The sequence below is a fragment of the Lutra lutra genome, chromosome 16 (assembly GCF_902655055.1).
Source record: "Lutra lutra chromosome 16, mLutLut1.2, whole genome shotgun sequence".
NCBI lineage: Eukaryota > Metazoa > Chordata > Mammalia > Carnivora > Mustelidae > Lutra > Lutra lutra.
This window is the reverse complement of record NC_062293.1, coordinates 19224129-19294070: the sequence shown is the minus strand read 5'-3', so window position 1 is coordinate 19294070 and position 69942 is coordinate 19224129. Positions and strand designations below refer to the sequence as shown.

Here is a 69942-nt window from a genome sequence, read left to right as displayed (position 1 = left end):
GATTGCTGGACCAGTCGTCCCCTGCAGCCAGGTGCCGGCGTTCTGCCGAGCAGCTTTCCGTGTGGATGTCAGGCCTCCGTCGGAACGACAGCTGTGCCCGCTCAAGCTTGTTCCGTTAATAATTTACTGCTGGGGAAATGGGAGTTAAATGAGCCAGGAGACCTATTTTGTGTGAACTTTGAGATACCTCTGACAGCAATTTGCGTAATTTTTCCAGAAAGATACTAAAGCTGTCTGAACCCTCCCGTCCCTCCCTCCACCCTGGGCCTGCGGATCCATTTTACGAACGTGGTTGCTTTTGATTTATGCTGATTTTATTGCTTTGCTTTCTCTTTTGAGCCCAGGACCAGAGCAGCCGTGAGCGTGGAGAGTGACCCCGTGAGGAAATAGGTTCCCAGGTGTCCTTGTTCGAGGAGACCTACCAGCTGCCATGGGGTTTGTCCGCTTTGCAGGGCGGGTTGTCTTGTAGGAAAAACACCCCCTTCAGCACAACTGGCCGCGGGGTGCCTGCAGGGCCAGCTCCCCGGGACAGGCGACTTGGGCAGTGGACCGGGGCCCTTCAGTTGTAGGGACCCCACACCTGATGTCATGTTCTCCTGCTACTCTTTTGAAAAATTTTTTTAAAAATTTTATTTATTTATTTGACAGAGAGAAATCACAAGTAAGCAGAGAGGCAGGCAGAGAGAGAGAGGAGGAAGCAGGCTCCCTGCTGAGCAGTAAGCCCGATGTGGGGCTCGAACCCAGGACCTGGGATCATGACCTGAGCCGAAGGCAGCGGCTTAACCCACTGAGCCACCCAGGCGCCCCACTCTTTTGAAATTCTTAATAATTTTTATATATTTATGTGTGTGTATATATATAATTTATAATAATAAGGAGTCAACATTTCATACTGGGCCCTAAGAATTTATCTGGTCCTAGTTGTGTGCCATGTTTTTTTTTTTTTTTTTTAGATTTTTTATTTATTCATTTGAGAAAGAGAGCACAAGCAGGGGGAAGGAGCAGAGGGAGAGGGAGAAGCAGACTCCCTGTTGAGCTGGGTACCCACTGCGGGGCCTGATCCCAGGACCCTGGGACCATGATGAGCCGAAGGCAGATGTTTAACCGACAGAGCCACCCAGGCGCCCCACTGATATTTGTAGCAATACATATGCTGCGCTGAATGTCTTTTTTTTTTTTTTTTAAAGATTTTATTTATTTATTTGACGGAGATCACAAGTAGGCAGAGAGGCAGGCAGAGAGAGAGGAAGGAAGCAGGCTCCCCGCCGAGCAGAGAGCCCGATGCGGGGCTTGATCCCAGGACCCTGGGATCATGACCTGAACCGAAGGCAGAGGCTTTAACCCACTGAGCCACCCAGTCACCCCTTGAGCTGAATGTCTTTGTGAACACTTCCTTCGGTCCATGAGAGAATATATTTGTAGGAAAAATTCAATTCGTTTAAAAGTCTGATAGATTCTGCCAAATTGCCCTCCCCAGGCTTCTGACCATTCTTGGCAGATTTGTCTAATCGCCTTCCTGCTCATCACCTAAAGCCATTTAACCTTAGGAGGACTTCCCCCTTTAGGTTGCCCTAAATGGAGGTTAGGAAGGAGCTGAAAGTACCAGCCTCATTACACCACCCCTTTATGCTCCCTTCATCAATTCATGCCAAGAAATGAGGAATTTTAGATGCAAATGGCGGTAGATAACATCTGGCTCATCAGGGTCCCCTGTTGTCTTGTCCCCAGAGACTTTGGAGGAGACCATCGGGCCCTACCAGCTCCCAGTGATGGATGGCTCTCATTGGTTGGGCTGTCCCAGAGGCACTCTTGGGTTCATAGTCCACCTGCCTCCCAGTCTTCCAATCTGTCACCAACCCAGGATGATTTAATCATTGTAACGAGGCTGTCACTGAGCACCTCTGGTGTGGAAGCCGGTTCCATATCTTCCTTCCATGGCCGACCTCAGCACATGTGGTCTCTCTTTGCCATCCACAGAGATCTGGGTGAATCCAAGGTTACACGGAGCAGAGGGGACATGATGCTAAGATTTTGGAGCTAGGAATCCTGGTGTTTAGATCTGGGGTCCTATTTCACTGCTTCCTGTATTAGTTGGGTGACCTTGGCCGAGTGACTAAACCCCTCTGAGCATTAGTTTCCTCTTCAGTAAAAAAGGGGCCAGTAGGGGCGCCCAGGTGGCTCAGTGGGTTAAAGCCTCTGCCTTCGGCTCAGGTCATGATCCCAGGGTCCTGGGATAGAGCCCCACATCGGGCTCTCTGCTCAGCAGGAAGCCTGCTTCCTCCTCTCTCTGCCTGCCTTTCTGCCTACTTGTAATCTCTGTCTGTCAAATAAATAAAATCTTAAAAAAAAAAGGGGGCCAATAACCCCTGCCTATTACCTGAAGGGCTCGTCATGAAATTCAAATCAATAATTTATGGGGGTGAAAATTATGATGCATTCTATAAATATGAAATATTTTGTGTTTGGCACTGTGGATGGCATAGGATCAGAGTGGTTTTTGAGTTATTATTTTTATCATTATTATTTTTTTTTACGAGCGTGGCTTCAAAATTTCTCTCCGAGAGGGCTTAAAGGGCCCCCACATGGAAAGTGGGAGTGGGGTCTTGCCCTTTAGAAATAACGGGGAAACAGTCAATATCAAGGTCCCCATCAAGGCTTGGGAGCAGGGCAGGCCCCTAACAGGGAATGGGTAAAGCCTCTCTCAGCCACCCTTTGGTGACCACACTGTCTCCTCCCAGGACTGGGAACTGGGGTGTCTGCCCTTTGGGGTTTCTGTTTCTCTATGTAGAAGACCCTCTCACATTTGCTCATCAGGACAGACAACACTGAGTCTGCCATACTCTAGAAACCTGCCATTTCCAAAGAGGCAACCGTCCAACCTAATTTAAGATGGAGCTTCTTCCAGGTTCCCACCTTGGCACCTTGCATTTCCTGGCGGGAGCTCTTGCCCTGCGAAAAAGAAGCCAATTTGTCAGCACTCTGGGGATCTGAGAGCCTTCCAAGAAGTGGCTGAGGAAGTGCTGAGCCCTAGGGCAAGGGAGGGTGCTTCATTCTAACGCCACTAGGAGTGACATCCTGACCCACCCTTCTCTGCCTGCCTGCTCTGGGTTTGTGTCTCCGACTCCCTTTTTTCCCTCAGAAGGAAAAGGTGGCAAATCACACTGTGTGTGCATGTGTGTGCGTGCGTGTGTGTGTGTGTGTGTGTGTGTGAGAGAGAGAGAGAGAGAGAGAGAGAGATGCAAAAGGCATTACTGATCTGGCCCCTTACCATGAGGACCAGTGACTTTTGTCATAGTGTGAAGTACCAGTGACCTGCAAATTCAGAACGATTTCCAATGTCTCCTCCCGGTGTAAATTATCCCCCCAAAGCACCATGTCACACCTTCGAGGCTGCCCTTATTGAAATGCCTTTCTTTGCCAGTTGTTGGGCCTGACAGCCTCACACCCAGAGGTGCTAAATCCACAGGAATGAAAGTGGGTTCCTCCAGGCTGCTTAGGGGTGGGGGTGGGAGGCTTTTCCCTGGAGAAAACAGACCTAACCAGAGCAGACCAAAGTGCCCCTTATCTCACGTGCAGCACCTGGGGGGCAGAAATAGATTCTGAAGTCTAACAAAGCAGAGAGGTGAGAGGTGGTTGGTGCTTGCATGCTGGAAAAATCTAGTATAATCATTACAGCACTTGTCCGGGGTGCCTCCACTCCCTCCAGCAAGGGAGGTATGCATCTGGCAGAGGGAGCCTCCCAAGTCTGGAGAAGGTGACTGGCTCCTGCCCGGTGGGTGTTGGCCCAAGCAGTGTTTCCTCACCGGAACTCTTACTTCTTGGGAGTTCAGATTAGAAAGCTGGATGAGTCGCTTTCAGGATTCTGTTCCAGGTACAGGAAGATGCGCAAGTGGAAGAACGAAGTGAAAACCTTCCCATCCTCCAAACCCATTCTCAGGACTCCCCTGCCCACCTATAGTTCTGAAGTTTGGAAACTTGTGGACTTTTCCATCAAGTGTCAGTTCCCTCCTGCTTTGCTTCAGCTCCCCTTACCTCCTTTCTGTTCCTGGAAGCTGCCTTCCTGCCTCAGGGCCTTTGCACCTGCTGTTCTTCTGCAAGATTCTTGGAGAGACTTCCTCTTCAAATCAAAAGTCTCTTCCTTAAAGAGGCTTCTCCTGACCAGTGCTTCTAACATAGGATCCCTCCTTTTATCCCCCACTATCCCTCCTTTTATCCCCCACTCTATCCTCTATGAGCTGGAACATAGGGTCCAGTGGGCAGGGATCTCTGTCAGGTTTTGCTCATTGACATATCTCTAGCACCTAGCAATGCCCATCCCATCCCAGATGCTCCTACATCTTGTTCGAATTGAACACTGAAGGAATTTATCCTTGTTTTATATTTCCCCTAGTCCTTATTTCTACCAAACACCATCCTGTTTACTTATTTATCTGTTTGCTTGTTTGTTGAGACTGACCTGGGGCTTGATCTCACAACCTTGAGATCATGACCTCAACATGATCCCAGTTTACAGATGACAAAGTTGAGGCTCAAAGAACTTAGGAGAACAGTTGCAACAGCAAAGGAAGCAGCTGGCCTCTGGGTGGGAATGGGGATATAGACCTATGCCTTTTCTTGGCTCAAAAGATTTTTCAAAATATTTCCTATTTATAATTCTTCTGGAATCTCTGAGGACAAAGCATTTTTTCTAGACCTTTAGTCTGTCCAGATTCGAATTGGAAATCAGGATCAGGACTGAGAGCCAGCCTTCCCCTTTCACTCACCCAACAGATTACTAGCCTGCCCTTAGTAAGCTTCTCTCAAATGGAGAACTTGCCATATGTCCTTGGTTTTCCCAAGTTGGCTGGAGTCAGGCATCTCCTATGTGCTGAGGCCAGGCCATTGGATGTTAACGGTGACAGTTGGGCACACGGGGAAACAATTACCTGCAGCAGGAGCTGTGGGCATGTCTCTGCTTCAGCCCCTCTGTTAGGGCCATGGTTTCATTTCAGGCCCCTTGGTCCATTCATTATTCGCCTGTCACCTTCAAGGGCTCCCAATTAATTTTCATCTGTCCCGGTGCTTTACAAGAGGGTTACGAATGGCTCCCTTCCTGGTGTCCCGCAAAAATCTTTCCTTTTTAAAATAGTGCTCTGTCATAGAGAGAATGGATCTCTTTGGAGCTGATGATGACATTTTTGTTCTGTTTTGAGGAGAGAGTGGGTCTGATTTGCCAAAATTCCAATGGCTGGCACTGACTCTGTTTTCAGATGGAATGCATTCAAAAGGGGGCATTTGCTTTTGTTTTATTTTCTTGTTACCCTGTAAAAAATAAACCGTGACTTTCTTTTGATAGTATGTTTTAAGATGGTCGGAAAGAGGCTTCACAATACAGATTATTCCCCCTTAACTGATTCAGGTCTCCATTTGTCACTGTTTCTGGGACGAAATGATTGTACAACCACACGAATCACCCACCTCTCATGAGGTCAAATGATTGACTCTTTTCCCCTTAGCCGTGTAGGCAGGGAAGGCACCTTGCAGTCACAATTCACAGAAGCCCTATCAAGTTCAATGGCAAGCTCACTGGGTAATTAATGGTCCAGACAATGGTCAGGTGGGACAGATGCTGGGCTGACATCATTCTGAAAAAAGATCGAGGAATAGAATTAAAGTCACAGAGAGAGTTTAAAAAGATTAAAGATAATGGGATGGGGTAACTGGATGACCGGGGCATTAAGGAGGGCGTGTGATGTGCCCAGCAGCTGGGGAATAATGGAACTCCCCATCTGAAACTAATGATGTACTGTATGTTGGTTAATTGAAATGAAATTTTAAAAATTTAAAGATAACACTCCACTGTAAATATTTAAACTGAATATAAGGATATAGAGAAAATGAATTGTCCTTTCTTAGTTCTCTCTTCTGTTTCTTGTGCTTCTTTCCAGATTAGATATGTATAAAAACATGTTTCTAAGTGTGTTTATATCCATCTGTATCATCTATGCTTTAAGAAAGAAGAAAAGGGGCACCTGGGTGGCTCAGTGGTTGGGTGTCTGCCTTTGGCTCGGGTCATGATCCCAGGGTTCTGGGATCGAGCCCCGCATCAGGCTTTCTGCTCCGTGGGAAGCCTGCTTCTCCCTCACCCACTCCCCCTGCTGTGTTCCCTCTCTCACTGTGTCTCTCTCTGTCGAATAAATAAATTTAAAAAATCTTAAAAAAAAAAAAGAAAGAAAGAAAGAAGAAAATAACAGTATCAAAGCACTGTGCCCGTTCACGGCCCTCACCCTATGGCTGTCCTGAAATTCATTTAACCATTTCCCTGGTGACGGGTTAGGGTGATCTTTGCTATTATACGCAGGGGAACAATGAACATCTTTGTGCTCCTGGACACGTAGCCTTGCACGTTTCTGTGCACACGTCTGTAGCATACATTCCTCGAAACAGATGGATGTTGGGGCGCCTGGGTGGCTCAGTCAGTTAAGCGTCTACCTTCCGCTCAGGTCATGATCCTCCCAAATACTGAAACGTAAACTTTTTAGGACAGCTGCTGATCTCTTGAGAAACCTTACTCAGGGCCTCATAACTCCCTAAACCTGAGAGATCCTCCCCCAGTAAGTCAGTTAGGACCGTCCAACTGACAGAGAGGCTGTGTGGTCCAGGCACCTGCATGATTTCAGACAGAAGGACTCCTAGCACTGGGAAGGCGTGTGCTCATTGTCAAGGGTCAATGTGGCCTGATGAAGTCAGTCTCTTGGTGACTTTGGTGAGTATTTTTTAAAAAAAGATTTTATTTATTTATTTGATAGAGACACAGTGAGAAAGGGAACAGAAGCAGGGGGAGTGGGAGAGGGAGAAGCAGGCTTCCTGCTGAGCAGGGAGCCCCATGCAGGGCTCGATCCCAGGACCCTGAGACCATGACCTGAGCCAAAGGCAGTTGCTAAGGACTGAGCCACCTGATCTTTTAAAAGATTTTATTTATTTATTTGAGAGAGAGTGAAGAGAGAGAGCAGGAGCGGTGGGGTGGGGTGGAGTGGGGTGGGGTGGGGAGGGACAGAGGGAGAGGTAGAGGCAGACTCCTCTCTGAGCAGGGAGCCTGATATGGAGCTCCACCCCAGGACCCCGGGATCATGACCTGAGCTGAAGGTAGACGCTTAACCCACTGAGTTCCCCAGGTGCCCCGCCCTACTTTGGTATTAATAAATTCTCTGGATACTGCTCATTAACTTAGCTGAACCACTAAGCACGGATCCTGCCTCGCTCAGGCACTCTGCTGCATTGCTGGCTCGAATTACCAGGTTCCTGGAGCCATCCTGGGACCTGGGCTAAGTCCGGGCGCTCATTTTCTCTGGAGCCCAACGGGATGCCGAGTTAACTGTGGCTGACTGACCCCAAAGAGGCTGCCCTAAGAAACAAATCATCTTCCCTTGGGACTTCTCTATTCATTTCCTTGGGATCAGGTCTGGCTGGAATCTAGCCAGGAGCTTGGATTGTCCAAGAGAGATCTGAGTTGGAGATTCACACCCAGCTGAGTCTGCCTACCCAGGGAACAGAAGCATCTGTTGGGTGTTGGGGGAGTCAGTGACAGATGGCTCCCAGGGGTATAGGAAGAGCTTCTGTAACTTCAGCTGGGGGAGATTCCCCAAGTGACAGCAACGCCTTCATCCCCATTTAAATTTTGATCTAATTTCTGCATGTGATTTCTGAACTGATACTCTTCTGGTGACGAGGGAATAAAACAATGACAGATCTCAATCATCTTCACGCGCTCAGCGGGAGAAATCACGTTTTCTGCCACTGGGATTGCCTGATATAGAAGGGCAGGTTTTCCACTTCCCTTTTACACAACTTGGGCAGTGGAATGTCCTTCTGCCTCCTCGAATTAGCTCCGCGTGCCATGGAGAGTGGTAAAAAGGGAATTGGGACTGCACGTCCGATCCATAAATCACTCACTAGCTCCTATAGGAATAATTCTTTTTTTTTTTTTTTCCTTGAGCATTTTTGTGCCGGAATCCTTGGTTTCTGAAACAGCTTGCTTGGGAAGCAAGGCTTTTCAGTGCTAAATGGTCTAATACTGTCTACAGCCGGCAAGCATTTATTTGAAGGACTTGTGTCTGGCAAGCCTGGGAAGTGGCAAAGGGCACTGCCTCTCTCATGCGGTGGAGAATTAAGGTCTCTGAACTTGTACTCCATGAATTCATGGAGGGGTTAGAAAATGCTCACAGCAGCTCGTAGTTGGGTGCAGAGCAAGGCAACCCAAGTTTTAGTGCCTCCTCTGCCCTTAATCAGTCATGGCACAAATGGACAAGTCATTTCATGCCTTTGCCCCACACTTTTCATTCATCCAATGGTCACCAAACATTTGAATATCGGTAACGCGTGAAGTGAAGGGATGAGTTTAATGAGCACCTATTATGTTCATTAAACTCTGGCACTGGGGTATATATCTTTTCACAGTCTTCTCTGTAAAATATAGGTTAATACAGCACCTGCTCTCAATCCCTCTTGGGTTGCCATGGGACCCAAAATAAGATGATGCGTGGGAAGGGACTTCGGGAGCAGCAAAGCATATAACCATGGAGAGGCCTGTTATCTTTGCCTTTAGCTCACATTTTCTACTTGTTGTATTTCCCCTTCCCATCCTTCCAACCCTGCATGAGTTTGTCTGGGTGTGGCTTCACAGGGCTGACTATGCACCAGGCCACCCAAGTCCAGTGCAGACACATAGCTAGGAGTGTAACATTTCCTTCCGAGCCCATGCCCTAAGGTGCGCGTGTCACTTTTAAATATACATCAGTGGGAACATCGGCTTCCCACACACCGTGGAAAACTGAAGCTGAATATGTGTGCGAATCACACGAGGCTGCAGGGCTGGGTTTGGTGCCTTTGTGCTGTTCTTCTCACGTTGTCAGGAACAAGACCTGAGCCATCCCGTGAACTTGATCTACTGGGGCAAAAGGAACTCGGGCTCAGGAGTCACCTCCTCCAGTCTGGGCCTCTTTTCTCCCATTACCAGTTGCATAAAGATGACTTGACTCAGCTTAGGCGAAAAGGGGAATTTAGTGGAAGGATCCCAGAGCATCTAGAATCAGAGATAACTGGAGTCAGGGACTTAAATGCCTCCAGGACACTCTCTCCCAGTGTATTTATTTCCCCCCCTCTCTGTTGTGTTTGGCTTTATTCTTTTAGTTTGGCTTTCTCTCCAGAGAGGGGATCATGCCTTCTGGTAGATCTTGGGTCTCATGGATCATAACTTTACCATTAGAGAAGTCCTGGTCTCTTTCCTCTATTCCAATACCAAATATCCTAGAAAAGAAGTCTGATTGGCCTGGCATGGGTCTGGTGTGGTTCTAGACCAATCAAATGTGGCAGAGTTAGGGAGGGAGGGTGTCAGGCAACAGAGACAAAACTATTCCCAGAGATCGGGGAGATTCACGGTGAGCTTGGCTGATAACCCAATGATACAGTTACTTCACCTCTGAGACTCACTTTGATTGTATGTAAAATGAAACTGATCACATACCACCTAGCGCCATGGTGACATTTTGACAGTTCCATCCTGCCCCTAGATCTAGCTAGTACTGGGGGCTGGAAAATAATGAGACAAACCAGGAAATGTTTAACGTATGAATACAAAGAAATTTGGTGACTTGCAGTATTTACTTTCACATACCAAAAGTATGCAAAGCAGTTACTTAAAAAAAAAAAAAAATTTCCCAGGCAAGACCTAAATTCTGGAATTCAGTGTTTAATTGAATAATACCTTTTAAAATGGTGAATGAAATCGTGTATTAAAAAATGCAAACTGGGATGCCTGGGTGGCTCAGTCGGTTAAGCCGCTGCCTTCGGCTCAGGTCATGATTCCATGATCCCATGATCCCATGATCCTGGAATCAAGTCCCAAATTGGGCTCCTTGCTCCACGGGGAGCCTGCTTCTCCTTCTGCCTTGCCTTCCATTCTGCCTGCCTGTACTCTCTCTATCTCTCTGACGAATAAATAAATAAAATCTTTGAAAAAAAAATGCAAACTGATCTGAAGCGTATTATTACAGAATGGGCGAAAAGACAAAAAGCACTGGTGTAGTAGACCTCAAAGAACATAACTGAATGTGAAGTCTTTCTGTTTTATGTAAACCAGGTTTAAAATGAATAAAGGGAAAGGCAAAACATAGAAAATGATAAAGAATAGCTTTTTTATGAATCAGCAATTTAAAATTATAATAAGCAAGTATATTGCTAATACGGATTATTATATACGAATTTTATAATTTACAAGAGTATGTGTCATTAATCGATCTTTCTATTACAGTCACAGAAATAGCTAGGTGATACCCAAAGAGGATCTTCCCTTGTGCTCTGGAGGAAGAAATTGCCGGAGTGATAGTAACATGAGCCCTGTCTCCTAAGTGGCCAGGGGAAGAGTTTCTTGATCACAAACTCAGATGGAATTTACGCGTAGCTGTGAACGACTAGTCCAGCCCAAGGCAACTGGGGCAAATGGCTTTTAGAAAGAGTTGGAGGATATAGTTCAAGGCTTAAACCGGCCATGTTCAGATCTGCTTCTGAAAAGCAGAGAAAATTGGAAGCCCCATCATCTGAGTCCTAGCCAAATGGTCCTGTTGCCTGTCTCCCCAGTTTTCCATATCTTGCAGTCCCTACTTACCTCCTCGGGCTGTGATGATAACCACTAGAACATTTAGCCACATGCTTACATAGATACTCAATGGATATTGATTCTCTTTCTATAGCTCAAAAATCTAAAAAAAAAAAAAAAATCATGGGCACATAAACAAGATGGGCTACAGACATTCAATTGTAAAACTAGGCCATATAGCTCAAATATTGACTATGGTATCTTCTGATTTGCTTAAAAGTGGCCCAGAGGACCCCATGATGATTCTTAATTTCAAAAATATCTCAGTATTCTAAATACTTCCTGGCCCACAATGAATTAGGCAGGCTTAAGCATGTTGGGGGGAAGAGTCACATCTACTCCATGAAAATACACAAAATGCTTATATTGTATCTTGTATTACATAGAGACATGGATATAATTACAGTGCACGGTATGCCAAAGGCTCAAAATGGCAGAACACTTATTTAAATTGTAGTTTAGAATTTCTCAAACCACTACCCTTTCTTAAGAAGCCCGTGTCCTCATGACATTGTCAGCCCCATTAAAAAAAACAACAACAGGAAGTTGTCTGTCATCTGAATGTGCAGTCTCCATCATCTAGCAAAACACTTCTAACTAGACGTGTGGCTTTGGGCAAAGCTGCTTGAGCCCTTTGACTTGAGGAACATTTTTGTGCCTACCACAGGGAAGGCTTCAGGATGGATTTCTGTGGGATGACTCAGACGTGCCCTTAAGATTTGGAGCCTGAGTAACTTGGAGAATGGGGATGCCTTTCAAGCAGCACCAGGGAAAATAGCAGAACGGTTAGTGGGGAGCTTAGACATACAAAGTTAAAGATCTTAGTTGGGTCCCCAGCTGCCGCTCCCAATAGGTAACTAAAATGTGGGCTCAGAGCTTGGGAGAGTTGCAGTGGCTGGAGACAGAGCTGAGAATTTCTGGAAGTGATAGTTGAACTTGACTGACTCTTTATTAATGAGATTGTAGGTTCAGCTGATTTAATAGTGACACCCACATAATGGTACCTTAAACCAGACAGAAATGTATTTCATTTTTTGTTTTTTTTGCAAGATTTTATTTTTAAGTAATCTCTATGCCCACCATAGGGTTCCAACTCACAACCCTAAAATCAAGAGTTGTATACTTAAGAGTGGCCAGCTGGTCTTCCTGGAAGTATATTTCTTTCTCCATTACATAACAATTCAGGAGTAAGCAGTCTTGGGCTGGTATGGTGGCTCTGAAAGGTTAAAGACTTAGGGTCCTTCGGTCATTTTGCTTCAACAACCCCAGAGTCATGACCTTGTTCATATGGTCCAAGATGACTCACTCAACACCACCACATCTGCACATCCAGTCAGTGGGAAGGGGGGAAAGTGGGAAAAAGGAGCCGAAAGTACTGTAGGACCAGAGCCCCAGTCTTTAGCTAGACATGGCTGCCACAAGGAAGGTCACATTTCTTGTCTTCCTTGAAGATAATTGGTTAAGGGGAGGTGAGCAAAAGACTTGTGAGCAACTTCTAGGTCCACTCTGTAAACATGTTTTGAATATGAATATGTCCTTCCCTACTGAGTCAGAGGGCAGTGCTGAGAAGGCCACGTTAAGGAGGGTCTCCTTAAGGAAGGTTTTTACAATGCTACCCACAGGTCAAGGAGGATGGGAACTGAGGACATTAGGGCAGTGGCTCTTAACCAGACTGATTTTGCTCCCCAGGGGATATTTGGCAATTTTTGGAGACTTTTTTTTTTTTTTTTAGAGATTTTATTTATTTATTTGACATCGAGAAAGAGAGAGAGTACAAGCAGGGGGAGAGGGAGAAGCAGGCTTTCCACTGAGCAGGGAGCCCAATGTGGGGTTCAAACTCAGGACCCCAGGATCGTGACCTGATCTGAAGGCAGATGCTTAACCGCTGAGCCGCCCTCGTGCTCCTTTGGAGACATTTTTGACATTTGTGACTGCTGGGGGCGGGGGATGCTATTGGTATCTACTAGGCAGAGGCCGGGGGTGCTGCCAACCACCCTAAAATGCAGAGGAAAACCCCTAACAACAGGTGATCTGACCCTACATGTCAGTAGTGCTGAGGTTGAGAAATCTTGCATTGGGGGATTAGGGGAGTGGTTCCCAAACTTTGCTACAAAGTAGACTCGTCTGGGAGCTTTTCCAAGTCCTGATGCCCCCGTCACACTCAGGCCAATTAACTCAGTATCTCAGAGTGAGTTTGATTACATTATTTCTCAAATCCCTTCCAACTCGAACATTTCACGAGTAATACAAATAATTGAATACTGCTTTTTTTTTTTTTTAATTATTTATTGGGGTGGGTGGCTCAGTTGGTTAAGCATCTGGCTTCAGCTCAGGTCGTGATCCCAGGGTCCTGGGATCCGGCCCAATGTTGAGTCTGCTTCTCTCTCTCTCTCTCTCTCTCTCTCTGTTTTCTTACTCCTGCTCTCTCACTTGCCCTCTCTTTCTCAAATAAATAAATAAAATTTAAAAAAATTCTTAAAAAATGATTTTATCTTTTTTGAGAGAGGGAGAGAGAGAGAGCACGAGTGAAGTGAGAGGCAGAAGGAGAAGCAGAGTCTCTGATGAGCAGGGAGACCGATGTGGGGCTCAGTCCCTGGACTCTGCGTGCCTCAAGCTGAACCGAAGGCAGATTAGCTGACTGAGCCACCCAGGTGCCCCTGAATACTGCATTTATGATTTTATTTATTTATTTGACAGAGAGCTAGACAGAGCCAGAGAGCACAAGTGGAGGGAATGGCAGAGGGAGAGGGAGAAGCTGGCTCTGCATTGAGCAGGGAGCCCGACGCAGGGCTTGATCTCACGATGCTGGGCTCATGACCTAAGCCGAAAGCAGACGCTTAACCGTCTGAGCCACCCAGGCACCCCTGGACTTTTTTTTTTTTCCCTTAAGTATGCTCCAGACCCAGCATGAAGCCCAACACAGTGCTTGAACTCACGACCCTGAGACCAACACCTGAGCTGTGATCAAGAGTCAGACACCCAGGGGTGCCTGGGTGGCTCAGTGGTTTAAGCCTCTGCCTTCAGCTCAGGTCATGGTCTCAGGGTCCTGGGATTGAGCCCTGCATCGGGCTCTCTGTCAGTGGGGAGCCTGCTTCCCCCCTCTGCTCTCTGTCTGCTGCTCTGCCTACTTGTGATCTCTTTCTCTGTCAAATTAATAAATAAAATCTTAAAAAAAAGAAGAGTCAGATGCCCAACTGACTGAGCCACCCAGGTGCTCCACTCACACCAATCTTTGAGTGGGGAAGTAGGGAATCTTTGAGTAGGGAAGATTGGTCTTCCTGGGTCATGTAAAGGCAAATATATAACTAGGGAGGAAAAAAAAATGTCTTTGCCCCACACATACCCACATGATAGAGGTTTACCCTTACTTCCCCCCTTCCCTCTCTCAGCCCAGTTTGCAACAAAAGAGTGTAAAATAGCCATCCAGGAACAAATAACTTGGAAAGGTGGACCCCCAGGCTTGTGTTTACAAGAGGACCAGGGCACTAAAGAGGCACAGAGGGGATACTTGTTAGAACCTGTGATCATTATTGGACCAGGCAGGGGCCCCTGAACTTTGCCTCCTTCTGCTGAGCCCTGAAAGCAGGAGCTGGGCTCTCTAATTGCCACATATGCTGGTTTTATTGGGTGGCTCAGCTGGGTGGAGTGAACTCCAGGAAGGGACGCATTCATTTTTAGTTACCTCACCAGATTGCTAATTTTCACTCTGGAAGCATAAATCACCATAATTGTTGTAAACCCAAAATGGAGGGGCAGATCTTCTGGGCATGGGGGGTGGGGGGCGGGCAGGAGCAGCAGCTCCTGTTACCACCAAAGCTCTGTTCCTTGCGGCTCAGGGCCTGGAGAGCCGGAGAAGAGGTCTTGTGTGGCTCTGCGGGGCACTCCAGATTTTGGATGGAGGCCATCCTGGAAACTCATCTTCCTTCTGTTGGGGGAAGAAGCGGAGTTTCCAGAGGACCAGTTCCTTTTGAGTTAGTGGCAAGAAGATGCAACCAGATCTTTGGTCTGCGACTAACTGGACGGCTGTTTACATGCTTGGTTTGCAAATGGAACATCAGTCCCTCTTTTATTGCTGGTCTCTTCCCATCAACACACTTCTTGGTTGGGCTTATTTTTTGCATCTCTCCTGAGGAAAGCCTTAAAAGTTCCCAAAGAATTACCTCGAATAGAAACCAGAGGCTACAAAAATCGCTAGAGAAAAAAGAAGTCGAATGTATCCTGTCACTTTGTTGCCCATGCTTGCAATATTGACTTCTAAAAAATTTGTTTTTTAAAGAAAACCAACCTAGGGGCGCCTGGCTGTCTCAGTCGGAAGAGCATGTCACTCTTAATCTCCGGGTCATGAGTTCAAACCCCAGGCTGGACGTAGAGATTACTAAAAAATAAATAAATACACTTAAAAAAGATAAAACTAACTTAAATCAAGTTTAAGAAGCAGGGTCATTTAAAGGATGATTAACTCATAAATAAATATGTGAAAATTCCTTACCATTCTCACAGAAGATGAGGAAGTGGAAAGTGGAAATGGGAGAATAATTTTTTTTTTAAAGATTTTATTTATTTGTTTGACAGAGAGACAGAGATCACAAGTAGGCAGAAAGGGGGAAGCAGGCTCCTTGGTGAGCAGAGAGCCTGACATGGGGTTTAATCCCAGGACCCTGAGATCATGACCAGAGCTGAAGGCAGAGGCTCAACCCACTGAGCCACCGAGGCGCCCCTAATTTTTTCTTTACAAAGTTCACCTTGTAAGCATGTCTGGATGTCTGATTTTTTTTTTTTCTTTTCTCCTGATATATATATCTATATATATCTATATATATCTATATATATTTTTAAAGATTTTTATTTATTTATTTGACAGAGAGATCACAAGCAGGCAGAGAGGCAGAGAGAGAGAGAGAGAGAGGGAAGCAGGCTCCCTGCTGAGCAGAGAGCCCGATGCGGGGCTCGATCCAGGACTCTGAGATCATGACCCGAGCCGAAGGCAGCGGCTTAACCCACTGAGCCACCCAGGCGCCCCTTCTCCTGATATTTTAAAGATAGCCCTGAAAGTGAGGAAGGAGGAAACTTGATTGTGCCCCCCCCCAAAAAAAGCCCTGTTGAGGAGGAATGTGTTTTTTAAATTATTTTTAAAGATTTTATTTTATTTATTTATTTGAGAGAGAATGAGAAAGAAAGAGGGCATGAGAGGGAAGAGGTCAGAGGGAGAAGCAGACTCCCTGCCAAGCAGGGAGCCCGAAGCAGGATTCGATGCCGGGACTCCAGGATCATGACCTGAGCCAAAGGCAGTCACCCAACCAACCGAGCCACCCAGGTGCCCCATGGGAGGAATGTTTTTTGCCTAATACTATAAAGCTTTGGAGAATTTGCAGCCCAAACATCCATTATTACTGATGGTAGGTTGATGGCCTAACATGAGAGGGAATTTTAAGTCAGGGACATTTAGGGCAAAATTGAGGCTGTGCCTGGGTTTAAAAAGATAAGGCTGACAAATAATGGATTGCAGCTGGAGAAAATGACCTGCGAGATGGCCCTGGCCTGGTCTGTCCCCTCCCCTCCTCCAGCTGCCTGCTATGTTTTTTTGTCTTCCAATCACCTGCCCTCATGTTTAGGCAGCAGAGAGAGCAGAATTAATAAACACAGCTCTGCCACCAGCCACCAGTGCAGTATTTATAGTTTTCTAATTCTTCCTTGATAGCTTCCCACCACTTCTCAGATCCCTAAGTGTCCTTTTCAGAACTTATCAAAGTGCCCGGGTGCAAAGTAGATGTTCCATATGAGTTCGATGAATTGATTCAGATTTGGAGAAGAATTTGGGGGAAAAGTCAAAGAGGCATTTTTACTGCTTCATTTTCTCTGGGGTCCTGCCCCGATCAGGGAGGACCTCAGATGAAAGGGTTTAGGGCATCTTTGTCAACGTCTCTAGGTTGGGTCAGGGCCCCAGTGGAGCAGTGAAGGAGGTCCCGTTTTTTCTAAAGTTCCCGGGCATTAATAACAATCATAGCCGAGTGGCAGTTATATACTTAGAAGCAGATCATTCTGATTTTTGCCTTCCAGGGCAGAGGTGTTTCCCCCAAGAGCTGAGTTTCCCCCCAACAGAAAAAGCTAGGGCTGTCTTGGCTGCAACAATTCCTTCTTGTTTTGGTGACCGGAAGTCTTGTGATTTTTTTCACCAACTTCTCTGAGGATGCCACCTTTTGGCTACACGCTCTTGGGTGATTTCTGCCATCCCCCATCCAATCTAGGGTTGCAAAGAGCTTCAGTACTTTCTTCTCTGCTTCCTACATTCCCCAACTTCTTACCCAAATGCCAGCAGCTGTGACTAGTCTCTGAGACAGAGTAGAAATAATGCGGGGATTGTGGTTAGGGCCGAACACATATATCAGTCTAGGAATAGGCATCAAAGCGAAGTCCTTGTTACTACAAAGAGGATGGTGGGAAATCATTTCTTACCCATAATGGGTGGTGGTGTGGGTGGTGATGAGGCCTAGGGTATTTGTTTTAATGTATTTTTTTGGTGAAGGTAAATTATTTCCTGGGAACTGTCAATGGCTGTGTTGTAAGGGCCACATGGAAGCTGTCCAAGGAAAGCAATATAGTAATAATGGGCAATTAGAAGTATCTGATATATTTAATATAGTATTATAATATTATTATTTAATATATATTATATATATTAACCAAAGGACAATTAGAATACATTCATTTTTGGGCTGCATTTGATTCAGTGTATCTTAGGGGAGAAGAGGATTTCACTGCATCTTTGGGCTGTCAAGTTATCCATTATCTTTGCTTTTCTTTCTTTTCCTTTGGCTTAAAAAATACCTTGGCATTACAGGAAATATGTGTATTGTGTAACAAACTTGCACTCTTGAAAACATGTATATGTAAATAAAATTTAGTAAGTTTTGCTGTTAATATTTACTACTGAGATGCATGTTCAATAATTTCCAAATAATCCCAAGAGTGCTTAAAGTTAAACTTTATTTTAAAAAATTTTTTTTTTGAGAGAGCACGTGGGGGTGCAGGCAGAGGGAGAGAGAGAGAGAGAATCTTTTTTAAAAATTATTTTATTTTATTTATGTATTTGATTGAGAGAGGGAGAGAGCATCAACAGGGGTAGCGTAGCGGGAGCAATAGGCCTCCCACCAAGCAGGAACCGCCCCCACTAACTAGAGGCTTGATCCCAGGACACTGGGATCAAGCCCCAAGGTGAAGGCAGGCACTTAACCAACTGAGCCATCCAGGCTCCCCATCTCTAAGAGATCTTACAGTATTTACTGCTACTACTGACTACTACCCATTGTGGTTCTATATCCCTTTCCCCCGCAGCCCTTTGAAGACAAAACAAACTCCATGTTCCCCCCTCCTTCCAGGTAAATATCAGGGAAAAGCAGAATATAAATTTAAAATTTCTAAAGGCAGAGAAGCACCGAGAAAAGAAGTCAAACGGGTTAAGTCCCTAATATCCTAACTCTAAGCTGGCAAGTTGAGCACATTGACTCGAGAGCAGAATTTTCCTTTCCATTCACCAGGAAAAAGAATCTGAGCAGTACTGATTCCTTAGGAACCTGGAAACATGGAGCTTTTGGAGTCAGTGAGAGCTAATGCTCCTGGTTTTCTCTGTCATTTTTTCAGTCCGTGCTGAGATGTTGGAGGGACAGAGTCCAAAGGTGCAGCACTGTAATGTAGCCTGAAGCTAAAAAGTAAAAGGGTCTGACATCCTCCCTTTGGCTTGATTGGAGGGTCACTTACGCCAGGGTGCCTTCATTTCGTTATGCGTTACACAGAGCAGTGCGGTGTGGGAGAATCCTTACTTCACTTTAGGATTGTTGCAAAGGAAAAGGGAGACCAGAAATACAAGTTGGGAGACCAGAGCTTATGACCTTAGGTTCACAGCACGGCTGCTATCTAGGGGCACAAGTTCTGAGGGTACTGGCAGGGGAAAATTCGGAGTTGAGAAGTGGTTTTCACAAGACAGCTGGGTGGCTCTCTGGGGTCTCAGACTGAGGGGACCTGTACCTGACAGATGAATTTGACACTGACCATTCTCTCACCCTCAGGCTTATAGTAACTGGCATTCGTAGTGTGTTTACTATGCGTCAGACTCCCTGCACAATTGTCTTAGTTATCACCTGAGCCCATTTACAGCAACATTATCCCATTTTATAGATAAGAAAACGCAATCCCCAAAGATTAATTTGCCCAGTGTCACTTAGATTAGCGGAAGTGTCAGTTTCCTTATCTGTAAAATGAATTAATAGAATTAGACTATCGCCTAGTGGTTTGTTACAGAATCGCTCAAGATACTAGTCACGAGCCACGAATAGGTAAAGCTCCGGGGATAGAAGGAACCACTATAAAGCAAGTTTTGCCTTTTCTAGGCTTGAATTCGGATTCATTTTTCAAAGCGCAGGCGCGCAGGAGGCGCGAGGGTCGTAACTTCCCCGGCGCCCTTTGCGCAGGCTACGGTCGCCCTCTGCCGACGTCAAGTGGGAGAGCGCTGAGAGTGAGCGTTTCCGGGCCTGAGAGCGGCCTGAGAAGCTTGCTGGCCGGTAGAGGGCGTTGCCGGCGTACAGAGTAACCCACTTGGCCGTCCCTTCCTTAAGCACTTCCTGTCTGATCTCTATGATTCGTAGGCTGCATCACGGGAAGTTCCTTTCGTTCTCAATTAACTGTAAACAAAAGGGATGTGCGCCGACCCGGAAGTGGATACTGGAGCAGGCCGGGAGTAGCTCTGAAGGCCGGCAGTAAAGCTGGGTGGCGGCGGGCTTAGCCATGGCGGTGGCTGTGGCCCTGGCGGGAGCCGTAACCACTACAGAACTAGGCCCCGCGGAAGAACTCGCCAAACTCGAGTATCTGTCTTTAGTGTCGAAAGTTTGCACCGAGCTGGACAATCACCTGGGGATTAACGACAAGGATCTGGGTAAGCCGGAGGAGGCCCCCGCGGCCTCTGGGCTTAGGTCGAGGGAAGCGGAAGGAGAAATGGGGTTGATGGGCTGAGTACCTGTGTTCCTGTGAGTCCCTTTCCCTCTCTGTCGCAGATACTTGGGCCCAGGGAAGCAGCGGCCTTGACCCCCGCTTGAGAACCCTCCAGGCTAAGGTGTTAAGAGACCATTGCCCAGAGCTATCAGTGAAACCCCGAGCGGCTATCGCTCCTGCTCCCTCCCCACCCCCAGCCTTAGTTAATTAAACAGCGTTAATAACAGCAGCAGCAGCAGCAGCCGCTTCGTAATGATGATAATTATAGCCGACCTTTATTGACAGGACAGATATTATGCACAAGGCTTTACTTACATTATTTTACTTGGTCTTCACACGACCGTGTTAGATAGTATTTGTTTTTCGGTTAAGAAAACAAGGGTCTTGGGCTCCCGGATGGTTCAGTCGGTTAAGCGTCTGCCTTCGGCTCAGGTCATGTTCCCAGGGACCGGGGATCAAGCCCTATGTGGTGCTCCGTGCTCACCTGCGTCTCCCCCTCCCACGGCCTGCCGCTCCCCCTGCTTGTGCGCTCTTTTGATCTCTCTGTCAAGTAAATAAATACAAACGTAAAAGAACCCCCCCCCCAACCCAAGGATCGAGTAATTAAGTGATCCCCCTCAAAGTTACATATCAAATGTGAGCCTAATCTGGAATCCCAAGTCTTTCGAAGTCTGCCTTTAACTGTTCTCAACCACTTATTAGGCGTTTACGGACAGAATGGACCAAAAGGTGGAACTGAAAAGAGCCAGGGGCCTAGAGCTAAGGCCACAGGCAGGTGGAGTCCTTATGCAAGCAAAGGGAGGAAGGGATCAAAAGCGTCTGTGGAGGTGTTCACCTTTGATAGGTACAGGGATGCTTGATCCATTTTAATAGGAAGGAGGACAGAGAATGTGGTTGTAGATGCAGATAGGTTTAGGGACTGGTGGTAGGAAGATGAGGGAGAGACTTCCATTTAATTGGTCTCTTTTCTAAATGAAGATAAAGCCATCAACTGAAGAGATGGAGGGGAAAGGGCATGTGACAAAAGGGGTCAGGGAGGTTAGATGTGTGATCTAGATTAAGTTATGTCTCTGAAGCTGTTTTCCTCATCTGTGAAATGGGGACGATAAGGAGTTTTTTCCGGGGTTATCATGTGACACCTAGGGAGATGCGTTGCCGCCAGTATGTTTTAGTTCACCTTTTTCTTGCTTCCGAGTCAAGATGAGCTTGTCCTGTATCATCTGTCTTCATTCTCCTTCTCTTTTAGATGGTAATGAGTGACACTCTTGTCATTTGCTATCTGGGTTGTACGTTCCTCCATTCAGCAAACATTTACTGAGCCAGTGTTAAATCGTTTTGATGTTAACCTCATTATGTACAGAAATAAAATGAGGTATAAACGCCATAATTTTCTAGCCTATATATGACTGAAGACTCCATTTAATCTGCAAGTAGACCACAAATATTTTTTTTTCTGTTTGTAATTCTGACACCGTTTTTTTATTTATTAAAAATATTTAAGTAATCTCTGTGGCCAGCATGGGGCTTGGACTCAAGAACCTGAGATGAGGAGTTGCACCCTTTTCCAGATGAGCCAGCGAGGGTCCCCTGACGCCATTTGTAATGTGTGTTTTTTCCAGTACTGCTAAGCAGTTCTGTGACACTGGGTGCTAATCCTACATTGAACTGAGTTTTGATGCTCTCTACCTAGAGATAGCATCAGATCCCACAGGTTATGGACTCAGACCTACAAGACTGCCCCACCCCAAACTTCAAATACCATTTGCAAGGTCAGGTTGTCAACTTGTGCTGACCAAGTCACTATATATAGATCAGAGGTTCCAATGACCCCCCTCCTTGGGTTTGATTAATTTGCTAGGGCGACTCCTAGAACTCAGAGAACATTTTACTTACTAGATTACCATTTTATTATAAAAGGCTATAACTCAGGGATAACCAGATGGAAGAGATGTGTAGGGCACGTATGTGGGAAAGACTGACCAGTGTCCATGCTCTCTGAGTGCCCACTGTCCTCAAATCTCCATGTGTTCACGTTACCATAAGCTCTCCAAACCCAGTCCTTTTGGGTGTTTGTGGAGGATTTATTATAATAGGCATAACTGAAAAAAAAAAGGCATAATTGATTAAATTGTTGGCCATTGGTAAATGAACTCAATCTCTAGCCTCTTACCCCTCTCCAGAGGTCAGGGGACGGGACTGCAAGTTCCAGCCTGTAAACACACGGTTGGTTTCCAGGCAGCCAGCCCCCAGCCTCACCCTTTTTGAGGAGCTTTCCTAAAGTCATCTCCTTAATGTAACAAAAGACTTTTTTCACTCTCCACACCTCTGAAATTCCAAGGGCTTTTAGGAATGCCGTGCTGGGAAAGGTGATGGAGACCAAACATATATTTCTTCTTATAAATCACAATATCACAGTGTTGTCCACAGAATTATAAAACCAGTAACATAAAAGTTACTAAAGTTGGAAAAATGAGATAGTATTGTTCATTTGAAACTAAATTGCCAGAGTGGGTTTAATATCTAAAAGGTGTATATTTGCTACTCGTTTTTTTTTCTTTTTAAAGATTTTTATTTATGTATTAGAGAGCATGAGAGGAGAGAGGTCAGTGGGAGAAGCAGATTCCCTGCTGAGCAGGGAGCCTGATGTGGGACTCGATCCCGGGACTCCAGGATCATGACCTGAGCTGAAGGCAGTTGCTTAACCAACTGAGCCACCCAGGCGCCCCTATATTTGCTACTCTTACATTTAAAAAAAATTTTTTTTTAAGATATTTTATTTATTTATTTGACAGGCAGTGATCACAAGTAGTAGGCAGAGAGGCAGGCAGAGAGAGAGGGGGAAGCAGGCTCCCCGCTGAGCAGAGACCCTGACGCGGGGCTCGATCCCAGGACCCCGGGATCACGACCTGAGCTAAAGGCAGAGGCTTTAACCTACTGAGCCACCCAGATGCCCCCATTTTTTTTTTAATTTTTAAAAAAGATTTTATTTATTTATTTGACAGAGAGAGATCACAAATAGGCAGAGAGGCAGGCAGAGAGAGAGGAAGGGAAGCGGGCTCCCCACTGAGCAGAGAGCCCAGGACCCTGGGATCATGACCTGAGGGGCAAGCAGAGGCTTTAACCCACTGAGCCACCCTATTTGTTACTCTTATGTTTATTTATTGACTTGATTCTTTTGATTTTGGCCTTAATTTTTTTTTTTTTTTTTTAAGGGAGATGGTGGGGGCGGGACAGTGGAAGAGGGAGAGAGAGAATCTTTTTTTTTTTTTAAAGATTTTATTTATTTATTTGACAGACAGAGATCACAAGTAGGCAGAGAGGCAGGCAGAGAGAGAGAGGAGGAAGCAGGCTCCCTGCTGAGCAGAGAGCCCGATGTGGGCTCAATCCCAGGACCCTGGGATCATGACCTGAGCCGAAGGCAGAGGCTTTAACCCACTGAGCCACCCGGCGCCCCAGGAGAGAGAGAATCTTAAGCAGGCTCCATGCCCACCTGGGTGCCTGATGTAGGGCTCGATCTTACCACCCTGATAGCATGACCTGAGCTGAAAGCTAAGAGTCAGATGGTTAACCGAATGAACCACCCAAGCACCCTGAAGTACTATTACTTAAATCTGTTTCATTATTTTTCCTGTTTTCACCACTTAACTTTTTTTTTTTTTTTTAAGATTTTTATTTATTTGATAGCCAGAGAGGGAGCACCGGCAGGGGGAGTGGGAGAGGGAGAAACAGGCTTCCTGCAGAGCAGGGAGCCCCACGCGGAGCTTGATTCCAGGACCCCGGGATCATGACCTGAGCTGAAGGCAGATAGATGCTTAATGACTGAGCCCCCCTGGGTGCTCCAGCATTGAACTTTTTTTTTTTTTAATTTTTTTTTTAAAGATTTTATTTATTTATTTGACAGAGAGATCACAAGTAGATGGAGAGGCAGGCAGAGAGAGAGAGAGAGAGAGGGAAGCAGGCTCCCTGCTGAGCAGAGAGCCTGACACGGGACTCGATCCCAGGACCCTGAGATCATGACCCGAGCCGAAGGCAGCGGCTTAACCCACTGAGCCACCCAGGCGCCCCATTGAACTTGTTTTTAATCACTAATTCATCTTTGAGGTACCTGGCTAAGTCAGTTGGTAGAACATGTGACTTGATCTCCAGGTCGTGAATTTGAGCCCTACATTGGGTGTAGAACTCACTTAAAAAAAAAAAAATTCTGACTCACTAGTTCATCTTTGATTGTTGACTTAATTTAATGATGTCCCCATATAATTTTGAAAATTAAGAAAAAGCCCGTGATTAATGACAGCTGCAGTGTGAATATGCTGCTGATTGCTTCGGAGTAGTCTCTCGAGCCCTGCATGCCCAGCACCACGCGACTGACTTCTCCCTCCACATTTCTCTGCGGAATGTGGACCCAGAAGTCAGGTTGCCTCAGTTCCACTCCTGGCTCCACCAGTTACTGTAGGTAGGTCAGCATCTCAAACCCTCAGCCTCCTCATCTGAAAAAAAAAATGGGGGGACAATAATGGCATCTGCTGATGGGGGCTATTGTGAGACTCATGGGGTAACTCTGCTGAAGCACTTAGCATAGTGCTTGCTGGGCATGACAGGGCGGTCACAAAGCCTTGACCATTGGCATAGTTATGTGTAAGCTCTGTCCCTGTACTTTGATGGCATTTGGCTTTTACTTAATGGCATCCGAAAGGAAAAGGCACAGAAATGCCAGCTCGGAAATGGTATGAGAGCACTAGTTGATGTTAGTTATCCAGATCTCCCATGCTATTATTGTTACGTTTTAGCTTTAAAATCCAGATGAAACCATTACCGCTTTCCTGTGGGGTTCACAGCGTGAATGTTACTATCTCAGCCCCTCAAAAAATGCACTTTGCTCCCGAAAGTCTCTTACTTGATAAATAGCTCTAATATTAGAAATTTCCAACACTGGGCAGGTTTGTAGAGAAAAATCTGGGGGGCAAGTGAGTCTTTGATCAGCTTGGAGATTGTATCGCCCAGCAGCCGCCTGGCTGGCGTAGATGGTTTGGGTCTGACCTTCCTGAAACTGTAGAAAGCATCCTACTATGTGCGTCCATGGGGGGAGTAGGGAAGGGGGAAGGAGGGTTCTTGCTTTTGGGTACAGTCACCTCTGGAGTCTCTGTGGCAATGTGGGCAGCTACTAGTCTCATGAGAAGAGTATGATGATCTGGGGGAGGGAGAAATTTCTCCCTTTGGTGCGTGAAGGGCCCGGTGAACCATTGTGTAGTAATATCTTTTTTGCATTTCTAAAAATGAACTGGAACATATCTGGATAATCTTGGTACTCTAAATTCTCTTTACTCTCACTGGATGGTGCTCTTTGGTTTTTATGACTCTTGGGTAGGCTAATTGGTTTGGCTTTTAATGTACTTGAAAGTGATTTTTTTACTAGTCTCCATTCCAGTTTTAATCCCTTTTCTCCTTTGCAGCTGAATTTGTGATCAGTCTTGCTGAGAAGAATACCACCTTTGATACTTTTAAGGCTTCCCTGGTCAAAAATGGCGCTGAATTCACGGTATGTGTACCTAGGGACCCTTGTTTTATTTTAATGTCACTATCAAAATTTTATTTTGATAGGATTTCACATAGGATTTCAGTGGAGAAAGGAGATAATTTGTACATACCAATCAAAGAAACCAGTAAGTGTGTAATGTTTTCATGCCACGGGGCAGCGGTGATATAAGCGGATTTCCTGTGATACCTTTCTAGGAAAGTGGAGCAGGATTTCCATCATTAAGTCTTTATGAGTGTTTATAGTCTTGTTCTGTGAATCCGAAGTCAAAAGCAAAAGAGTCTAGGTTTTGGAAGTAATTCTGAACAGTGGAAAATAAAAATGGTTGAATGGAACTAAAGTACTTTTCCCCCCAAAGAGTCCTAAATATCAGCTTTCTCTGAAGCCACTTTGCTAGGTTCATGCCCATCATATAGATACTCTGTGCTTCGTTCGTTCCAGCTAGCTCCATTCAGGTGTACAACCAGCTTTTCTTCGTGTTTTTTTGTTTGTTTGTTTTGTTTTGTTTTTTTAAGATGTGTTTTTTAGAGAGGGTGAGAGAGAGTGCATGTGTGCGGGGGGTGGAGTGGCGGAAGGAGAGAGAATCTTAAGCTCAAGCTGAGCATGGAGCCAGACATGGAGCGCAATCTCATGACCTTGAGACCACGACCTAAGCTGAAACCAGGAGTCAGACGCTCAACTGACAGTTGCCACCTAAGTGCCCCCTAAAACTAGTGGTTTTAAGCACTAATTCAGGGGCTGATAATTTTTGTTCTGTTTCTTTTCAAAGGATTCTCTTATTAGTAACTTGCTGCGTCTCATACAAACCATGCGGCCTCCAGCAAAGCCTTCTACTAGCAAAGGTGAGTAGAGTGTCTGGCTGTGCTTAGCTTCCAGAACGCTGTAGAGCGTGAGCATCCTGTAAATTGTGTTCTTTTCCCTTGTGGCAGCTCCTGAGCCAAGTTCACAGTCTAGTAACATTTCCCAGATGACTTAAAATTAAACTCATAAGACATAACTAATCAAATGAACTCTTACGTGTCTCTTCCCCCACCCTCACACCCTACCACATGCCCAGATAGTTTGTTGAGGGTTTTGTCATCAGTGTTATTTTTAGGAAACCAGATTATGTTTATATTAATGTACACGACTTACATGTAGAAAGAAAAATGCCATGTTCGGTTTTTAGTTTGATGCAAATCTGATATTGAGGTTCTTTGTTAAAAATATTAAATCTGTCTTTCTCTTTTTCTTTTTCTATATTTTTAACCCCTCGATGCTCTTTGATGAAACAAGATCCAGTTGTTAAACCCAAAACCGGAAAAGAAAAGCTGAAGGAACTCTTCCCAGTCCTTTGCCAACCAGACAACCCTTCTGTCCGGGTACTGATACTATTTTGAGAAAGTCTGCTAAACTGTGGTGTTTCCTCCATCCCTGTCCCTTTGCTTTTTGTCTCATTAGTTCCTAGTTTTAAGTTTGTGTTCATTGTAATTTTTTTCAAATTGAAAGTGTTGGTCAACTCCCTGAATGCGCACTATGCCTAGAATAGTGTTACAGTTCAGAGAATGATGTTTGAGGGAAATGGGATTGACAGTTGTGGGGAGCAGTGATTAGGGATACGAAATAAGTATGGAATAGCTTAAGGTTCTAGAACAGATACTGATATGTGAAATTAGATTTTTTTTTGCTCTATTACATGTTAGAAGTGTTTTTGTTTTTATTTATTTTTTTTGAAGATTTTGTTTATTTCTTTGAGAAAGATAGAGCGCAAGAGTGCACAAGTGGTGCGGGGGCAGAAGGAGAGGGAGAAGCAGACTCTCTACTGAGCAGGAGCCTGATTCGATTCGGGGCTTGATCCCAGGACCCTGAGATTGTGACCTGAGCTGAGAGGCAGACAGTTAACCGACTGAGCCACCCAGGAGCCCCCTTAATATCTATTTTCTATTTATAGTAATACCTTGGATGCTTTTGCAGGAGGGGTGGTAGCTAATTGCCCTCTGTAGGCTTGTATGAAGGACAGAGGGAATTTGCCAAACGTAGCAGTGATTTCCAAGAGCCTCTGCTCATTCCTTCTGCTGGAAATCTCCACCTGCCTCTGCTTCCTTTGCATAAAGTGGTCAGTGATGTAGGGGCTGGAGTGATGTAGAGGGATCTGGAGTGCGGATGCTCACGATTTTCTCCCCCCTCCTCTTAACTTCACCGGCCGCGGCTGTTGCAGACCATGCTGGATGAGGATGACGTGAAAGTCGCTGTGGATGTGCTGAAGGAACTAGAGGCCTTAATGCCCAGCGCTGCCGGCCCGGACAAGCAGCGAGATGCTGAGCACCGGTTCGTCCTTAGTGTCTTGGCCTTTGGAGGTTTAGGGTATCGCAGTAGTTGAATTTCGTGGACCCGTTAAGCAGAATTTTGGGCAAGTTTATAGAACCTAGACCAGCCGTGTCCCATATTGTTAGATCGCCTTCATTGCCTCCTGCAAAGAGTATTTACACAGCGAGTGCTAAGTCGTTCATAAGGTAGAAGTCTGGGTTGAAAGAGGCTGAATATGTTTGTGATCTCCTCTTTTATTGGCCTGCAGGGGTGTCACAGAGAAACTCTAATTCTGTTCAGCGCTCAGTAGGCACTTGATGTGTGCAGCACTGTGCTGGGTGCTTTGGGATGCAGAGAGATGAAATTGGGCTGGTTTCTTTTTTCAAACAGGTGTTTGTTGATTTGTTAGGGACAAGACGAAGAAGAAGAAGCGGAGCCGGAGCCGCGACCGGGACCGAGAACGGGACCGAGATCGGGAGCGAGACAGAGACCGTGATAGAGACCACAAGAGGAGACACCGGTCCCGCTCCCGGTCACGTTCCAGGACCCGAGAAAGGAATAAAGGGAAGTCTAGGTATCGGTCCAGGAGCAGAAGTCAGAGTCCCCCCAAAGATAGGAAGGACCGGGACAAGTATGGGGAGAGGAATCTGGACAGATGGCGGGATAAGCATGTGGACCGCCCTCCCCCAGAAGAGCCTGCCATCGGAGACATTTACAATGGCAAAGTTACCAGCATCATGCAGTTTGGATGCTTTGTGCAGCTGGAGGGATTAAGGTAATGGGTGGTACTCTTCTTTCACACCTGTGATGTGCAGAATTTCTCTTATCACTGGGGATTTTCACGTTCTAAAAAGTTATGATTAATGTGGCTTTAATGAAGTCAACCATATCAGGTTGTTAGAATTTGACTTTTTTTTTTTTTTTAAAGATTTTATTTGTTTATTTGAGAGAGAGAGAGTGCATGGGGCTGGCGGGGATAGCAGAGGGAGAGGGACAAACAGACTCCATGCTCAGTGTGGAGCCTGATGTGGGGCTTGATCTTACAACCCTAAGATCATAATCTGAGCCTAATTGAAGAGGTCAGACACTTAAACTGACTGAGCCACCCAGGTGCCCCACTATTTTATTTTTTGACCACCTTCTTGGTACTTTCAAGTTTTGGAGTTTAAGACCATTTCCTTTTGTTGAGTTTCAACAATAAATCTGTTGGGGTAAAGGTATTTTAGGCATTCTCCAGATGTGTGTGACTCTCCCTTAGGAAGCGGTGGGAAGGCCTGGTGCACATCTCTGAGCTCCGGCGAGAAGGCCGTGTGGCCAATGTGGCAGATGTGGTGAGCAAAGGCCAGAGGGTGAAGGTCAAAGTACTGTCCTTCACTGGGACCAAGACCAGTCTGAGCATGAAGGTAGGTGAGATACCCAGTCAGTTTCTACATCTCAGGGCCAGGGAAACCTAAGAGGACAGAGAATGAGTGAGTTCCCTTTTTTTGTATGTGTTTTAGGATGTGGATCAAGAGACTGGAGAAGATCTAAACCCCAACCGACGACGGAATCTTGTTGGGGAGACCAATGAGGAGACCTCAATGAGAAATCCAGACAGACCGACTCACCTCTCCCTCGTCAGTGCCCCCGAAGTAGAGGATGATTCACTGGAGCGCAAACGCCTTACCCGCATCTCTGACCCGGAGAAGTGGGAGATCAAACAGGTTGGGGCCGTTTGCCTTTATGGCCACGGAGTTATTCTGCATGTTATGGTAGTTAGGAGGGTGGACCCTGGAGCCCAGTGGCCCAGGGTGACTTCTGGCCACTTACTAGCTGTGCGATTTTGAGCCAAGCTACTCACCTTCTTTGTGCCTCAGTGCTCTCATCTGTGAAACAGGGCAGTGGTGGCGTTGTGGGGGTTAAATGAGTCCGTAGAAGTGGAGCGCTTAGGTTCTTGTTTTCACCATTCGTCAGTGCATGTCAGCGCCATGTGGTGCCAGGCCCTGAGTAGATGCTAGGGCTACAGAGACGGATGGATCATGGTTCCTTACCCTTGAGGAACTCAGAGTCCAGATGGAAACATCATTGTCACAGCTGGATGTTACGTAACGGGGAATGTGCACAGGGCTGTGCTGGGAAAAGCAGGGAGGGAGCAGGTTACACTTCCTGGGGGTGAGACTCTTGAGCCCTCCTTAGGCCCTATGTGCCCAGGGGTGCGGTAGGTGGTGTTTGAGGCCCCACAGTCTTGGGTCAGAAGAGACAAAAAAACCCAGGCCTCCTATGGGAACTTCTGTGTTAACTCCTACGAAGGAAGAGTTGCGATCCTAGTGGGTTACGGATGCTGCCTTCTGTCCTTCCATTAGATGATTGCCGCCAACGTGCTTTCCAAAGAAGAGTTTCCGGACTTCGATGAAGAGACCGGCATTCTTCCTAAAGTGGATGATGAAGAAGGTAACTGGCTGCTTGGATTGAGTAGTATCGTGGATCTGGAAAGACAGTGGCAAGTTGAGCCGTCGGATGGGGGCTTAGATGTCGTTTAACCTTCATCTACATCTAAGGAGTGCCTTAGCTCGTATGTTCCTTAGGTCTTACCACTCCTTATCTCTGAGAACCAGAGTGGTTCTCATCCCTGCATCCCCCCAGGATGGAAGCAGAAAATGCGTTTTTCTGACAGACATTTATATATTGTACTTTTTGGTGATGATACTTTTTAAAAAAAGATTTTATTTAGAGAGGGAGTGAAGAACGGACACGCACCAAGCCGGTTGGGGGAGGGGCAGAGGGAGAGGGAGAGAGAGGATCTAAGGCAGACCTGCTGAGCACAGAGATTGAGACCAAATCGGGGCTCAATCTCATGACCTGAAATCATGACTTGGACCAAAACCAAGAGTTAGACACAACCAACTGAGCTACCCAGGCGCCCCTATGACACATGTTCAGGCTATAAAAAGTTGTATTACATTTTCCGTAGTAAATTTCATCTGATAGTCTTAGTAATTGTTCTGAAAATTGTGAGTCCAATTAGACTACCTCTGAGTTGCCATGGAAATAACTTTCAACTCAGCTTATTAACAGTTTTTTAAAAATTGTGAAATTCAACAGTGGGACATAAATTTATGTAACGGTAATAAGTAAACACTATATACTTAACTACCCAGGTTACATAGAATTTTACCTGCACCTTTGAAATCCTTACATGTCCCCCACTGGTTAGATGCTCTTTTTTGCTCTGCTGGATAACCACCGTCCTAAATTTTGTGTTAATTATTTCCCTGCCCCCCCCCTTTTTTTTTTTTTAGCATTTTTCTATCTATGTATCTGTCCCTAACCACTGCCTTATTTAGTTGGTTTGAACTTTTTCCTTTTTTTTTAATTCTTTTTATATTTATCTATGATGATTTTTTAAAAAAAATACTTATTTATTTGACAGAGATCACAAGTAGGCAGAGAGGCAGAGAGAGAGAGGAGGAAGCAGGCTTCCCGCTGAGCAGAGAGCTCAATGCAGGGCTTGATCCCAGGACCCTGAGATCATGACCTGAGCCGAAGGCAGAGGCTTAACCCACTGAGCCACCCAAGGGCCCCTTAATTTCTTTTGAAAGTAGCTTCTCTGATTAGTTCTTCTGTTGGAGTATAAATGCCAGAAGTACCTGGGGGCAGGGGAAACAGCCCTTTCTGTTAGAGTTTCACTTGAATTGCTATCTTTTTGACCTTGTGAGCTGTCTTTGTTAAAGATCACTGGTGCCCAAGGAAATCATTTGTTTTGGTAAAAATGATTGATTATTTCTCTCTCTCTCCTTTTTTTTTTTTTTCTTAATTTTTCTTTTGGGGGGATTTTTAGATGAAGATCTTGAGATCGAACTGGTTGAGGAAGAGCCTCCATTCTTGAGAGGGCACACCAAGCAAAGCATGGACATGAGCCCTATTAAAATCGTTAAGGTGAGAAATGCTGGGCCTCTAACCTGGGTGTGCCGAGCGAATTTCTTTTCTTGATGTAACTGTTCAGTTAGTTTCTCAGAGCAGTCTATTACATATGCAGAAGCAGAAGTTAGGCTGAAGATAGTATTATTGACTGTTGGTCAGGGTCTAGAATGTTTTTGTTTTAAACGGTGATTGATTTGGCTTTGTTACTTTGGCCTTTTTGCTTCTTTTGCTCTCATTCTGCTCTGTTTTGGGAACAAAGGAGGAAATAGGAGTGGTTGATCTACTATTACTGCCTTTGCCCTTGCAGATTCCAAGGCAGTTTTGAAGGGCTCACGTGACCAGTTGGGGCGGGCCCTCAGTAGAAAGCTATAGCGCTGAGTGCTGCGGGTGGCAGGGCTGTGAAGAGAAGAACTCATGGAAAGTTATGATATGTTTTTAGGTTTGGAAAAGGATATTTTAAAGATCTTCCAGCCCAGCCCAGTAATTTGTTCACATAGCCTTTGCAGCAATTCCTCCTCTGTGGTTTTCTGTCTACTTGACGTTTTGGTGACGGAATTTGCCAGCCCTTAAGGAGATCCACTCCCATCTTCAGAGGGATCTGATCATTAGCTCTTCTTTAGAAGCTGAAATGTCTCTTACCAAGACGGCCATGTTAGTCCTAATTTTAGTTCCACATTCTGTAAATACAGAAGAAGTCTTACCCCTCCTGTGTGTCCCATCTCTCTTGGGGTTCTTATCTTCAAGCCAACAGCCCCAGTTCTTCCAGTGTAGTCTGGTACATTGAGATGAATGTCCTTCTTGGGTTCGGGGGCTTAACCTCTACATTTTATTTCCCGGATATTTACTGCATGCTGAGTTCTTACTGTGATGCTGTTTGTTCTCTGGTGCATTAGAACCCGGATGGTTCCCTCTCCCAAGCAGCAATGATGCAAAGTGCCTTAGCCAAAGAAAGACGGGAACTCAAGCAGGCCCAGAGGGAAGCGGAGATGGATTCTATTCCCATGGGGCTCAACAAACACTGGGTTGATCCTCTGCCTGATGGTAAGACCCTGGGAGGGGCATGTGGACTGTTCAGAAATAATCCGATCCTTCAGTGGGTTAAGCATCCAACTCTTGATCTCAGCCCCCATTGGGCGTAGAGCTTATGGAAAAGACAAAACTTTTTTTTTTAAAGTATTTTATTTTGTGATTTTATGATTTTTTTTTAAAGATTTTGTTAATTTTTTTGACAGACACAGCAAGAGAGGGAACACAAGCAGGGGGAGTGGGAAAGGGAGAAGCAGGCTTCCTGCTGAGCAGGGAGCCCAATGCAGGGGCTTGGTCCCAGGACCCTGGGATGATGGCCTGAACTGAAGACAGATGCTTAACAACTGAGCCACTCAGGTGCCCCAAGTATTTTATTTCTAAGCAGTCTCCATACCCAATGTGGGGTTTGAACTCACAAACCTAAAATCAAGAGTCGCACACTTTGCCAACTGAGCCAGCCAGGTGCCCCAAGAATTTTCTATATTAAAGATAATACAGCTTTGAAGCTTCTTTTTTCACATAATTGTTTGTGTAGTCAATGTTAAGTAACTGCCAGATAGAGTCTTATTCGTGTGAGGCAACTGGGGAGCTTGAGGTACGCTGTGAAGTAAGCAGACATAATCCCTTCTCTCACAAGGCTTACAGTTTAGTGGGGACAATGAAGATTAATCACAGTTACCAGCTAACTAACCATATCACGACCACTGCTGTGTGAAGTACAGGTGATGTGGGTCACTTCCCTGAGAAAGTTGAGACCTGAGGATAAATAGGACTGTGTCTGTCAGAGGGGATGAGGTGGGCTTGGGGCGTGTGTCCCAGGGTGAGGAGTAGCCTGGGCTGGGGATGTGAGGTGGGGCGGCCAGGACTTAGGAATTGGGGCGCAATTCTAGAGTCCACTGGCAGGTGCTGCTGGGTCTAAACGGGGAAAGGGCGTGATCAGAGTTGCATTGCCAAGGGATTGTTGCTGCCCAGCAGAATGGATCAGATGGGCTGAGTGTAGACACCTGAGGTGATCTAGCAGACTTTTCTAACGGGAGAGGATGGTGGCTTGAGCACAGGGGTAGCAGACAGGAGGGATCCACTGGAGAAATGGGATTTGTTGAATGTTGGGAGCGGGGGCACCGGGGTAGCTTGAGGATGATACTAAGTCGTGTGTCTTCCCTTGCAGCGGAAGGCAGGCAGATTGCCGCCAATATGAGGGGTATTGGGATGATGCCCAATGACATTCCTGAGTGGAAGAAGCATGCCTTTGGGGGCAACAAAGCTTCTTATGGGAAGAAAACCCAGATGTCAATCATTGAGCAGAGAGAGAGCTTGCCCATCTACAAACTGAAGGAGCAGCTGGTCCAGGTGAGAAGCCCCTTTATGATATGTCGGTGCGGGAGTAGCGAGGTTTTCAAAAAGAAGGAGGACGTGTTTGAATTGAAATTAGTTGGATGGAAATGTGTACATTTGAGGTGGCTTTTCTAAAGAGGATAGGAAAAAACAACACACCCAAGTACTCTAAAAAACTTTACACACACACACACGTGCATATAAAATATTTATTATATTATATATATACACATATATACATATGTGTATATATATGTACATATATACACATATACATTACATACATACATATATACACATACATATTATATTATATATATACATATGCAATATATATATTCATTAGTCTGTACATTTTTTTAGATTTATTTATGTAATCTCTACACCAGTATGGGGCTTGAACTCATGACCCCGAGATTAAGAGTTGCATGTTCTGGGTGCCTGGGTGGCTCAGTGGGTTAAAGCCTCTGCCTTCGGCTCAGGTCATGATCCCAGGGTCCTGGGATCAAGCCCCGCATCGGGCTCTCTGCTCAGCAGGGAGCCTGCTTTCTCCTCTCTCTCTGTCTGCCTCTCTGCCTACTTGTGATCTCTGTCTGTCAAATAAATAAATAAAAAATCTTAAAAAAAAAAAAAAAAAGAGTTGCATGTTCTGCTGACTGAGCCAGCCAGGCGCCCCTGCGTTTTTCTTTTTCCTAATGAGGAAATAAACCTGTTTGAACGAGGGGCCTCTGGAATGGTTCTGAGTGTTGTGTGGCGCAGAGCAGCGTTCCCGGCCAGTAAGAGAGATGGGGATGCATAGCCGGGGATGCATAGCCAGGGATCCCATTTGGGCAAGACTTTGCTAGGGGAACTTTTTTCCATTTTTTTGGAGATTGGATTTGAAGACCAGCAAACTCCCTGGGCAGCCGAGTTTACTGGTTCCTAATGAATCCTTTTGGTGTTATCTCAAACATACACAAGCAAGTACAAATACATAAGTACATGCATGAATACTCTATGTTTTATGTCTGCTCTCTGTTTCTAGGTGGCAGCATACGGTGCATATGTTCTGCATCTTGCTTTTTCCCCTTCATGATAATCATGATAAGCTCAGAAAAATTTTTTTTTCTTTTTTTTTTTTTTTTTTTTTTTTTTTTGTGGATGTGCTCTGGCTTATTTAACTTGTCCTGTATTTTCTTTTTTTTAAGATTTTATCTATTTATTTGACAGAGAGAGACACAGTGAGAGAGGGAACATAGCAGGGGGAATGGGAGAGGCAGAAGCAGGCTTCCCACTGAGCAGGAAGCTCGATGCAGGGCTCGATCCCAGGACGCTGGGATCATGACCTGAGCCGAAGGCAGACACTTAACAACTGAGCCACCCAGACGCCCCAACTCATCCTGTATTAATAGACATACAGGTTGATGGCCGTCCTTTACTGTTATAAATGGTGTAGAAATAAGACTTCTGGGCTAAGGTATTGGAGTTTTGGCAGTGGCAGTGAGTGGGGACCCCATTTTGGGGCTCGATCCCAGAACCCCAGGATCATGACCCGAGTGGAAGGCAGATGCTTAACCCACTAAGCCACCCAGGTGCCCCTGGAACATTTTATATACCTTTTTTATTTACTGTTGAATTCTTCAACTGTATGTGTATAATACTTAAAAATAAATATGTAAAATCAGGGATATCTGGGTGGTAGTTTATGGTTTTAGCCTCAACCGTTATGTTCTTATGAATTTAAGAAAACCAATAAAATTTTAATAAGTAGAGTTGAATCAGTTAAAAAAAGAATATCCATAAAGTTTCAAGTTTTTAAGTTATACATGTAGTTCAAGTAAGAAAGAGCATTACCATAGAAAATCACCATTGATATTTTTTTCTATGCATAACTTTAGACTCTGGTTATAATCCTATCATATGTCTATTATCATATCCCCTTTTTCTTCTTTAGTGCTAGAATGTAAACATTGATTATTTTCCTCCAGAGTAATGTGTGGGAAATTTTAATGACTGTATTTATATTCTGTTGCTTTCAGGCTGTCCATGACAATCAAATCCTGATAGTTATTGGAGAGACAGGATCTGGGAAGACAACACAGATCACCCAGTACCTGGCGGAGGCAGGCTACACGTCCCGGGGCAAGATTGGATGTACCCAACCCAGAAGAGTAGCAGCCATGTCAGTGGCCAAAAGAGTGTCAGAGGAGTTTGGTTGTTGCTTGGGCCAAGAGGTAAGTGGGTAGTGAAGCTGTTCTGGAAATGCCTGAAGAGAGTGTACAGGCCCAGATCTCTCTCTGTGAAATGGGAATGGTACTGTCTTCCTTCATGTTTCTCCTGTGGGGAAGAGGGTTCTCATGGTCATCATTGATCTGTTCAGGGTCAAATCCAAGGCAGATTTTACTGTGAGGAAGTCACTGCATGTCTTGGTTGAATTCTTACCTATTAAGATTGCAGGGAACATTCTCACTGGGCTGAAGTCTTGCCTGGTGATTGCAGAAAGGGGAGGTTTGTGTCTCAGGTTTTCAGCTTTGTTTCTGCTTTAGGTGGGCTACACCATTCGATTTGAGGACTGCACCAGCCCAGAGACAGTGATCAAGTACATGACAGATGGGATGTTGCTCCGAGAGTGCCTGATTGACCCTGACCTCACACAGTACGCGATCATCATGTTGGACGAGGCGCACGAGAGAACCATTCACACGGACGTGCTCTTCGGGTTGTTGAAGAAGGTAGCTAGGTGCTCTTTGGTGACCCTTCCACCTGTCAGGGACTCAGTTCTGGGAATCAGGTTTGAGTCCCTGTGCCTTTTTGCTTTAGTTCTTCTTAGCCACGTTGCATTTCCCTTTAGACGGTTCAGAAACGGCAGGACATGAAGCTGATTGTCACCTCAGCCACACTGGATGCAGTGAAGTTTTCTCAGTACTTCTACGAAGCGCCCATCTTCACCATCCCTGGTCGAACATACCCGGTGGAGATACTGTACACGAAGGAACCGGAGACAGATTATCTGGACGCCAGCTTGATCACTGTCATGCAGATCCACTTAACAGAACCACCAGGTGGGAGGAAAGAGCATTTTCCCCTCTTAGGCCAGAAGTCCCGACGTGGGTCAATTTTCTCTCATCGTATAAAACAATGTCTTTTAAATATCAGTCTCTCTCTAAGCCAATGCCTTATATGTTTGAAGGGGCGGTAGAGGTATAAATAATGGCCCTCAGGGTTTATTTATTTATTTGTTTTTTAATTTTTATTTTTCTTAAAGATTTTATTTACTTATTTGACACACAGAGAAATCACAAGTAGGCAGAGAGGCAGGCAGAGAGAGAGAGGGGGAAGCGGCTCTCCGCTGAGCAGAGAGCCCGCTGAGGGATTCGATCCCAGGACCCGGAGATCATGATCCGAGCTGAAGGCAGAGGCTTAACCCTCTGAGCCACCCAGGCGCCCGGCCTGCAGGGTTTAAATGCATCTGTTTAAACATAGACATACACACACACACAAATAAATATAGACACAAAATTTTTTAAAAATTAAATATTAAAAATAAGAACACACTAAAAATGAAAAACCAGAATAAACATGGACGGATGAAAACCTCTTGGTTTGTTAGAGGTCAGAGGAGGAGTGTATCTTCTATCATTTGGCGTTCTTTTCATGTCTGTCTTTTCTGTGGAGCACACACACAGGAAGTCAATGGTTTCTTCTTAGGTGATATCCTGGTCTTCCTGACTGGTCAGGAGGAGATCGACACCGCGTGTGAGATCCTCTATGAAAGAATGAAGTCCCTGGGACCGGATGTTCCAGAGCTGATCATCCTGCCAGTGTACTCTGCTCTTCCCAGTGAGATGCAGACCCGAATCTTTGACCCGGCTCCGCCTGGCAGCAGAAAGGTAACAGCAGGCAGAGGCGAAGCTCCTGTGTGCCCGAACCACGTGGCCTATGCACCTGGCCCTGATGGGGATTGCCTAAGGTGCACGTAAGCTTTGATTTTTTTATGTCTTAGAAAACAGACCAGTTTGTTAAGGAATAAGGATCTTGTATGTGGCCTTAGCTCCTCATCTTCTCCTGTATTCGACAAGTATTTTTGAGCCTCTGCCAGGCTTTAGGGTGTGCACCAGGGCTGCGGTGTGAGTCCAGGCCTCTCTGCTGTGGGGCACCCAGCAGTAGACAGGCCTTGAACGTATGGTGTGAAAGAGCTGCTGGGGCTGTGGATACCCCAAGGGGGAGGCCCTTGCCCAGAATTCTTAGAGGAAATAAGGACCTAGGCTCATCCTGAAGAGCGTGTGGCTGTTCCTCTAGCCGGGAAGGGCAGGAGGACAAGCATTCTGAGAGGACAGTCTGTGATAGCCTTGGGACAAGAAAGTGTGGCCATCTCAGGGGGCTGCGTCCTTCTAGCAGCTGGAACTCACTGTGTGGGTGTGCGTAGGAGACAGTGAGAGGAGACAGATGGGCTTTTTAAAATAACAGCCTTCCTGAGATACAATTTACATACCATACAATTCAAGCTTTTAAAACATAAAATTTAGTGGCTTTTCACAGAATCGTTTGATCATTAATTGCCATTACTGATGGTAATTAATCATAACTGTTGATCACTAGAGTTAATTTTAGAATAATTTCATGACTCTAAATGAAACCCGGTACCCCTTAACAATCACCCCCCCTCACCCCTCTGCTTAGCCCCTGGAAACCACTAATCTGCTTTCTGTATTTCTGGATTTGATTATTCTGGACAGTTCATAGAATGGGGTCATATAATAAGAGGTTTCTGGTGACTGGGTTTCTTTCACTTAGTATGTTTCCAAGTTTCATCCACGTTGTAGCATGTGTCCAGTACTCATTTTTTTTAATTGCTGCACAATATTCTGTCGTAGAGTGATAGTCTGCATCCAGAATGTGGATGTACCGCATTTTTGTTTTTCCATTCACCAGTTTTTGGATATTCAGGTTGTTTCCACATTTTAGCTATTATGAATAATGCCGCCATGAGCATTTGTTTACAAGTTTCTGTGCGGACATATGTTTTCATTTCTCTTGAGTACATATCTAGGAATGCAAGACAGATGGATTCGAATCACACTGAATCATTAGAATGGATGCCGTAATGGGTGCCTGGAGGTGTGGGGAGGAAGTGCAGGGAGAAGTCAGCAATGACTCCCAGCTTTCTGGCTTGGACAGCTGATGGAAGAGGGTGCCTGGGGAGGGGAAAGATAGTGATTCCTCCTCTGTTCTGTTCCTGATGATTGGACTTACTCTTAAAAAAAAAAAAAAAAATTTTTTTTAAATATTTTTATTTATTTATTTATTTGACCACAAGTCAGAGAGAGACCACAAGTAGGCAGAGAGGCAGGCAGAGAGAGAGAGAGGGAAGCATGCTCCCTGCTGAGCAGAGAGCCTGACTCGGGGCTTGATCCCAGGACCCTGAGATCATGACCTGAGTGGAAGACAGAGGCTTAACCCACTGAGCCACTCAGGTGCCCCTTTTAAAAAAAAATATATATATATATATATATATATTTTTTTTTTAAAGATTTTATTTATTTATTTGACAGAAATCACAAGTAGGCAGAGAGGCAGGCAGAGAGAGAGGAGGAAGCAGACTCCCCGCTGAGCAGAAAGCCCGATGCGGGGCTTGAACCCAGGACCTGGGATCATGACCCGAGCCGAAGGCAGCGGCCCAACCCACTGAGCCACCCAGGCGCCCCTAAAAATATTTTTTAAAGATAACGTTTGAGAGAGAGAGAAGAGTGCACAGAGGGAGAGTGAGAGGGAGAAGCAGACTCCCTGCAGAGCAGAGAGCCTGATGTGGGGCTTGATCCCAGGACCCAGAGATCATAACCTGAGCCGAAGGCAGACACTGAGCCGACTGAGCCACCCGGACGCCCCATGGACTTCTTTTCAGAAGGGCTCTGCAGCTCAGTGGCAGGTGGAAGCCTTTCAGAGCCAGTGAGATGCTGGCACAATGTGGAATGTTGTGGTGCTTCCTCGCAATGATTTTTCCAAGCAATTGTGTTTTATTAGCTGAACCTCTGGGTGGAAGAACAGTGGCAGTGCCAAGCCGAGACCAATAATCTTCCAGATCACACATACGGCTGCACACACACAAACCATGAAATTCCTCTGCCGCCTCATTCATTTTATGATCAGAAGAAAAAAAAAAAATCTCTCGTTCCACATACACAAACAGCCCATTTTGTAGTCCAGATGTCCCCATGGGGGAAGAAAAATCTCATTTTGCACTGGCACATGTGATGCCAGGAAATCTCTGCTTTCCCAGGGTGCAAGAAAATTAAAATTGTAGTAATCAACATTGGATCTAGAAAATGAGATATGTAGCCATTTGCATCAAATGAAATTGGCTTTGATTGGCCTTTGCTTTTTCGTGTTCCCCTTCTCCTTTCAGGTACCACCCGTTCCCAACTTGACCTTTAAGATGAAGGCACCTCCCCTTCCACCCATTTGAGGCCAAACAGATTAAGTGCTGTGTAATCACATAGAGAGGCAGAGAGTGGCATGAGGTCCGATGTCCTGATTCACACCTCAGGGCTGTGCCTGGGCAGCTCAATCCAGCGGTGTCCCTCTTATCTGCAGGTCGTGATTGCCACCAACATTGCAGAGACCTCACTGACTATTGATGGCATCTACTACGTGGTGGACCCTGGATTTGTGAAGCAGAAAGTTTACAATTCCAAGACCGGCATCGACCAGCTCGTGGTCACTCCGATTTCTCAGGTATGGAAGCTTCTACCCACAGCTGTCCTAAAAATCCTAACTAGGGCTTGGTTTTATATTTTGAACTTTATTGTTTTTTTTTTTTTAAAGAGATACTTTTTTTTTTTAAAGATTTTATTTATTTTAGAGAGAGTGCACGCACCCGTGTACACACAAGCAGGGGGAAGGGGAAGGGATGGAGGAAGAGGGAAAAGCAGAAGCAGACTCCCTGCTGAGCAGAGAGCCTGACGTGGGTCTGATCCCAAGACTCTGGGATCATGACCTGAGCCAAAGGCGGACGTTTAACCTGCTGAGCCACCCAGGATCCCATAAGGGCATATTTTTAAAAATGCTGTACTTAGCCACAGACATCTGAGATAGTAATAATTCATGAGATGTTACTGTATTTCTTTGGTAATTGTGGAATAATCTCCTGCCCAAATTATATTTAAAAATGAAAAACCCAGGGACGCCTGGGTGGCTCAGTTGGTTAAGCAGCTGCCTTCGGCTCAGGTCATGATGCCAGCGTCCTGGGATCGAGTCCCACATCGGGCTCCTTGTTCTGTGGGGAGCCTGCTTCTCCCTCTGCCTCTGTCTGCCACTCTGTCTGCCTGTGCTCGCTCTCTTTCTCTCTCTCTCTCTCTGACAAATAAATAAAATCTTTAAAAAAAAAAATAGAAAAACCTGATCAGCTTTTTTGAGGGCGTTTTGGCTACAAGGCATCAAACATTTAAAAGGTCATTTTTTGGGGCACCTGGGTGGCTCAGTGGGTTAAAGCCTCTGCCTTCGGCTCAGGTCATGATCCCAGGGTCCTGGGATCGAGCCCCACATCGGGCTCTCTGCTCAGCAGGGAGCCTGCTTCCCTTCCTCTCTCTCTGCCTGGCTCTCTGCCTACTTGTGATCTCTGTCTGTCAAATAAATAAATAAAATCTTTAAAAAAAAAAAAATAAAAGGTCATCTTTTGAATGTAATGGTTCCACTTGCAGGAATACATCTGAAAGTTTATAGTAAGCACACATCTGAAGGTAAGGGAAAAAGGATGTTCACCGAAGCATTATTTATATGAAAGGAAACCTGGGAAAATTCTAAATGAACTCCAAAAGGGAAGCTGTTTAATAAAATATGGCATATCCCTGCCGTAGAATGTCTTGTGGTGTTAATGTGGTGGTGCGCATCTATGTTTAATGACATCAGCATATAATTATGATATATTATTTGAAAAAAGTGAGCTGAAACATAGCATGTAGACTCCAACTTTTGTTTAAAAATAAATGGTGTGTGCTTGTGTACGGGGTGTAGTCAGCACAGTAGAGTTGGGCTTGTCGGGGTGTAGTCAGCACAGTAGAGTTGGGCTTGTCGGTGGAGCTGCTGGTTCCTGTGTTGGGTTTGAAGTGCATTTTTCCTCCTTATGCTTTTACATATTATCTTGATGTTCTATAAGAGGGATGTGTGACTTTTCGTCATGCATAGAAATCCAAAGGCTGTTGTCATTTTGAACCTTAAGGAATGCTAGCTCCCGTCTGCAGAGTGCTTACTAAGAACCAGGCACGAGGTACTTGCATGTACATGAGCTCACTGCATCGTCGCATCCGTCCTTAGTGATAGATGTTGTTTGTACTCTCATTGCACAGATGAGAAGGAGGCACAGAGGGGTTAAGTGACTTGCCTAAGGTCACACAGTGGGTGGAGCCAGGATTTGAACGGGGGCGGTCTGGCCACTGTGTGTATGCTCTGTGCCCTGTCTCGGGGTGGTGCGGGCAGCCTGCAGTGGTTGAGAAGTTAGCTATGTGTGTCCTCTCTGTAGAATGCCGTACAGTATGCGATTTCTTCCTGCCTTTCAGTGCTTCGTGACTTTTCATACTCTATCCTTTGGTTTGGGGCTGGAATAGGAGTTTGTAAAATTCTGGTGCCATTTGTAAGACAGATGGTTTTGTCACCAAATGGCCCTCTTCAGATTGCGAGTCACTGTTTCCTAGCAACCTATGGCTAAATAATAATAAATAAACCTACGTATATTTTTTTAACGTAAAAATTAGCGCCCCTCAGGGCACCTGGCTGGCCCAGTTGGATGTGACTCGTGCTCTCAGGGCCATGAGTTCGAGCCCCACACTGAGTGTAGCGATTACTTAGAAAAACACATAAATGCTTTATTATTTATTATTTAGTTATTATTTTTTTAAATTTTTATTTAATTTTTTAAAGATTTTATTTATGACAGAGAGAGAGTGAGAGAGGGAACATAAGCACGGGAGAGCTGGAGAGAGAGGAACAGGCTCCCCACTGAGCAGGGAGCCTGATATAGGGCTCAATCCCAGGACGCTGGGATCATGACCCAAGCCAAAGGCAGACGTTAACAACAGAGCTACCCAGGCACCCCCAAAAAACACTTTTTTTAAAAAAGATCTTATTTGTTTATTTGACAGATCACAAGTAGGCAGAGAGGCAGTAGGGGGAGAGAGGGGGAAGCAGGCTCCCCGCTGAGCAGAGAGCCCGATGTGGGGCTTGATCCCAGGACCCTGAGATCATGACCTGAGCTGAAGGCAGAGGCTTAACCCACTGAGCCACCCAGGCACCCCCCCCAAAAATACTTTAAAAATTAATGCCTCTCTCCCCTAAGTAGTGCAGAGAAGTATTACATTATTTTGGAGAAAGAGGAGAAAAAATTTTGAATTGCTCATAATCCTTGTACCAGAGCTGTCATCATTTTGATGCTTTTCCTGCCCATCATTTTGTTTGTTTCTTGTTTGCAAGTCTAGTGGTCTACTAAGCGTATGGTTTTGTGTATTTTTTGTTTAAATATTTAATTTTATTGATTATTAAGGTATAATAATGTCCAACATCAGATCTTTGATGAAAATCAGTAGAACCAGTCTGCAAGCCTACCATCAGAGTTATCCACAGTTTTAGGGCATTTTTTCCTAGTTTTTCCTTCTGGTAGTATTTTTGTTTTGTTTACAAAATTAGTATTGTTCTATAACTTGCTTTTTCATCTGTGTGCATGAACATTTCTTTCTGCTATTGAGAGTCTCAAACCTGATTTGGGAGGGGCTCCTGGCTGGCTCAGTGGGTTAAGCGTCCAACTCTTGGTCTCCCCGAGTTCAATCCCTGCATTAGGCTCCATGCTGGGCCATGAAGTGGAGCTCAGAATTCCTTTGCAAGCAGAGCCTACACATCCGTGCGCGCGCGCGCGCGCGCGCGCACACACACACACACACGCGCACGCTGCAGAGTCATCACTGGTATGATTAACATAACGTTTCTTTAGTTCACTTACATTTTTGGTCACGACTGTGGGGATGGTATTTTTCAGATTGTGTTATACCTTTTCTTTTCTTTTGTGGCACGCTATTTGGAATGTGCATTTCTACAAACATAATCTACAATTACGGTAGTTCTTCCATTCATGTTGCTAATATTTGCCTCACTTGAACAAACTTTCCTGGCATGCCGAGTTTTAGAGAGGGGATGATAAGAGCATTGGTAGTCTTGGAAATGGTCCTAAAGGAAGTGAAATAAACCCCATTTCGGGTTTTGCCAGCTGCTCGGTGCCCCCCTTTTAGCAGATTTCCTGGGTAGAACTGTTGAGCAATGTTTAACAGATATGTTACTTTTATATGCCCGCCCCTCTAGGCTCAGGCAAAGCAGCGAGCTGGCAGAGCTGGGAGAACAGGCCCAGGGAAGTGTTACAGGCTGTACACCGAACGTGCCTACAGAGATGAAATGCTGACCACCAACGTGCCGGAAATCCAGAGGACCAACCTAGCAAGCACAGTGCTCTCACTCAAGGTAGAAATCACTGTCCTGTTAGAATGGGCTGGTGGAACAGTCCAGTCCTGTGTCCAGCGTAAATGAATGTCGGTTTGACCAACCTTGTTAAATACTTCAGTAATTTCGCGGAACCAGTCCCTTTGAATGGAATGCAAATGGCTGTGATAACAGCCACTCCACTGCCTTCTGAGGCTAAGTTGGCATGACTGCTGTGAGCATGCGTTTTTTTTCTTACCATAATAACCAGCAGGATATTTGGTTATAAGAGATTTTGGGTTTAGGAGCATTTTCTAAAAGGATATTAGAAAAATCTAATTGGTGCCAAACCATGGACAGGCACACTTCCTTCAACCCCCATCCTATTCTCTTCTTTTAGAATGGAAGTGAAACTCCCAGTCTAAAAACTTTGTAAGGGAACTATCAGGACAGGTTTCACACTGACCCTCTGGGGGCTGCGTTTTCATTCTGAATCACTGCTCTTCCTTTGTCGGTCCCAGTGAGGACCCTCATTCTCTTTTGGCAGGGGGAGCTGCATGAATAATTTCCCAGCTGATGGCATCCCCACCCCTGACACGGATGCTGCCCTGGGGCGCTGGCATTCTACTGGTGTGGAGTGCTCTGTTGTAATTTATTATTCATCTGCTGTAAGAGGGGCTAAAACAGAGCTTCAGACCAAAAAAACCCTGCTCCAGTCTCTGGAGTGAGAACAGAGAGGCATCTGTGCCTCAAACTTCAGCTCTGAGCTCTCTGCCCTTGGCAAATTTATCTGCTCAGCCTTCTGTTCTATATTCTCCTTGCCAGAAGTGGGCTATTAATAGTATCTGTTGTGAAAATAAATGAGATAATACAGGTAAAGCCCTTGCCACAGTGCTTGCTGGTTGCTAACATAATTTCTTGTAGTTATTCATACAATAAGCATTTATTGGACACCTGCTGTGTTTATGGTCACAATCACTTTAGGGGAAAGAAATAGAAGGCTTAGGTCCCACCACATCTCCCTTATACATACTTGAATAGTGCATCACTCTTCTGTTTCTTCGATTAATCAGATTAGCTAACAGACACATCGAAGGCCTGTTCTGTCCAGCACGCAGATTGCGCTGTGTTACTGTGGTTTCATATCCATGAGTCTCACCGTCGTGAACTCTGTGAGGGCCAGGACCGTATCTTAGTCATCTGCACAGCCCTGCTACCTGCCACAAGGCGCTTCCTTGATGCATAGCAGAAATTATGTATGCAAGAGACAGGACAAGCTGGTGTGTTATCCTTTTTTAAAAATTTTGGTAAAATATGCAATATACTACCCTTCCAACCTTTTTAAGATGTACAGTTCAGTGGCATTAAGTGGCATTAACTTTCCCGGGTATGCAGCCATCACCACTGTCCATTTCTGGAACTTTGTCATCATTCCAAACAGAAACTCTGTCCCCGTTACATCGAACCATCTCTTTTCCTCTCGTCCAGCCCCTGGTGACCATTAGAAGCATTTTCTAAAAGGACCATTAGTCCACTTTCTGGTCTCTGTGAACTTAATTTCCATGTAAGTGGAATCATGCAGCATTTGTCCTTTTGTGTCTGACCTCTTTTGCTCTGCATCATGTTTTCATGGTTCATTCTGTTATAGCATGTGTTGGAATTTCCTTTTTAAGGGTGAGTAATACTCCTGGTGTACATACACTGTGTTTTGTTTGTCCCTTCATCTGTTGGTGGATAATCGGGTGGTTTCTGCCTTCTGGCTGGTGTGAATAATGCTGCTATGAAAATGAGTGCAAAGGTATCTGCTTGTGTTCCTCCTCTTGGTTCTTTTGGACATATCTAGAAGTGGAATTGCTGGATCATAGGGTGATTGTATGTTTAACTCACCGAGAAATCACCTGTTTACATTGCCACTGGTAACACAAGTGTCCCTGTTTCTCCACATCTTTGCCAACCCTCCTTAGTGTGGCTGTCCTAGCGGGTGTGAAGTGGCATCTTCGTGTGCTTTTTTATTTTAAAGATTTTATATATTATTTGACAGAGACATAGTAAGAGAGGGAACACAAGCAGGGGGAGTGGGAGAAGGAGAAGCAGGTTTCCCGCTGAGCAGGGAGCCTGACGCGGGGCTGGATCCCAGTACCCTGGGATCCCGACCTGAGCCGAAGGCAGACGCTCAACGACTGAGCCACCCAGTTTCCCCTTCCTGTGCTTTTGATGTGCATATCCCTAATTACCAGATCTGCTGAGCATATTTTCATGTGCTTTTTGGCCATCTTTATAACATACTCTTTGGAGAAATGTCTCTTCGTGTCCTCTGCCCATTTTTATCTGTATTTACTTATTTTTTTAATATATTTATTTGTTTATTTAAGTAATCTCCACACCCAGCGTTGGGCTTAAACTCACCACCCTGAGATCAAGAGTTGCAAGCTCTTCTGATTGAGCCTGCCAGGCACCTCCCTTTGCCCATAGTTAAATTGTCTTTTCGGTGTTGAGTTGTATTTGCGTTTACCTGGAAGGAGCAGTTGTTCAAGTTTCCGGAGAAAGTAGATGCTTTCTACTAGTCTGAGTGTTTCGTGTGGCCCAGCCTTGGAGATGACTGCTAAGCTTACTGGTGACTTCCTACCTGCAGCAGAAGAAACAGGAAAGAAGTGGACAAGGACTGTCCCTCTCCATTAATGCTGGTGGGGCTGACCCTCTCGTCACACATTTTCTTCCTTTCTCTTTTAGGCCATGGGCATCAATGACCTGCTGTCCTTTGACTTCATGGATGCGCCTCCAATGGAAACCTTGATCACAGCCATGGAGCAGCTGTATACGCTGGGGGCCTTGGACGACGAGGGCCTGCTCACTCGCCTGGGCCGCAGGGTAGGAGCCAGACTGAACTTACAGTGCTTTTGCCGTGAGAGCAGCCAGCCTTTTGGACGCTATGTTCTGTGCAAAATCAAACTCTGAGGCCCTGGGTCAACTTTGAGTGGAATTCTAGATGCCTGTTTTTAAACTGGATTTTCCCCTATCACTTAAAATTATTTCTTTTCTTTTTTTTTTTTTTAAGATTTTATTTATTTGACAGAGAGATCACAAGCAGGCAGAGAGGAAGGCAGAGAGAGAGAGGGAAGCAGGCTTCCTGCTGAGCAGAGAGCCGGATGTGGGGCTCGATCTGGTATTATGACCTGAGCCGAAGGCAGTGGCTTAACCTGCTGAGCCACCCAGGTGCCCCTAAAATTATTTCTTTACATCAAAAGGGATTCCATCCACAGTCAGTTTTACTTCGGGATACACGATTAAGTCTAGGCTTAATTTTGAAAGATGTATACAAAGTTCCTATCTACCCCCAACAAGAGTTATGTTTCAGTCACATGCATTTCATTGAGGTTTATTTGGGAAATTTGAAAACAACATTCTTCCTGATAGAGACCGGCAGCTCACATCATCATGCCCAGGTAAAGGTCCTGTGGTCTGTTGCCCACTGGGCTCTCTCAGGGTCTGCCACTGGCCAGTACAGGTGGTTCTTCTGCTTCGCAGCAGCTGTAGTCTCCACTTCTCCCTCTAGATGGCAGAATTCCCCCTGGAGCCAATGCTGTGCAAAATGCTGATCATGTCCGTGCATCTGGGCTGCAGCGAGGAGATGCTGACCATCGTGTCCATGCTGTCGGTGCAGAACGTCTTCTACAGGCCCAAGGTAGGGAGTTCAGACTCATGTTCAGGTACAGGGTGTGGTGATGTTGGGTTACATCGGCCTGTTGCCACCGTAGTGCTTGATATGGACACTTGATGGGGCCGGGTAGGGCTCTGCAATTGCCGAGTGCTCACTTAGTCGCTGTTGGACAGAAAATGATCCTCTGTCCCACTTCTTGGCAGGATAAACAAGCCCTCGCCGACCAGAAGAAAGCCAAGTTCCACCAGACCGAAGGGGACCACCTTACCCTGCTGGCTGTGTACAACTCCTGGAAGAACAACAAGTTCTCCAACCCGTGGTGCTATGAGAACTTCATCCAGGCTCGCTCTCTGCGCCGGGCCCAGGATATTCGCAAGCAGATGTTAGGCATAATGGACAGGTGACGTCTGGGGACTTGCCCCGTGTCTTTGTGGACTATCCTATCTGTTTGTCTCTCCGTGCACCTGAGAGGTTACAGGCTTCTCCCACATGCCTTTTCCTCCAACTTTTCCATCTTTGTTGTACTCCTCCCCAGGCAAGGGTGCAGCTGAGAATCACTTCAGAAAGTTCCTAAGAAGCTTATTTCTCAGTAATTGTAAAATGCTTTGTTTATAAGCATGCGGAGCATTGTAGATTGAATCAGGTAGAATCTCTGGCTCTTCCTGCATCCATCTTGCCCACTGTAGAGCTGCCCCTTTGATGCACTTAGGGCTGAAAGAGGGGAGCCGCAGACTCTGAGGACCCACAGTGGGTGGGGGGGTGTTTGATCCCTTCACCAGAAGATAGAACCTCTGACCGCAGAGTAGTCTCGCATCTTTATCCTCTCTTGATCTCTTCTCCTGCTAGGCACAAGCTGGATGTGGTCTCCTGTGGCAAGTCCACGGTGAGAGTGCAAAAGGCCATCTGCAGTGGATTCTTCCGGAACGCTGCCAAGAAAGACCCACAGGAGGGCTACCGGACACTGATCGACCAGCAGGTGGTCTACATCCACCCTTCCAGCGCTCTCTTCAACAGACAGCCCGAGTGGTAGGTGGGCGGGAGCCGGGTCTGGGGGGCATTCGTGGGCAGAAAGGACCTGCAGCTCTCCTGGCACTGTGCATTTGGCTCTTCACCCAGCCCGGCACTACCTCCTCTAGCATCACTTCTGTTTCTAAAGCAGCGGAAGCCAGAGGTGGGCACAGTGTCCGGCACATTTGAGAAATAAAGTCATAGGAGTGAGAACCAAAGAGGACCTTAGAGATTGTCTAGTGGGACGGTTTAAGCAAGTTTTTTAAAAGTAGCACTTAAAAGTTGGACTCTTACCCACCCTAATATCAAACTACGATAAAACCATGGATTGTCGTGTTAGGAGGGGTTAGAGACGCAGAGCCTTGCTGCTCGGCCTTCCCTGGCCCTGCAGCAGTCCCCGGGACGCTGCCTCAGGGCCCCAGAATTCTGTGGAGACAACCAGAAAAACCACGCTGCCACCCCACAGAGCAGGAAACCCAGGTCCAGAGAAGGGGTGTGCTTGGCTTCAGGTCACTTACCTAGTTAGAGCCGGGACTAGAACACCTCCCAACAGCTTTCTTACAGTGAGACGCGTGCAGCTCCTCGGTATTGGAGCGTGGCTGTCATCCTCCCAAGGGGCCCCTCAGGGGAGGTAAGGGGGTAAAAGTAAGCTCAGCTGAGGCCCGCCGGGGCCCACGGGGACTGTGGAGCGGGGCCTGCGTGGGAGTCTGCAGCCTTCTCTCTATGCCCACTCAGGGTGGTGTACCACGAGCTGGTGCTGACCACAAAGGAGTACATGCGTGAGGTCACCACTATCGACCCCAGGTGGCTTGTGGAGTTTGCTCCAGCCTTCTTCAAGGTCTCCGACCCAACCAAGCTGAGCAAGCAGAAGAAGCAGCAGCGTCTTGAGCCCTTGTACAACCGCTATGAGGAGCCCAACGCGTGGAGAATATCCCGGGCCTTCCGCCGGCGCTGAGAGGCGAGACTGGTTCATCTGCCTGGCCCAGGGCTTGGACTCATGTTACAGAGGAAAGGCTAGTCCTGAGGATACAGCCGTCTGGTGACCGAATGTCTTCCCTGGGCCTTTTCTAAACTTGACTCTTACTTCTTCCCTGGTGGTAAAAAAGGAACAGGGATTTCCGCCTGGTTTGATCAGAGCCTCCAGCCCCTGCCACCTTGCGGCACTGTGGCCAGCGGGGGCTCACAGCTGGCATGGGAGCATAGGGCATCATCTCCACGAAGTGGGCAACTCCTGTCACTCCGGGATGGGAAAGGGAGTCTCGAGCACCTGACCTCCAGACTCAGTGAGGGCCTGATGCCCTAGCTGGGACTCCGGAGGAGGGAGCCACGAAGCTCACTGTCCGTGTTGCCTCCATTTCCTGCCCCTGCCCAGCCCTTGTACTTTGGCTTAACCTCCTAGAAATATTTATTTTCTTAAGAAAACAAACGGTTTTCTGTGGGTGTTTCTTCTGGCTGGAAGCTTAGGATATTGGCCCGGGCTCAGGGTGGGGAGATGGGTGACTTTGGTGTCCATGGTGGAGAGTCCCCTGTAACCAGAGCTCTGGGCCTCTTTGGGCTAGGGTGACGCATCGCCCAGGCCTGCAGTCGACACCCGAGCGAGCCTGGCCCCGCTGCCGGGCCCCAGGATGAACCACATCCCCTGCCCCAGTCTGGGGGCCCGGGTGGCCACAGCCGCAGCGCGCTGGGTACGGAACATGTCCCTTCTCCTTCTGAAACATGCAGGCCACGTCACAGATTTGATTTGATTTTGTTTTAATTTTTTTCCCCTGGGGTCCTCGATGGGCTTTAACAAAGGGTTTTTCTGGTCAGAGCCTCTCGTCCCCCACCACAAACAAAACCCACAGAACTCTCAGAGCCAGTTTGTGCCGCTGTCGCTGAGTGGGTTTCTCGTAGTATTTAGTTGGGGAATGGCCACCTCCCAGTGTCCCCCTCATAGTGCCTGAGGAAGCTCTCAACTGGGAAGAACATCAGACAGATGCTGCCAGGCCGGGTGGTGGGGCTTCTAGAAAGCGGGTCTAGGTGTGGAGCTGGTAGAGAAGCCCCTGGGGGCCTGCGCTGCCTCTCCCATCCCTATTCTAGTAAGTTCTTTAGTGATGTGACTACTAGAACTGCTGAGTTGTATACCAGGTGCCGAGACATTCTAGGATGTGAAAGAATGTAGGCTTTGGGCAGCAAACTGACCACCCTGAAGACAGTTCAGAGAGGATCCAGCAGAGAGGAATACAGGCCAGGGCGTCTGCTGGCGGAGGCCCCTGCCCCGTCCTTGAGCGCTTCTGAATGCTCCTCAGGAAGCCCGGGGCCAGTCATTATGGGCGGGGCAGGGGTGGGGTGGGGGGTGGAATAGGTTTGTGTGTTTACCTTTAAGGCCTCGTGGGGAGGGACAGGGAGGGTCCTGCAGAGGAAGCCACACGTGAAGCAGGGGCTGGGCATCCAGCTCCCTAGTTCCCACTGAGTGACCAGCCCCGGAGGCATTGGCACCTAGGAGATCTTTAAAGCCTTGGGGAGCGTGTGGGGAGGTTTGGGATTTTTAAGCTGAGGTTGAGAAGGACATGTTTAAAAGGCCAAGGTGAGAGACAGCAGGGCTAGTCATCTTCTGTGGGTTAGGTGAGCAAAAAGGACCCTAGCTCTGTGGGTGTTCCTTGAACATCTACTCCGAGAGCTACGGTTATTTCTCTGCTCTGTCGGTATGGCTAGGGGTCTGACCTTCAGACTGTCCGTCAGAAAACAACATGGAAGCAGCATTGTTGGGCCTGCTCGGAGGGAGAAAGGGGCCAGATTGGGAAGGAGGACTTGACGGCTGCTCCCATACAATGGGGCCCTTGTTTCTCTTCTTTGAAACAATATTTCCCCAAGATTGAGTGACAGGCCAGGAGAGGTTGTGGGTCTCCTACAGGGAGCTGGAATCTTCTAGGCCATTCACTCCACCCCTGCAGGAGCCTGACTCAGGGGTTCCCTGTCCCTGTGCATGTGCCGAGTGTGTGCTTGTGTATGTGGGGGATGATCCCAGTGCTGCTCATGTAAACTCAACTCCTCGGTCCAGGGTTCACCTTCATCTAGTCCAGAGCTTGCCTGCCTCCTCTGAGTAGTGGCCCTCCAAGTTGAGGGATTTGAACAAAGAGCTGTGAGGAGTGGCGTGTTAATAAACAATCCCAGAGGGTAGAGGTCACAGGTCTCCTGGGGGTGGATATCACTCCTCACCCAAATCTTGGTGTCTCCTTTACGCACTCAGGACCTCAGGGTTTCCGCCGACGTCTACAGCTTCCCACCCAGATGGTCTGGCTTTAATGTGGAGTTAAATTATGTATTTTTAAGAAAACATGTATATTTTAAAAAAATTATATTTTAAAATGTCCTATTCCTTGCTCTCAATTATAAAGTTAAGTTGATGTTTTCAGTTTCTAGGAAAACAATAACGTTGCTTTTCATTTGTGGGTAGTGGTTGACAGGCATCTGTTCCTTTGAGGGCTTGGGCTGGGGACCCAAGCTGCTCCAGCCTTAATAAGGGCTGAGCCTTTGCAGGCTCCGAAGGCAGCAATTCTGGTTTAACTGGAGAGTGCATTTTCACCAGAGCCTGAATCTAGAACCTTCCATTCTGCCCCTCACACCTGCACTGCTACCCCTTGTCAGGTCTCCTCCCTCCCTAGGTGTTACCACTTTCTCAGCTTTGCCTTTCCCATCTACGCATGGAGAACAGCCCCAGCATTCTGGTCTCCCCTAAATCTGGGGAAGGAGCCGGTGTTTTCTATTCCCCTCTCCCTGAAGACCCAGAAGACCCAGTGTCCTTCACCTTCACTGACAAGAACACAGAGCTCTTCCTGCATCCTCTTGCCCCGGGGGCCTTTTTTCTCTCCCCTTTCTTCAGATCCTCTCCATATAAACTCTTGTCCCCAGCTTTAGCAAAAACAAACCTGGAGCCACAGCAGGAGGGTGGACACACAGCTGGGGTATAGACACAGACAGTGTGGTCATGGGAAGAGCATCATGGAAACCACAGGCCAAACTCTGCCTGAGGAAGCCCCAGGAGGGCCTCCAAGCTAGCCCTGTCTGGCTCCTGCCTGGCTGGAACAGCCAGTGGCCTGGGGGCACCAGGCCAGATTATAAAGTATCCATCAAACATTATTTCCGGATTCTGACACAATAATCCTGGAGTGGGGATAGAACAGGGGAAAGAACAGGTATCACTGAGTCCATTTTTCCGAGGAAAAGTCAGAGATCAACTGTCTTTTTCCAAATCCATCTGGGAAGCTAAGCATCAAGGCCAGGCCCCAGACTCTGGTCATCTGTCCCAAGGCCAAGGCTCTTTCCAACCCCAGGTCCTCCCACGGCAGCAAAGAAGACATGGGACAACTAACAGGAGAAGCAGGGGCCTTTATTGGGGTCTGGCAGATGTGATGGAGGTTGGAGGTGGAGGTGGAATCCCAGGCCTGGGCCTAGGAAAAGGCAAAGAGGCAAAGGGCCCTAGGAGCAGGAACCCAGCCCTCCCTGCCTCCACTCTGCAGCCCCTCCCCCACCCCAGGTTCCTTACTCCACCCTCCCCCTGCCTCTGGGAACACAGCACCAAGAATGGACAAGCAGGACCCTCCAGGGCCACAGCTTGGAGTGGGATGCAGGATCTAGGATTCTGTCTGCCTCTTCTGCCCACAGGGGGAGATCTGGGGAGCTCAATGCACCCCTCTCTACCAGGACAAAGTGGGAACGCTCCTTCTCTGTCCCCAGGACAGACCAAACTTTTGTTCCCTGTGTGGGGGGAGAGGGGTGTGGCTTGGGCCTCTAAGCAGGACCTGGAAAGAGGCTGAAGGTGATACTCCCGGAGGAGCTTCTAGAGCCCACCTTGACACTTGCAGTGTTCTCCATTTTTCCTTCCCATCAACTCTGGTGAGCAGCTCAGAGTCTGGGCAGGGGAGACCAAAGGACCAGTGGGGATCTGCTCCAAAGACATCTGTGGGTTTCAGAGTGAGGGTTTCCCCAACACCATATTCATCTATATGTACAGAGGGCAGCACCCACCGGCGGCAGGGCTAGTAAGAGTAGCCACCCTTGGGGCCAAAGGGCTGGGTAGGGCCAGCTAGCTCTGGGAGGTAGGCAGGGCTCTCATCCAAGTGGGACAAAGGGACTGTGTCCTCCTCACTGACCGGCCGGTCAAACTCGGCCTTGAGGGCTGGACGCTGATTGTCCGGGAAGGCCAGAGAGAAGAGGGCCTCAGGCTCGCACACAAACTTGTACACGTAGCGCTCGCCAGCCACCTGGGGGAAGAGAGGGGCTGGGTGGACCTAGCGCTCCCTCCAGGAGGGTTAGGGACACAGCCCAACATGTTTCTCTCCCGTGCTGGTCCCTTCCGGAGGCCAGCTCCCCACACACTTTCTGTTCTCCAAACTTCAGGCTTTTTCAGTTTCTATGTGGCACTTTTCTGGGAGAGGGAAAACTTGTCTGCAATTTCTCCTTCCCTCTGGTTCATTATCTGCTCCCATACACCTGTTGAGAAGTGCTCCCCTGTCCCCACCATCTTCCCGCAGCTGCTGCCCCGCCCCCTCCCATTCCTGGGCCCTTGGCCCCCCACCTTCTGCATGATGCCTTTCTCGTAGTAGTAGCGGAGCGAGCGGCTCAATTTGTCGTAATTCATGGCCGGCCGGTTCTTCTGGATGCCCCAGAGCCTGGCAACCTGAACAAAGGACAGAGTTCTGGAATGGGGGTGCTAACTCAGCACACAAAAAATGGTGGGAGGGCAGGTCAGAAAGAGCACCTGAGATTCTCCGTACAAAATGGTAAGCTGGTCCTATAGGCTATGCAGCAGCCTGCAGACCCAGGTCTGACGAGAATTTAGCTCAGGTAAACTAACTGATGGGGGAGGCATCTGCTATGTTCCCACGTCCCAGTATCTCCAGGCCCCAAAGACACAGGGAGGAGAGGCACGGACTCTGACAGGCCCACCTCCTCAGGCTCTATGAGTTTGAATTCCATCCCCCGGCCGGTCCAGGCAATGAAGTGGGCGTTCGTCGGGTCGTCCAGCAGGGCCACCAGGAACTGCCACAGCTGCAAGGCCCCCCGGCGCTGGTAGGGCGGTCCCTCTCGGAACACGCCCACCCCTTCCTGCTTGATGTCTCCTGGGGACACCAGAAGCAGGACCCGTCAGGTTTGTGCCTTCTGGTCCCCCAAGCAACCCCTTCTCCTCGCCCCAGGGGTAATGGGGTTCCTGGGTTGGGGGGGTAGAGAGAGGTGGGGACACAGAGGGCACAGCGAAGACCCTGACCCTCTCACAAACAGTCACTACTCTGACCTTCAAATTTCTCAGGGACAACGCAGACATCATCTGGGAATGGTCGCAGAGGTTTCTCATAGCCATAACCTTGGGGAGGAATTGGGGGTCATTCAGATCTAGAGGGGATTCACCGCTAAGCCCCCAGCTCCCGGAGGGACTCCTGGCCAGAGGACCCTCCCGGACAGCAGGACTCCCCCCTCCAATGTGGGGAGCTTGGGAGAGAGGAGGGGGCTGCCTTACCCATGGTCCCATCACCTGGAGAGTGCCCAGAAAAACCCTCAGTGTGAAGGTACATGGACGCACACCCTGGGACATCTGGGAGGGGAGGAAAAGAAGGGTGATGTTACAGGTGGCTGCAGGGGGAGGGGGTGGCAATCCTGACCACATTCAAGAACTTCTTCCTGCCAGCCTGCATTCCGGTTCTTTCCCCGGCTGCCTGCCAACCACCAAATCCCAAGGCAAGTTCACCCAGAGGGAGCGCAAGGCTTGAACCTCTCAGCTTGAAGTCTGGGCCAGAGGGCATGGGCGGCAGCAGCTGGGCCCGGCAAAGCTGTTGCACAAGGCCCAGGATTCCAGGCAACAGCTGTTTCCTGTGAGTTCAGGGGGAGGAGGGAGGGGAGGGATGAACCTCCGGGGAAAGGGTTCAGTGTCCATGCCTAAGACTCCTTTGGAATGGGCTAACCTCCGGTCAGCAGGTCAGGTTCCTAGCCCCGAGAAGGAGAGGGGGAGAGAGAAAAAAAGTGTGACAGTGAGTGAGTGTGTGTGTGTAGAAAGGGAGGAAACGGAGGAGGATGGGGGCTGGGGGAAGACCCGTAGGGAGAGAGGTGGGAGGGAGAGCGAGAGCACACCAGAACGTATCTGTGTCTGGGGAAGAGGCGGTGGGCACTGGGCCATGTTTTTTCAGGTCTGACAGCAAAGCCCATTTGCTCCCTTTCCCTTCCATTCCTTAGGATTGAAATAGCCCCTACTCCACCTGGAGGAGGCGGGCTGTGTGAAGCCACGCGTTCAAGTTCCAGCCCCTTCTCGCCCTACCCCTTCCACTCCCACCTATGAATGAGATGGTGAAACCCGACACCTCCGGGAGGAGGCGGGAGGGTGGACTCATTCATGCCTCCATTTTGTGAATGGAATTCCTGACTCCATTGAGAGGAAGCCGAAGGGGGAGGGGCAGGAGTTCAAGGGCATGAAACAAGATCTTCTCCGGTCTACATCCTTTGAAGGTCAGCAGCAAGAGCGTTTCCCTCCTTCCTCCACCTCATGGCCAGGCGCGGCTCAGCGTCCGCCCCAAGTTGGAGGACAGGCACACCCTTGTGGTTCTCACTTGGGCAGCCTGGGGGTTTGTGGTTCATCCCCCCTGCCCCTAAAAGATGGCACATTAGGAAATGGGAAATCCGAAAGCTCTAGCCTGCCCCGAGCCTACTCTAATCTCAGTGTTTCTTTTCTCACACAAGCTTGCAGATAAACTCAAATTTGGGGATGGTGACAATGTAACAGAAGCCAAGGTTTTCCGGGTCTCTCCTAAATGCGAATGGCCCTCCCTCGGCAACAGAGGCTTTACATTCTTGCTGGCCAAGAATCTGGCTGAGTGCCCCTCACTCTTGTCAACGGCCAGGTGGAACTAGATTTTGAAGCAGCCCTACTTCGTACCCAGCTCCACCAGCCTGGAGGCTGGGACAGAGCGTGGAAACCACTCAGTAATTCGGTGTTCCCGCTGGGAACTAGGAGCCTGGCTCCTTTCAAGTTCGTGTTTCTCTTCATTCAAATCCATTTACACATATATTAAGATTTTATTTGTTTGTCAGAGAGAGAGAGAACACAAGCAGGGGAGCCAGATGCGGGGCTCGATGCCAGGACTCTGGGATCATGACCTGAGCTGAAGGCAGATGCTTAACCAACTGAGCCACTCAGGCGCCCTCAAATTCATTAATATGTGTGAGCTTCTGTGGAGACTGGGCCCAGTGACCCATCCTATTCATCTTTGTGTCCTACAGCTCCACACAACTCATGGTCCTGCCCATCACTTGGGTCTTAGCAGGTAACCCCCGTAACCACTTGCCGAGAGAAAAGAGACGCGATGCCTCAACTTTCCTATAAACCACAAGCCACCCGAAGGCAAGGAGCTGCACACCCTTATCTTTCCTCTGAGTAGAAGTTTGCTGACTGAAAAATGACAATTCTTCGGAATCTATGACAAAAAGGGAGCGTCTGGGTGGGCTGGATGTAGGAAGAGGTATCTGGGTGGGAAGGTAAAAAACTTGTAGGGAGACCTCCTGGGTTTAATGGAACCAATGCCATCCTCCCCAGCAATCCCAGCAAAACTCCTCCAGCCCCCTTCCCCAGGAGCATCTCTTACCTGAGTCATAGGCGAAGTCCGTCTGCTCCTGTTTGATCACCACCCCCGCCCCTGGGTACCTGTGCCCATTGACTCCACCCTGGCCCGCCGAGGGCTGGCCCGCCTGTTCGTACAGGGGGTCGAGGTATTCCTGCTTGAAGCTCTGGGGGGGATAGGGTGGGCAGGGCTCCGACAGCTGGTGTGGGTAGGGGGCTGGGAGGGGTTCCCGGCCCCCTCCCTGGGAGGAGGTGAAGGAGTGGCAAATATCCAAGGGCTGCTGGAAGACAGAGCTGGATGTGGTTGGAAGGAGAAGGAAGAGAAGATTAATTTAAGCTGTGTCCCCCCAACTCCCCCCCGCCCCACGCCAGGCTCTTCGGGGCCGCTGGAGAACACTCAGGGACCGAGGAAGAACCGGCCCACAGATCTGTGGGTCTCCTCGTCTCCTTACCTCTGCTCCCCGAGGTACCCGTGGCCAGGGTGGGGCTGGGAGGCGCCGGAGGATCTCAGGAAATTCCGTGGTTCTCCCCGGGGGAAGGGCTGCAGGGGCGACTGTCCGGGCGCACCGGGGGCAGGGGACTTGATGGGGATTTGTCTAGGGGGGTCATAGGCACTGGAGTTGAGGGGGAGACAGGGGTGAGGGGAGCAGAGAAGCTGGGCGAGCATCTTTGAACACTTTATCCCCAGAGGAGGAGGAGCAGAGGGTACTGGGAAAGAAATGGCCTGAGTGAACTCTTTTTCTCCCTTCTCCTAAATCCTGAAAATGGGTGTAATCTTGAGGATGCCTCTCGGTAGCCAGAGCAAGTGGGCTGGGCGAGCCGATGGCTTCCTCCAGTGGAAAGGCTTTGCCGTCCAGTGGAAAGATGCCCTGCCGTCGCCCTCCCAACCACTCAGAGGAAATCCTGAGCCTGTGCGGCTCCCTTACAGGGGCTCAGAAAACCTTTTGTTGTCTTGTGTAACTTGCATCCCACTGTTGCCCAACTGCTCCCTCCTCTCCCCTCCCCCCTTCCCTGGGCGGTCTGGGGCTCACCTGGAATAAAGGCACTGCTCGCCATGGTGGTAGGGGAGTGGCAGCTTCCTGCCGCAGGACAGGGCTGGCTCTGTGCGGGGACTCTGGGGCTCCTTCTTGATCCTGGTGGTGGGGCTGTGGAAAGCTACTGCGGGAGGGGGAGCAGGCAGAGCGAGGCCAGAGTGGGTCACAGAGGAGGCAAGGGGAGCTCCTGACCCCTTTTGCTTTTTGACACCTTCTGCTCTTTGCGGACCAGCCAGGTGATTCCCTGGGGCTCCATTTTCAGAGACTCTCGGTCAGACACTTTTAAGGGCAGTTTGGCTATTTACACTATGTCTGGTTTTATACGTCGGGCTAATGTCCAATCCTAACCGAAGAGACCGTCTAAAATTCAACACTTAATGCAACCCCAAACCCCCAAAAACGCCTTTGGAGGCGTGAGCACCTCCAACCTAGGGCCTGTGGTTTTCCTGCATGCCCTGGAAAATTCCAAGGGAGAGACATGTTTTCTTCTTTGGTGCTATAAAGGATCTTTCTCTGGCGCAGGTTGGATATGCGCCTGCTTGCATGTCAGCTGACTACCATTAAGCACATGCTCCTAATTATCAGTGAAGAACATTGGTCTTTCCTGTGGCCCCTTGCTGGGTCCGAAAACTCCAGCCACCGGACTGAGGGGCGGAGCTGGTTCCGAGCAAGCGTGAGGTCCTGTCCTACTGCGCTGAGTCCAACGCCAGTGATGGACTGTTCGGTTATGGTCTGTTTCCCATTATTTGTGTCCTAGTTCATTTCAATGACGAAGACGCTTGAGAACGGGGTATGTGACATTAAAGCGGGGTTTCTCAACAGTGCACTGAGAACCTTTGGGACAGATAATTTTTCTTGTGGGGGGGCTGTCCTGAGCATTATAGGGTGTTTGCAGCATCTCTCGTCTCTACCCCCTAAAAGCCTGTAGCACCCCACCCTCAGTCGCAACCACCAAAAATGTCTACAGATGTTGCCACACGTCTCCTGCGGGGCAAGATTGCTCCCGCACCCCCAAGTTGCACAAAAGTAACTTAAAAGGGTAGAACTGGGCCCTGCTCAACTGGTCCAAACCCCTCATTTCAGGAAATGGGGGGGGGGCAAGGGGAGGAAATGTCCACGCGCAGGGCACACAGCAAGGATGGTGCAAACCCTGATTTGAACCAAGGTCTCCAGTTCCCAGTTACTGCCTTGGTCTTAGCATCCAAATCCAAGAATGGGGAGCCCTGTTCTTCCCCCTTTTCTTTAGGAGAGAACAAGTTGATCTTTTGTGATTCTCTATCCCTGTGACTCATTTCCTGCCCTCCCCAACTCCCTAGTCCCTCAATCCAGGGCCCTCCACTCACAGTTTTCTGAATGGAAATCAGGAACAAACTGCTCATCACTGTCGGGTACCTGGGCTGCAGAGAGAGGTCAGAGATGAGTCTGGGTGGGCCCCTCCCCCACGGCAGCCCCCCCCCCCCCCCAGACACCATTAAGGCAGCCCTGCAGATTAGCACTGGCCCGAAGGGGAAAACAGCCTTCCTAGGACTGAAAGCAGCCCCACCCCAGGTCCTAGAGCCCTCCATGTCTGGACTCCACTAAGACCCTGGAGGCAACGCTTTAAGTTCCCAGAACCTGTCTGAGCAGATTCCAGAGTCTTTTCCTAGATGCTTTGTCTTTATTCCCTCCATTTTTTGGAAGTGAAGGCAGCCCTGCCCTGCGGAGTTCACAAAGCTCCCGCTTTCAGCTCTCAGCAGAGTCACATCTGGGATGCGTAGGCATTACACTGACATCCTATGAAACCTAGAATAACCTGCTGGAGATTCTGAATCGGGCTGGGCCCAGGAATCGGTGTTTTATACAACCTCCTGGGTGAACTCTGGAAGTGGAGAACTTGGGAAAGAAGATGGGATGGAGAAAAGGGGGTGGATCAGGAGAGGTGAATAGGAGGACAGTGGGAGAGGAAAGTGGCTGGGGACATGGGCAGGTCACCATGCCTCATGTCTTCAACGTTTAGCTAGGAGAAAGGGCAAGGTCTGAGAAACATTCCCAGGGTACCAGCGTGGGCAGAGCTGGGTTTGGGGGTGAGGCAGCCATAGGACCTTCAGACTTTGATTTCTAGTTCTTACCCTGCTTCTCCAACTCCTTCAGGTGGGCATACAACTAAGTACCACTCCTGACCTCAGAATCTTTGGCCCCTCTCTCCAGAATAGATCAAAGTAGGAAGGGGAAGGGTAGACACCAAGAAGGACTTCCTGAGAGTCCAGGAAGAGAGTGGCTTGAAGGTGAGGGGTGGAAGACAAAGAGAACACTCTTAGAGTGGACAATGATGGAGAAACTGATGGCTAAAACAACCAGAGTTGAGAAAGGCCGGTAAGGATGAAGGACGCAGGACACAGGCTGGGGAATAGCTCCATGCCTAGCTCTACCCAAACACACCCCAGCCTCTACGGCTTCCCCATCAGCAGAGGCTCCAGTTTCTTCCTGGGATTTCAGCCGGAGCCTCTGTTGGAACTCCTTCCTTCCCTGCTCACCTCCTACAGCAGGTGGTTCTCCACACAGCTTTCTGCAAGGAGTCCACTCCCTTCTCTCCTTGCTTAAACCTCGAACCCCAACCTCCTCCTCTTGGTCAGCCCCTGAGGCCCCCACATTGTCTGACCAGGTCACATCTCCTACTTGCCTCTCCAGAGCTCTTGATTCCTCCTCCCCAGACCTTTGTCTGCCTGAGTTGTTGTTGTTGTTGTTGTTGTTTTTTTTTTTTTTTTTGGCCACTGAAGTCTTAGTTCACTTTGTCACTTCCTCAGACAACTCTGACCACCCACACCAAAGCGGTCCCTCTCGGCTGCTATCTTTGCCCTAGCATGTACCACACCGCTACCTGGATGCCTCTTGCTAACTCATTTATGCATCTTCTTCTTTTTTTTTAAAAATGATTTTACTTATTTATTTGACAGAGAGACAGCAAGAGAAGGAATACAAGCAGGGGGAGTAGGAGAGGGAGAAGCAGGTGTCCCAGGACCCTGGTATCAGGATCTGAGCCGAAGGCAGAGGTTTAATGACCGAGCCATCCAGGTGCCCTTATTTACACATCTTGTTTATTTTTGCCCGAGCATATACTGCTACCTATGCATCTTCTTCACTTACTTACATTTATGTGTTTCTTGTCTACCTTCTCTGCATGAAAATTAAGCTCCCTGAGGGCAGGGGCTTTATCTTCCCAGCACTGGGAAAACAGGGTCTGGCTAAGAATGGCTGCTTTGTATTTGTTGGCTACATGAATAAACATACAATGACCACAATGACCCCGTCCTCAGGCTGGTGGGTGTCCTCTCTGCAGACCTGGGAGCAGGAGTGGAAGGGATCCTAACCAACCAGCTCTTCCCTCTCCCTGGGGGCTTCCCTGTCCCTGCACACCCCCCACCATGGTAATTGTGGGGGCAGGTCCTCCCTCCAGAGAAATTACATCTCACAAGAGATACATCGGGCTGTCGCTTAGCAGGAACTCTTCCTCAACTTGCTTTGACTATCAGAAGGGCCAAGAGCTTTAAAATACTCATTTAGAGAGAGTAGACTTCTTGACAGAGGGATGGGACTGAGGGGTTTAAGAAATCAGAAGCCACCAGCAGCTAAAGAAGAACTCACGAAAAACCATCAGAAAACTATTCTAAAGCGATGGAATGAATGAGCAGGACTCGAAGTCCCCGGGCAAAAACAGGAGCGTGTTTTCTGTTCAGGAGCACAGCTGAGGCACAAAGGCAACCATCCCTAAATGGACCCAAATCCAGAATCCCCAAGATACTGTTAAAAATACACATTCCTGGGGTGCCTGGCTGGCTCAGACCCTAGGTACAGCATATGTGACTCTTGATCTCGGGGTGATGAGTTCGATCATCAAAGTTACTTAAAAAGAACGCAGGCTTTCGCAGTCTCCACCCCTGCAGAGCCTCAGTCCATAAGCATGGGTTGGGCTCCAGGCCGAGGTATTCTTAACAAGTATCCCCAATGGCCCTTCAGAATAGGCAGGTTTGGGAAACACTAGATAAGGGGTGGGGGACACTCTCAGGGGCACAAGGGCCAAGCTCATCCCTGATGTGTCCTCTGGTCCAGCCACAGGCAATACCCCTAAAGCTGGCAGGATGAACAACATTTCTATCCCTGCTACCTAGACAAGGAGGGTCCCGAGGGCAGGGGAGGTGGAGAACATGGGGGAGGCTGACGCATTCCAGGCCCCCTTTGGGGCTTCATTAACTGCCGGTTTCCACTGAGGTAATGGGCTGGGGGCATCTCCTGCTGGCGTCACAGGCCAGTCATAGGCTACAGAGCCCTAGGGGTCATCTTGCCTTTCCTCCCACCTCAGGCCTGAAGGTCTGACCAGAACCCCCACACCTCCAGTGGTCCCAGGGGAGGCTACCCCCGGCACACAGACCGTACCCCATAAGAGGCGCCATCTTCTTCCCAGGGCCAGGAGAAGGCAGTCAAGACAAAAACGGGCTGTGATGTGAATCCCAGTCTCTGCTTGGCCCCTCCCCAGAATACTGGCTTCTCAAACCAAAGGGGCAGGATAGGGCCTGGCTCAGAGACTGCCAACAAGAACAGAAACAGGAACAGTGACACTGAGCCCCGAGTTCCTGGAGAGCAGGAGAATTTCTAATTACCATGTTCCATCTTAAGAACATGCCACTCTACTTATTTGTGGACTTGGATGAATTTTGGCTGCCAAGCTTGTGTGCCAGGGGCTGCCCCCCAACTCCATCCGGGCGTGAAGGTGGAGTTTATCTGCCTGGGGACATGGTATGTGATGAAGGAGGAGATGAGAAAAGTGCCACGCCAGCATCGTGCCAGAGAGGAATTTTAGGGAAAGTCCCTCCAACAGGGGGTGGTCAGTAGAAGAGAAGGGGCTTGGGAGCCTCCCAAGCTGGGCTCCGAGAGAACTGGGAGGTTAAAGCAGCGAAGCAGTTAAGCCCCCACCCGCCAGGTTGGCCATCTACCTACACCATCTGTACCCCATCACCTTCTCCCCTTCCTGGGGTCCGATCCCAGGGTGAAGGGGCCTCTTTAGGAGTTCCAGTGGAGGTGGGGGAGATATTCTCTGGAGTTTCTGCTCCATTGTGTCACCACTAGCCTTGTCTCTCTCACCCTAACCCTGCCCCACCCCAGCAGCCTCTTGTACTGGAAGGAACCAGTTCTCTATCTATGGAGGGACATTTGTCCACAAGAGCCTTCTGGAAGGGGAGGAGACAGAAAGATGTAGAAGGAGGCATTGTAGCTAGGAGAAACTGGGGGAGGGGATTAACCCCATCTCGTCCCACAGACACACCGAGGCACCGGCATGCATACACACAGATTCACACACACTCTACTTCCTTTTTACTACATGGCAGCACATGGGTAAAACATATCCTCCATGCACAACCTTCACACACTGGCTTTCTTTCTGGACTTGCAAATGTGATGGTTAGGAGGGGAACCAAAGGGCAAAGGGACTGAAGACCATAGAGGAATATTTGAGAGCAGTAAACCTTTTGAAAAGGGGAGCACAGACCCACCCCTTTAAGAATCCAGTAAAAACCTATGGACCTTCTCTTCCTAGAAAAATCCACATTCCTTTGTGTATGGTGCACCCCTAACAATTTTGCACATGATATCGGAGGGCGTAAGGACCCCTGCAACGTACCGAGAGGTTCTGTGAATCCAGACTCTCCATTATAGACCCCAGCCTCATACAAAGGACATACGTGGCCCAGACTCAATGTTCCTTGCTACCAATTACACCCAAATCATTGTCCCTGAGAGCTCCCAAGGGCTCCCAACAAGCCCAGAAAGAAACCTTCAATCAGAAGCAGCACATTTTTGACCCTAACCAGACACATCCCGAGCCCAGCCTGCCTGAGCCCGGGTCTCCCTACAGCAGACCGATTCTTTCTGTAGCAACTCAACAGATCCCCAGGCACCCGAAACAGACAACGCCCCCCAACCGTGACACAAACACTATCTAGAAAAACCTAAAATCCAAAGATGTCTAAGCTGTCTCTACAGAGCCCCACTTATACCCATAAATAAGCCCAGACATCAGACTGACCCACAACCCCATCCTTGCAGACCTAACCTGGTATCCCCCCAATTCTTCACAGCCCCACCCACACTACAAGGAGCCACTGCTTCTCTCCAAATTGGGCCTTTAAAAAAAAAATCAAACTTGCGGTGGGGAGGTTGGGTTCCAGCCCCCATTCCTCCTGATGTACCTACCCTACCACTGGCAAGTTTCCAAAGAAGCTAGTCCCCTCCCTACCACCCCAAAGCTCCCTCTGGGCTGTTGGGGTCACTGACCTGGTGGGAAGAGGCAGGAGAGGAGGCTGGGGTGCTGCTGGGATGGTGCAGGGGGACAGGGCCCCGGCAGCTGCATCTGTCTCCGCAGAGAGAATGAGAAGGAGCGAGTGGGCTCAGCATCCCCCTCTCAGGCCTGGCCATCCATCGCCAGCTGGGAACCTGAGCTGCTCCCTCAGAAGGAAGGAGAGGGAACCAAGGAGATCCCCACCCCCACCTCCCCACCCACTGGATTTAAATGTACAGGGACTCCCAGCACACACTCGTCCTCACGCTGACACTTGCGGATAGACACCGGTACTGTCTCTAGACCCCACCGCCTAGGGGTGGGGCTTCCAAGGTTGAGAGAGAATTTTTTCCTCCCCTTCCCATTCCAGACCCAGGCACAAATGGACCAGCTACTGCCAAAATGCCAACCTCTGAGCCTACCCCCTATAACACAGCCCTGGGAGCTGCCCGTTGAGGGGAGCAGAGGGACCCTCCGCTGACAGACAAAAAGGCTGGCGAGCCAGACAGAAATCGGGCACTGGGAAAGGAAGTCTTGGAGAGACCGTGGAAACTGACACCCCTGTGTTCTTCAGCTCCAGCCCAGCTCCGGAACCTTGAGAGGAGGATGGGCAGACTGGGCATATGTTCTGCCCATAACTCAGAGCTGGGCACACAGGGCTTACAGAGTCGGGGAAGATGTGATCGTTCCCTCCCCAGGAACCCCAGATCCCTCCAGCACCCATACAGCCCTTCGGTCACGGATTCCAGGATTCCACAAAGTGTCTCGAGTGTTTGCTATATGCTAAAAAGCCGTTTTGCTAATACACATATTTTTGGGGATACCACGGTAGTCAAGACAGACAGTTTCACTCCAAGGATCCAGTCAGGGGTCTTTCCCTTCTACCTCAAGCGTTTAAAGATGGTTCCAGAGGAGCTGGGCATGAGCTTAAAAAAAAAATCACCTAAGATACCCGGGTGAAGGGATGGGGAAATTCTAAAGAAAAGCCCTTAGTAAGGGGTTCCTAGTGTGTGGTTTCTTGGTGTTCTGAGTGTTAAAATAAAGGGACCTTAAGATGGGGGTATTAACCCTTCCCTCTCAGACTGTCTAAACACCATAAGCCTTCTACCTACCACTACCAGCGACACCCTGAGGCCCCACCAAAACGCACTGAGAGATCCAACCAGAAGACCCTGAGAACACAGCTCCCAACCCAGAGGAGGCCCAGCTCCTGACCCCACACCAGCCGGCTGGAAGTTAACCCACCACCAAACACCCTAGCCAAAGTAGGGGGAATTTGCCTGGGGCAGAAGTATTCCGGGAGAGAAGGGGGAGGGAGGATCGATTGCCATCAGAATTACAATCAGGGCTATTGGGGGGAGAAGCCCTGGGCCCTCTCTGCCAAAGTGCTGCAAAAAATAATTATTTAAACTTCTGTTGTGTTTTTGGCTCAGAAGGAAATTGTTTAGCACTGGGGGTTGGGAAGAAGAGAAACCAAAGGGGTGAAAAATCAATGTTTTGGCAACTCCTGAAGACAGGTTACAAATTAATTGCTCTTTCTCCTCGTCCTCCAGTCCCTTACACCGCACCCCCCCCCCCAACACACAAACACAACACACACCTCGGCCGGGAGGCTGCTGCCAAACAAACTTTGCAAATGAAAATTTCAACCAGGAAAACCGGCCTGGGGCCAAGTTCCATTCAAATAAGCAAATACCCCACACAATGGTCTGATTCATCCCCAGGCCTAGTTACACAAGCCTGGCTCAGGGCAGAGAAAATAAGTATCAATATAAGTGTCCACACTGGGCGCTGGGGAGAGCTAGGAGTAAGGGGACTGGGGGGGGGGGGTGTCTTTGGAGAGTTCCTTGAGGCTGGGAGAGAGGAGAAGTGGGGTTGGAATACCAGGAGTAGAGAGCATCCCCCACCCCGATAATAGAAAAGGTCACAAAACTACTCACCTTCAGCGAGCCACGTCTCTTGGAAGTGACTGAGATCCTGGAAGAGATCTGCGGAGTGAATAATGGAATTGGAGGTGAGGTGGGGGCGACGGTAAGACCGAGGGAGCCCTAACGATCCGGGTGGTGACCCCCCCCCCACCGCCTTGGTGTTAGGGGCTCAAGAATGACCAGAGTCCCTTGGAGGGGAGTCTTTTGGAGAACAGGGAGGCGGCTCCAGGATCAGCCCTCGGGGTGTGGGAGGTGAGGAGGGTCACGGTTTGACTCTCTGGCTCTTTACCTTCGGAGTCGGGGGGCGGCAGGGAGCCCGGGTCCATGAGCTTCCCCTGCGGGACCATCAGCGCTTCGCGCAAGCTCCCATTTCCGGGCGATTTCTGAGGGGAAGGGGAAGAATGCCCCCGAGTCACCCTGAGGCCGCCGGGTCTGGGGTCCCGGGGTGACACAGGGGCGGGGCTGTGCTGGATCCCGTGGGGGCAGCGGGGAAGGGGCCGTGGGGCGGGGTTCAGGGCGGGGGCGAGCGTGGAGGCCGGCGCGCCGCTCACGCTGCAGAAGGTGTAGGGCACTTGCTGGTCCAAGTATCCGCCTTTCATCCTCCGCTCCATCCGGCCGCTCCCTCCGGCCGCACTGCCTGGGCCGCGCGCGGGGGCAGAGACCTGGTGGGGGGGGGGGGGCTGCGTTCGCACACGGTCCAGGGAAGGCAGCCTGGTGGGGGTGGGTAAGAAGGGCAGCAGGGAGGGGCAGTCCCGAGGCTCCGGGTCCGACAGCAAAACTTCTCCGACTCACTCAGGCGATGGGAAGGTTTCCGCCTGCTGAGCTGAGCGCCGCCACCACTCCCCTCCTGCCAAAGGAGGTCCCACCTGCTCCTGGGAGCCGGGCTCGCCGTTTCGGCTGCTTTCTGCAGCCCTGCTCTGCCCAAGCTCGGTTACATAAGACGTGTGTGTGTGTGTGTGTGTGTGTGTGTGTGTGTGCGCGCGCGCGCGCGCTCGTGCGCGGAGGAGCGGGCGAGGCGCGCACCGTTCGCACGCCCACAACTCCCGCGCCCCCTCCAACCCGGACTCCCAGCGCCTCCCACCCCGCCCTCCGCCCTAGGATCTGCGGAGGCGGCGGTTAGAGAGTGTAGAGTGTGTTGGAGGCGAGGCGAGGCGTCACAGAGGCTCTCCCTCCCTCTCCCTCCCGCGCCTCACCTGAGGCCGGGGCGTCGGAGCTGGAGCCGCCGGGGGTCGCGAGCTTGCCCCGGGGCCGCACCGAGGGCCGCGGGGCTAGGCCGGAGCGAGGCGGCCCCGGCCCCGGGTCCCCGCGCACCCGCTTGTTTTCCGGGCGCCGCCGACAGTTGTGAGCCCGGGGGAGCAGTTGATTGGTGCATTTCCTCCGCCTCAGCCTCTGCTCTCTTACCCCCCCCCCCCCGCCCCAACCCCTTTCCCTTTGTTTCATTGACTTTTGTGAATGAAACCCCAGGGCCGGGCACGCCCGCCAATCCGGAGACTCGCCCGGCCGAGCCGTGGGGGGCGGAGTTTCCCAGACGCGGGGGCCAATCAGAACGTAGGGGCTGGCTCCCGGCTTCATTCACGGCTCGGGCTCCCATTCATAAAAAAATAAACTCCTCAGCGGCCGGAGTTCATTCATAAAGAGCTGGGAGAAAAGGAGCGAAGCCGAGAACCCGACGGCTTCGTGGCGGGGCTCCGCGGTGTCCCTGGGTGTGAGGCTCGGCGAGCTCCTCGGGCTGACCCGACTGGCGCCTGCACACGTCTCTGCATCTGCGTGTACGTGGGAGTGTAAACATGTCTGTGTGTGCGCCCTGCGGGGAGGCGAGCGGACTTGTGCCCAGAGGAACAATAATAACTAGCGTTTATGAAGCGCTCCGCTTCCACGTGCTCATTTCACTCCCATAACCTGGCGAAGTGATTCTATTGTTTCCATTTTACAGAGATTGAGAACGAAAGCTTAGTAAGGGGTGGTGACTTGGCTGCCGTTACTCAGGCAGCTGGGGTTTACAGCCCCCAATCTCCCACCTTCTCCTGTGCAGCCCTTTGAGGCCACAGTTAAATGAATTAAGGCTTTGTGACAACAACTGGTACACAGTAGGCCCTCAATAAATGTAAGTTAGCACGGAATCCAGGCTTTTCTTCCAGGGTCTGCTCAGCAGAGCTGTTCTGTGACCCACTTTCTGTTGATTGCAGCAGAAACCAGAGGCCAACCCCCCCACCTCGTCCCGCATGGACCTCTGAAAGTGCAGTTCCCTCTCAGCCATCTTTCCTCTTAATCCTGAGAGCAAACACAGGGTTTTAGGGAGAAAAGCCCTAAGGCATCTGATGACCTGGGGGGTAGGACTGGTTTCAGTGTAGCCAAAAAGCTGGTCATAGTCTCTAGTCCCTCAATCATTCACCAATTCGTTGGATAAACATATTTTTTTTTTTTTTTTTTTTTTGTCCCAGACACAGTGCTGGGTGCCAGGCAGAAAGCTGTGACCAAGAGAGACCCCTTCAATAAGAGCTGGGCTGTTTAGGCCGTAGCCTTAGGGGCACACAGGACATGAAGTCCCCCAGGCCCTCTTTCTGAGACAATCTCGGGGTCTACAGTCCATACACTCCCTTGAGGAGAACCCGATTTTGCCCCCTGCCTACTTGCGATACACACTAGAGAATAGCTGAACTGCAGGCCAGTTGGGGCTACTTTCAAAATTCATCTAACCTGGGGCGCCAGGCTGGCTCGGTCTTTAGAGCATGGGACTCTTGATCTCGGGGTTGTGAGTTTGGACCCCATGTTGGCTGGAGAGTTTATGTAATAAAACACAAAATTTGTCTAATCTAACACCTCCACTTTACAATGAGGCAGTGGCATTTCAGAGAAGGAAACGATACCGGTAAGCTCTTTAGGCTGCTCAGTGTTAGAACTGGAACTTGAACACCACACCTCTAGCATCTAGGGCTATTTATTTTATTTAGTGTTCATTCCAGGAGATCATCGTGGACACATGAAAATAAACTTCTCTCTCTTCTCTGAGGAACTATTCTTTGAGGTTCATGTCTATTGGCTCTCTCCTCCAGGAAGCTTTCCAGGTAACCCGAGTCAGTTCCTTAAGGACCCCACACAACATTCTCGCCTGTATCTCCGTTGTCAATGTCTTTCATTCTGCCTCATGATCATCCCGAAGTATGGCAAGCTCTCCAGGTCCTGAGGAGGTCTCTTTTGTCTCTTAAAATCTTCCCCTAGCTGTTTCGTGCTTAGGAGAGTCCCTTGAAATACTAGTTCAGTGAATATGTGCAATAAAGACCAAACTAATCG

At 48.4% G+C, this 69942-nt stretch overlaps 2 protein-coding genes across 9 annotated transcripts; one reads left to right on the top strand and one right to left on the bottom strand.

The window, feature by feature from the left end:
- Positions 1-19343: 19343 nt before the first annotated feature.
- Positions 19344-50221, top strand: DHX8 (DEAH-box helicase 8). The gene is made up of 23 exons (XM_047707819.1): positions 19344-19559; positions 25066-25151; positions 25918-25990; positions 26424-26509; positions 27346-27455; positions 27844-28209; positions 28693-28837; positions 28934-29137; positions 29777-29864; positions 31252-31349; positions 32228-32375; positions 33529-33710; positions 35714-35908; positions 36221-36406; positions 36526-36736; positions 37383-37564; positions 40266-40406; positions 44016-44171; positions 46860-46997; positions 47683-47811; positions 47991-48187; positions 48634-48813; positions 49531-50221. The coding sequence occupies exons 1-23, from the start codon at positions 19412-19414 to the stop codon at positions 49748-49750; spliced, it is 3669 nt and encodes a 1222-aa protein (XP_047563775.1). The 5' UTR covers positions 19344-19411; the 3' UTR covers positions 49751-50221.
- Positions 50222-53127: 2906 nt separating this feature from the next.
- On the bottom strand, positions 53128-68050 carry ETV4 (ETS variant transcription factor 4). 8 transcript variants are annotated; one of them, XM_047708675.1, is made up of 15 exons: positions 67845-68048; positions 67203-67313; positions 66941-67034; positions 66664-66711; positions 59757-59810; positions 58411-58537; positions 57832-57993; positions 57405-57673; positions 55292-55366; positions 55070-55138; positions 54724-54896; positions 54353-54454; positions 53928-54038; positions 53626-53734; positions 53128-53225 (listed from the first exon to the last, which is right to left on the bottom strand). In XM_047708675.1, the coding sequence occupies exons 2-15, from the start codon at positions 67260-67262 to the stop codon at positions 53143-53145; spliced, it is 1536 nt and encodes a 511-aa protein (XP_047564631.1). In that variant the 5' UTR covers positions 67263-67313; positions 67845-68048; the 3' UTR covers positions 53128-53142. The 8 variants fall into 8 exon arrangements, with proteins under 8 accessions (XP_047564631.1, XP_047564626.1, XP_047564627.1 ...); XM_047708670.1 differs by having other exon boundaries at positions 53144-53532; positions 55307-55366; positions 67845-68050; XM_047708671.1 differs by having other exon boundaries at positions 53144-53532; positions 57832-57975; positions 67845-68049.
- Positions 68051-69942: the final 1892 nt, after the last annotated feature.

Excerpts from the sequence above, each read along its gene's own strand:
- DHX8 (XM_047707819.1), top strand. The coding sequence starts at position 19,412 with ATGGCGGTGGCTGTGGCCCTGGCGGGAGCCGTAACCACTACAGAACTA. Across the intron at positions 29,138-29,776 it reads AGAAGTGGGAGATCAAACAG|ATGATTGCCGCCAACGTGCT; the intron begins GTTGGGGCCGTT and ends TCCTTCCATTAG. Across the intron at positions 33,711-35,713 it reads TGAAGGAGCAGCTGGTCCAG|GCTGTCCATGACAATCAAAT; the intron begins GTGAGAAGCCCC and ends TGTTGCTTTCAG.
- ETV4 (XM_047708669.1), bottom strand. The coding sequence starts at position 67,262 with ATGGAGCGGAGGATGAAAGGCGGATACTTGGACCAGCAAGTGCCCTAC. Across the intron at positions 57,674-57,831 it reads GGGTACCTCGGGGAGCAGAG|CTCTGTCTTCCAGCAGCCCT; the intron begins GTAAGGAGACGA and ends AACCACATCCAG. Across the intron at positions 54,039-54,352 it reads AGAAAGGCATCATGCAGAAG|GTGGCTGGCGAGCGCTACGT; the intron begins GTGGGGGGCCAA and ends CTCTTCCCCCAG.